At 41.9% G+C, this 65,558-nt stretch overlaps 2 protein-coding genes across 7 annotated transcripts in view; one reads left to right on the forward strand and one right to left on the reverse strand.

Annotated features, from left to right (window-relative positions):
* The window catches only part of HNRNPH1 (heterogeneous nuclear ribonucleoprotein H1 (H)), an 8,967-nt gene extending 8,154 nt beyond the window's left edge, over positions 1 to 813 (forward strand). For 3 of the 5 annotated variants that reach the window (XM_012733308.1, XM_012733306.1, XM_012733307.1), the window contains one exon: positions 48 to 813. In XM_012733308.1, coding sequence (XP_012588762.1) covers positions 48 to 166 — 119 coding nt within the window. In that variant the 3' untranslated portion in view covers positions 167 to 813. The remainder of the gene's footprint in view (positions 1 to 47) is intronic. The other 2 variants (XM_012733309.1, XM_004693884.2) reach the window with 1 other exon arrangement.
* Positions 814 to 3,465: 2,652 nt separating this feature from the next.
* RUFY1 (RUN and FYVE domain containing 1) lies at positions 3,466 to 55,314 on the reverse strand. 2 transcript variants are annotated; one of them, XM_004693677.2, is made up of 18 exons: positions 55,279 to 55,314; positions 54,939 to 55,112; positions 53,484 to 53,601; positions 49,071 to 49,172; positions 47,352 to 47,475; positions 30,598 to 30,659; positions 28,798 to 28,863; positions 25,186 to 25,255; positions 22,544 to 22,645; positions 21,459 to 21,575; positions 20,257 to 20,424; positions 14,496 to 14,593; positions 12,108 to 12,227; positions 11,341 to 11,470; positions 8,827 to 8,921; positions 6,196 to 6,244; positions 4,991 to 5,068; positions 3,466 to 3,917 (listed from the first exon to the last, which is right to left on the reverse strand). In XM_004693677.2, the coding sequence occupies exons 2-18, from the start codon at positions 55,096 to 55,098 to the stop codon at positions 3,774 to 3,776; spliced, it is 1,803 nt and encodes a 600-aa protein (XP_004693734.1). In that variant the 5' UTR covers positions 55,099 to 55,112; positions 55,279 to 55,314; the 3' UTR covers positions 3,466 to 3,773. The 2 variants fall into 2 exon arrangements, with proteins under 2 accessions (XP_004693734.1, XP_012588759.1); XM_012733305.1 differs by lacking the exon at positions 55,279 to 55,314 and adding an exon at positions 55,231 to 55,267.
* Between the last annotated feature and the right edge of the window lie 10,244 nt (positions 55,315 to 65,558).

Here is a 65,558-nt window from a genome sequence, read left to right on the forward strand (position 1 = left end):
TGACAAAGCTGATACTCTCCTAACTTTGCAAATTGATGTCTTTGCAGGCAGCCAAGGAGCAGTGAACAGCAGCTACTACAGTAGCGGAAGCCGAGCATCTATGGGAGTGAACGGAATGGGAGGGATGTCTAGCATGTCCAGTATGAGTGGTGGATGGGGAATGTAATTGATCCTGATCACTGACTCTTGGTCAACATTTTTTAAAGAAAAAAGTTTAACAGTTTTGCAGTACAAACTTGTGACTTGCGCTTATTCTAAGTGGAAATCTGGATTGTTTCGAAGACTTAAAAGTTCAGTATTTTTGAACACAACGGTCACCCAGAATGTAACAACAAATTTGAGTGTGAACAATACTGTTAAACAATTTTCAGCTTTTCTCAAGTTAGTTATACTGTAGGATGTACTTAAGCAGTAAGTGTATTTAGGTTAAAACAGTTGAATTATGTTAAATGTTGCTCTTACACAATATTATATTGAACACTGTTTGGATGCATGTTGAAAGACATGCTTTTTTTGTAAAACTCACGATAGGAGCTGTGTCTACAATTAAAAGTGAAACATTTGGCATGTTTGTTAATTCTAGTTTCATTTAATAACCTCTAAGGCACGTAAGTTTAAGCTTTTCTTTTTCTTTTTTTTTTTTAAGTTAATGGGGAAAATCTGAGACAAAATACCAATCCATAGGGATTTTGGTCTTGGTGTTTGTATGAAATTTTGAGGCCTTGATTTAAATCTTTTCATTGTATTGTGATTTCATTTTTAGGTGTATTGCGCTAAGTGAAACTTGTCAAATAAATCTTCCTTTTAAAAACTGCACTTTGTCTTGTCTGTGCTTCAGTGTCATGTGGACTGTTTCTTGGTGCTCTGTTCCTGCCTGGGGCGTAGGTGACTGTTGGCCCATGGCCCACGTCTCTGGCTGTGGCAGAGAGGCTCGGCAGTTGAGGCTGCTGTGTAGATGTCTTCAGACTTCTCTTCCCTACAGTGCAACTGAAGGTAAAATGTTGTGGGGCCCTTGTGGAAGGCCTGTTGGGCCTGGCTGCGCAGAACCTGTGTCACCTGCCTTTGACTTGCTAAACTTGCACTGGAGGGAGAGGTGCACGAGCCCTCAATGCATGTCTGCATGTCCTGTGGCATGCCAATGTGAGGTCAGGACTGCTTTGGGAACTGCCCTTCCTGGTATGCCTTTCCTAGAATTTTGCTTAATAATGCCTTGGGAGCTTGCTCAGAAGACGGCTTCATTGCTAAGCCTCAGGTGCCACTTAAATAACCCCATTCACTGTACAGTAAAAACAAAGACGGGTAGTCTGGAACTGGAGTGACATGTTAAATCTTAATACAGAAAAAGCCATGGATTTGTCATCCTGCAAGGGCCGTGCTAATCTGTGTTAAATATTTTAGTGTATATGTGCTGAGTTAGATTTCAAAAGATGTAATTCCAGAAACCCTTTCTGTGGGTTCGGAAACTGGTTCTGGTCTCAAGTTAGCTTGGAATTAGAATTGGAGGAGTGGATAATCATTTTTGTGTGTGGTTTGAAGCCAGGTTTGAACAGGAGTTTACTGTTTTTGACAGTAAAAGGGAGTCTTAGGCATAGGTGTTGGACTGATGTAAATTTCTTGGAACCACATAGTCCTAAGGATGATGTAAGATATGCATGAGAGGTCGTATAGGGGTCCTCCCTGCCTTGGCAAGGACTGGGTACAGCTGGCTAGTGCCATTTCATTCTTATCAAGGCCTGCAATGGGATATGAGGGGTTACAGAGGATGTGCTTCATTGTCATGTGCAGGTTGAGAGAATCACCAGAGTTCGGAAGGCACGATTGCATACTGTTATTTGGATTCAAGGGAGTCTTAGGCTGTTTCCCCTGACTGAAGAACATTTTTTTTTTTTTTTGAAAATGTGGCCTGTTTGCGGAAAAGGAGGGGCTGGAACTAGAAATTTGTGAGTTTGTAAGCTAATTCAGAATTGACTGGTCTTGTCAAATGATATGATCCACATTCTGGTTCTTTGGAAGTTATGGCTCTGTGTACTAGCATCTGGGAGTCTTTCAATCTTGATTTAACATGATAGCCCACCTACCCAAACCTTCTCCCTGATAGCCCTGTACATGTAGTTGAGAAAGCTTTGCCTTAGAGCTTCTTTTCCTTATTGCTTATGTCAGGGCAGGTTATCAGATGAGACCGAGGGCTTAGGACCATGTGTGAAGTTCCAAGTAGAAAAGTTATCCCATATTTCGGGTTGATACCTTGCATGAGGATCCCAGTAATAATGCTCACCAAACACCTGCCTGGGGGTGGGGAGGTGAGGTTCAAGGAGGAAAGTGGGTATGTTGGAAAGAGCAGTGAACAAGTGGCACCGTGGTGGGAGCTTTATAGGCACTCTTGCTAAGATGGCGGAAGTGTATTAAATAGGGAGGTATTATCCCACTTCCTTTTTTTGTGTGTACAGATAAGAGCTGAGGCTCTGAAGTAAAGTGACTTGCCCAAGACTCCCCAGCAAGTTGGAGTCCAAATTGGGTGCATTGAAAACAAGGTACAGCTATCTAATACTAAGACCGATTAGTTTTGGGGTAGTGCAGTGGTATGTAAACTGGTGAGAAAGGGGGGCCTTTGATAACACGAAAAGCTGCTCAGGGTAAGGGCAGAGGAGTTCTGTGGAGGAATATGGTGGGGAAGCTGGTCAGTTTAGAAATCTAATTGCATAGGTCTTTGTTACCAAGTCTTGCTGAATCTGTAACTACCTTCAAACTAGTTTAAGTGAGCACCAGGCTGTGGTGGACACTTAATTCTGGGGAAGCTGGGAGTATGACGGCTGAGACTAGGCCGGAGTACTGGTTGGAGATGGAATGACAAGGTGAGAGTCCAGCCAAGGGTGGAGAAGGCTGAGACCTGGCAGATCATGATATTTGGACATAATGCTTTAGGTTCTTAACCCTAAACATTCCAGATACTGACTTGTGTTCCAGGAGGCTGGGGGAGGGGAGGCAGTGCTCTCGGTGGGGCACTGCAAGAGGAAGGTGCTGAACCAGCAGTTCAATTCCTATAGCAACACGAGACAGCTTTGGGTTTTTGAAGCTCCTTATCCATATGGTAATAAGAAAACAGCTTTTGAGCTTTGCTAACAGGCTTAATTAAGGTAGTTTCCTCTGCCCTTTCACTTTGCCAGTGGCATAACTTGTCCCCTGCAACCTAGTAGGCACCCAGGCCTCAACACAAGGCCCTTAATGAGTCCTGGTGGGTTTGCCGAGAGGCCCTGCAGAGGCAGCTTCTGTGAAGTGGACAAAGGCACCTTCGCTTTCTGCCTCCAAATGAAATGATTTTATTGCATGGCACTGATGGACTCACAAGGGTGAAATGGCAGATTTCTTCATGGAGGTACACAGAGCAGAGAGAAAAGAAACCCCATTATTTACTGCACTTCTACAACTGCTACAAAATGTTAATTTGAAAAGTGGAAGCTGAGGACATCAGCAAAATCATGAAGTTTTATCTATTCCAAACCAAAGCCGTTGAAGGAGGAAGGAGTGTATTAAGCTTGAATTCAAAGGAATTGTATAATTCAGAAAGGGCACGCAGTTTCCAGTCCCACATGCCGTTCCAGTGGCTGCAGCCCTGGCCAAGGTTTTATTCTTACTCTTTGCGTCTCTGGGACAAACTTCTTGCAAGCCTTCAGTTCCCAGAGACCCAGAGTTTGGCACTGGTTCAGGGCTGCCGGAGCCCCGCCTCACCCCCAAAGCAGGTTCGCACCAGGTGGCACGGCCGTCAGGGTGCCCTCCTAGGAGCCCGTGGAGGAGCAGCTCTGCAGCAGCAGGGTGTGGCAGCTGTCGCACACGCGCACGGGCTTGGGGTAGGAAGGCAGGGCCAGCTCGTTGCTGGAGCAGTTGTTGCAGAAGATGTGGCCACAGTTGCGGCAGTGGTGCTAGAGGACAGGAGAGAGGTACTTGCACAACCTGTTACATACACTCCAGGTCTCCATACCAGCCCCACTTTTTAGTGATCTCTCCCCAGGAGGCAGTTAGCAGTGTATTTGGAAAGGTTTCTTCTAAAGCTTCATTTTTACATCTGGTCCCTGGAAAAATCTCTGGGAGTGCTGGCAAAGGGGTGTAGAGTTGTATGAGTAAGTTTTTTACCCCCCTCCCTTTAAAAGTTGTTTCCTGGACTTGACGTTCCTTGCGGTCTATAGAGCCTGTGACCCATGATGGTGGTGACCCATGGTTTCTGTAGCTGGCCTCTCCCAAGCAGGGAGTTTAGGGGCACTGGCAGTCACCTGTGTGGGCCCTGCTCTTCACTATTACACTACTGCCCTCATCAGCCTAGATGATGGACCGGGGCCATTCTGGTGGGGGACAATCTGTCTCCAACCTCCAGCAGGCCTTACATTCTGTGGTGGATCTTACCTCAGGACGGCTGTTTAGTCCTTTAGCCCTATTGTTGCAAGGCACTAACTAAATTTCAGGAGTTTTGCTTCCTCTTACACAGAGGAAACAAACATCCACATGGCAAGATAGGAACACTTGGACCTTCTCCTGCCCAGTGGGTTCATTGAGGCCCTGTCACCCTGAAACAAAGGCTGGACCCCTGAGCAGAATTTGTAGTTCTGGAGTCAGACAGCACAGGCAGAGGCAGACTGATTGGGGCAAGTGCCCTGCCCAGACAGCCAGTGAGCTTTTGGGGTTCTTTTTGATGCTTGTTTTGAGATCTGCCACATTAGGTTCCCCATAGATTCAGTTTTTTGCTTCAGTAGCCAGATTTTGGGTCCTGCTGCTTACAAATTTTCAGCAACATACAGTCATCCAATACCCAAAGGAATTTGCCAGTTATTGAACATACTGAGAACAAGGCCTGTGACTGGCTGTTGCCTAAGGTAAGGTAATCTTGAAAGCTGCATAGTCATCAATCCAGTGAAAGGGATCACAGTGTGGTGGACCTTGGTGCCTGTGGCTTTTTCCAGAGCCAAAGGAAGGGGAATCCCAGCAGGTAACTCCAACATACCTTTCTCCGGGAGATGGAGAATTCCTTTTCGCACTGTTTACAGTGTGTTGCTTCATCATCTTTCAGCCAAGTATGTCCCTGAGGAGTAAAAAGTAGCACAGAAACCCATTTTAGAGCTCTGCTCCAGAGCTTGTGTCCTGGCCTAGCACCTACTGTCCCTCCTCTACACTAACTGTGGCTTCACAGAACTAGCCCTTGCCCTGACAGCTGGAGCTCAGGCTAGACAGTTCATGAGTCCAAACTGCTGGTAATTTCCTCAAGTTAGATTCTTTTTACCCCAGAGATCTGCTCTCCTTTGGAGGTACCAGTCAGTACCTAGGTGTTGACACATCAAACCCTGCTATCCAGAGACCAGGTGAACTGGCAGGAGGGGAAAGGGCCCACTGACTGCCACACCAGAACAATGGGGGCCCCTTCACACACGCCAGACCTGTGGTGAGGGCAGCCAAGGCTTTGAAAGATGCCTTTTTGGATGGCTCTGTAAGGAATACCTTACTTATCCACTGAGTACTTAACTGGACTGAATGGTTCAAAGGGATCACCAACCTGATGTTCCTTTCTGGCTTCTTAGCCCCTTCCAGATACACCTTTCTTGATGACATTCATCAGGCTTAGGATGAGGTGCTACCCATGCTTTCTGCTGTCATACAGCTCCCATTGGCTCTAGAGTCCCACTTAGGTTTTTAGCCTCCCTCTGGTACTATCATTTTGTGCCAACTCTGCAGTGCAGGGGATATAAGGCAAACAGACCACAGCAGTCATGTGCAAGGAGCTCAGTCTGTAAAGGAGGAATAAACGGACAGGAACTCCAAGTCCAGGCTGCTATGATAATCTGCCTGTGACTAGGCAGTGTACTTGAAGTCAGGTGCTTAGAGACATTAGGGTTTCTGCTCCAGCCTAAGCCGCAGGACCCCACGTGGAGGAGGGCTACGTGCACATCGCTCCTGCCAGAGCTGGGGCTTGGAACATCTCCCCTGCACCAGGCCAGCCCCTGGCCTGTAATGTGCACAGTGGTCAACATGTGCTCCTTAAGTGAGTCATTCTCCCCCTGAATGGTTGCAAATCTTGGCCCTGCTGAGGGTTTAAGTGCTCCTCAGAACTGGCAGGGGGCACTGCAGCCTCTTGCCCCAGACAGTGTACTTGACATTAGCATGAACTGACAGTCATGAGCAATGATTTTTATGCTAACAAAGATGTTCCAGTACCTTCAGTGCTTTATTTACTTCTTTTATGTCTTCCATCTTCAGCTTCGATCTTAAAAACAAATTCATAGTCATGAGAGAGAGACTAAAAGTCAAACCAAATCTACAGTGACTGTTTAGCTTTGCCAAGGTAATGGGGTATGTGTGACGAGTATACAAATTGTTATAAAGTGCCTCCCACCTTTCTAGAATCCGAGTCACCTCAACACACTGGCTGAGCCTTCCCAAGATGGAAAAAGAATGGTTGCAATCACTTACAAACTTAAGAGTTCTATCACAGAAGGTGAGGACTCTTGCTTCTCTGTATAACCATTCCTGAGGATGACAAGTGCTGGGGAGGCTGCCTCTTTATCAGATTTTGTGTTTCTCCCCAGCCCTTTTCCTTTTGCCTGTTCAGCCTAGAAAGTTGTGGTCAGAACAGTTCCTTGGTTGTCTACATAAGAGATAGGCGGAATGTGGTCTAAATTGGCAGAATCATACCAAACAGACAAACTGTTACTTATAATGTGGGGAGAACTTGTTTGAGCCCTTTCTTAAAAGCTAAGATTAGACTAAACTGTTACTAGATTACCCTAATCTCAGTGTCAGAGTGGAACGGCTAGACTAGACTTCTAAGGGAGAATTAAGGAACTGAACATCAGGGCCTTTAGGAAAAGTCTGTGGTCTTCAGGGATGACTGCAGAGGCTCTTTCCCTCCCTGGACCAGCTGCAGAAATAGGCCAGCAGATGAACAGGCTTGAAGGCTGCCTAGCATGGACAGACCCAGGAAACTAGGCCAGGATGGCAGTGTGAACATACATAGACTTTCCTGGATATAAAGCTCTGGAAAACTAGATGTTCCCAAGGTAAAGAAATGGCAAGCGTATAGCTGGTGGGAGGCCCTAAGAAGAGACTTTTTTTGTCATTTGATATGGGCTTACAAGAGGCAGGGAAGAAGGAGAAAGGCATAAAGGCAACTCCTTACATAGCTGTCTGGGGTCACAAGTCCCTGCCATGCAACACCCTAGCTACTTACCTGTGAGGGACATTCTGAAATCTGGGCCTGGCAGCACTGGGTACCACCGCTTACACAGAGGTGTATTTTCAAAGCTAGCATGTCCACATTTCCAAAGTCCCTGGTCTACAATGAAGGAAGATGTTCGTGGATCGGCCTGCTGTTCATCCAGTGTGAAAGAATGAATGGTGAAGAAATGGTGCTAGCTAGCCGCTTGAGAAGGGGACCCATGTTAGAGCTGCCTGGAGGAGGCCACCTCTTTCAATACTATCACAAACCCAGGAGGCCAGAGTCATGTTTAGCCTTCACACCTGGTGTTCTTTAGTCTCCTGGGACTCCTCAGCTGATTTGTGTTCTGAGCATGGCAGGCACTGGCCTGCTCTCAAGGAGTACCTCTCATAGTGTGGAGAGAGGGGTGAATCTCAGACCAGAAATGAGGGATCAGTATCTTACCTCTGAGTTGGATATGGTGACAGGATTGAATGACCATCACCTTCACCACAAAACTATTTCAAAAGATGGCACTCCCATTAGGGTCACAACATTCTCCTGGCTTGGACCACACCACCACTCTAGATCTCATAACTTTAGATTCAGAAAATTCCTATACTTAAGTGTACCTGCATACTTCATTGTGTTTCTAGTGTATTCTCATTAACCTCCATTGCCAGGCCTTTTCTGGTCATGCTAGTGCTGGGCCTGACCCCCTCTCTGGTGACCCTGCACTGACACTAGACTCCAGTGGGAGCAGGGAGGAAACCCAGAAATGATGGAGAAAGGGGAACTTCTGTTCTCTGACAGATGGCTCTGCTGGCTGTCACAGGTGCTGGTGTTGGTCAACCTTACTGAGAGGTATGAGGCTGGATGGTAGAGGTGGAAGGTGGAGACTGATGCCTTTTTTCTCTTAAAAATGGTTAAGTTCTACAATGTGCAGTGTGATCATTAAGACTGTCCAGGGTTACTTGGCAGGAGTGGACTAGCAGACAGGACAGCAATTGAGTTGGGAGGAGACAAAGTTCCAGGGTCTGTGCTTCCATAGCACAACAAGAAGAGTGACAAGATTCAGAGGTGAGTCTTGTTCCAGGGGAGGTGGGTGGCTCCCGTGCTTGCTTCACGGCACGCCATGGCAGCTGAAATTTTGACTGGTCTGACTGCAGGCCCGAAGAGCAAACAGCTCAAAACCCATCTGGTTCTCTTGGGACCTACATGCCGAGTGAACACGAGCGTTCTGGTCACCAGAAAAGGATAGTCTCAATGAACTGCAGTCATTGGTGGCTTAACAATGGGGATGGTGCTGAGAAATGTGCTGCTAGGTAGTGATGCTGTGGGCATGTTATGGAGTGTAATCACCCGTCTGGATGGCAGGGCTGACCAGAAACCTCCTGGGGCTGCTGTTGTATGTGTGAACTGTCACTGACTAGAACACTGTGAAGTGACACAAGACGTCCATTAAGTCAGTGCTGCGTCCTTGAGACCTGACTTCGTGGGGGTCACCCTGGACCACTGGCTGTGCTTCTAATTGGTCCTTCCTCATTATGCCACAATGCAAGTCTGGGGCTCGAGGAATGTGGCAGGCAGGCTGGTGTGACCCTCCCCAGGAAGGAGAGGGCCCATATGTGCTGCTGTAGTGGGATTCTTACTGGCTGAGGTGCAGTCCCATTTCCTGGAGGGCTTGTTCCTGCTCATCACAAACCTTCTGTAACTCTGCCTTCTCATCCTGCAGCTCCCGCAGCTCCTAAAATGAACAAATCAGTTGCTTGACATAGAATTTAAAGTCCTTTTCCTTTTAAGGCTTATTAGTCACAGCACCAAGCTGGTCAGGATGTGTGTCAGGAGCAAAAAATGTTTTTGTTGTATTAATGTCATTAACAGTGAGGATTATTTCACAGCTTACTTCCCATCAGCTCTTAGGCACCTGGAGGATGCCTCACAGGAGCGGCTCTGCAGCAGGCAATGGACTGGTAAGTTCCATAGGCAAGTTAATAAAAAGTTTTTAACAGGGGCCTCCCTGGTGGGGCTGGGGTTAAAGACAGCACTAACAATCTATCGCCAGCCACTGTAGCATGAGTTCTTTGATCCCCGGCCAGCCAGGGAGCTGCAGACCTTTCCTGTCTCGCTAGCTGCTCCCCTCATCCGTGTATTTCAGTCAGTCCGCCTGTTCTGCTCCCTACTTTGTCTCTGTTGAATCCTCTCACCCCCAACACTTCTGGCCTGCACCTCAGTTCTTGTATGCATAAATAAATGTTTTTAAAAAACACATGTGACCCTTCCACCAATTAGACAAAGTCTGCACCAGTGAAGGCTAGTTTGAAAAAACTGTTTTTTTGGGAAAGGCATGTCCAGCATTTTCTGAGAATGAATGAGCAAGGATGATGTAATGAGTGATCTCATTCGCTGCCTGAGTGGCAAGACCTGATGGCTGAGAGGAAGCCCAGCAGCCATGTGTGTGGACAGCGGAGCTCCTGAGGTGACAATGATAATGGTTTCTGACTGGAACACTTTGGGAAACAAAGGCTGGTGAGGGCCAAAGGAAGACTAGAAAAATCACTTGGGGTTCAGGGTGACCATGGGCAGCAGTGGTACCGAGACCTGAGTTCCACACAGCATCCCCTGGGCTTTCTGCTCGAGAGCCTAGGAATGGCATGCAATGCACCTGGAGACTTAACTGCTGAACTCAGACATGTCATTTTATTTCTTTGGGTGGTTGCGAGGGGTAGGAGGTGGGGGGATTACAAATTTTAGACCAGTGTACTTTGGAGACATGTTCCTTGACACAGCAGAACTTCCTAGAAGTCCTCTTTGCCCTCTTTCCTTTCCTTTCCTCCCCAAGTCTGAGCTGGTTCTTGAACCTCTCCCATCCCCGGTGATTTCTACTCCACTTCTAGTGGGCCCTCCACAAGGGGCTCTAGGTACTTTTCAACAGAAGTCAAAAGGTCTCGTCTTGGCTCAGACTGCATGGTAAATCCCCACTGCTTTGTTCAAGAAGCAAAATCAAAACCTAGAAGCTGCACCAGGATCCTCCAGGGAAGGTGTTGGGCCGGAAGGCTGCCACTGGCCAGCAGACCTGGGAGTCTGGTGCAGAGACTACCAGTCCCAGAGGGAAGGGCCATGGAGGCCAGAGGAAACCCCAGCTCCCTGGGCTGCAGTCAGCTCTAAACAGAACTGCTGGTACCTTCCTACCTCCTGGGAGGACTGCTTGATGATTTTAAAGTAGGAAAAAAATTGTAGACTCAGCTGTTTCGTGGGTAGTCTAGGTCTAGTTCTATAATGAGATGCTGGCATAGCCACATCCTCTGGCTCTTTGAAGCTTCACCATAGCATACAAGCCCTGCTTCAAGTGGGGCCTCAGGTCACCCTTGAGGTGGACTAGGCTTGGGTTTAGACCTAAGGGACGGGAACAGACTAAGGTTCAGTCTCAGGGAGATCTGGGGATCTGGTTCAGTCAGCTTCCAAGGAATGACCCAGGAACTGTGGTTCTGGGAACCAGGATATCTGACCCCACACCTCTGGAGATAAGGCATGGACCAGTATTTGTTTGAAATGTTTACTGGTTATTCCCAGTTCCCTCTCTTATAAACCTACCATTCTCCATAGAGTAGCCAGTGATTGCCTTAAAGTGACAGCTTTAAGACAGCTTCCTAGCAGGCTTGGGAAAAAAATCAAATCCCATAAAGTGTTTCAGGCCCATAGCTGGCACTGTCTACCTGAGGTTGCAGCTCACATGCTACTTGCTTCTGCTAACCATACTTCAAACACAAGAGGCCCTTCTGCTCCTGCAGTGAGGCAGACCCTCATGCTTCCTGATATCTCTGCCTGAGAGGTTTTTTGCTCAAATCTCTGTGTCAAACTGTCATTCTCTTCTGAAGCTACCCTGCCCCATGTGGGGGGTACTTTCCTTTTATTCTCTTTCTAGGGCACATCACTGAGCCCACCTGCTTTGCTCACTGGCTTGTGATATGTCTTTGCAGTTTCCTTCTGCAGCAGGAGCCCAGAGGGAAGGACAACAGAGCCCCAGGCCCCTGTGAACACGCATAGCAGGGCCTGCTTCTCTGGCTGGGATCTCAGTCAGGAGGTGTGTATTAGTCTCAGCTGGAGGGGATTTAGTAGGGGATTCTGGAGACACTGGACAATCTTTCTGGTACAGCCCTCTTTACCTTTTTTAATCCTTCTACTTGTTGCAGCTCTGTTCGGAGCAGAGAGGAGGTATCCTTTTCATGCTGCAATTCTCGCTGTAGAATCTGTCTCTGTTCTTTTTCTGATTTCAACTCCTTCTCTAGACTTAAGCTGCATTCCCAAAATAAACTTGAGTTAGTCTTCGTTGGAGATTTTCATGGAAAACCCAGAATCCAAATCACCAAACAGAGTAAGGACTTCAAGGGAATCTGAATTGTCATGTGAACATCTATCAGACCCTTCGAGAAAGCACAGAAACACTGCTTCCTCTCCCCAGGGCTGTCTGCACCTCCCTAAGAAAGACCCGAACTCAGAGGAGAAAGCAATGCAGGCACACATTGGAAATTTAATGCAAATGGAGAATGGAAAAGGCTCCTGAACACTTCTCCCACAGGCAGAAACTTCTACTAGATAGGAGTCTGAGCCCCAGCACTCATGCTTCCTTTTCCCGACCAGAGCCAGCTGATATGAAAGATACTAGGGGACGGTGGGGGAGAAAGCTGCTGAAGGCCAGGACTGATCTCAGCTGAGTGTGGAGAGCCCTCATCTGCTAAGGAACCCTGGGCACATTGCTGGACCCTCTGTAATGGTTTTCCCCTTTACGAAACAAGGAAGAGAGAGATTTCTCATCACTGGGGTTTTCACTTGATGCCAGTGCTCTCGTCATGGCCCGGCCTCGCAGGGTTGCCAGCCCTCTGAAGTGGGGTGCTCTTGCCCACAGCCCTCCCCGAGCCCCTGCCGCTCCTACCACTGGTCACGCAGCTGGGAGAGCTGCCCCTGCAGCGCGTCAGTTCTCCCGCTCAGCTCCTGCTGCAGCCGGTGGCTCCGCTCCTCTGCCCCCTGTCTTGCCCTCTCAGAGAGCTGTAACCTGGACCAAGAGAACCAAACCTGTGTGAGGAATCAGCCAGTCCCACAAGTTACAGTTAGTTACACTGTATGTTAGCTCTGTAGCATACAGTGCTATTTGTTGATATTCTTGCTGGCTTATGATTTTTCTTGTATCTTTAACCTGAGATACACACAGTGTAACTGAGTGGTGTGTGACCAGGATCCTTGAGTTTCAGCACGTGCAGAGATCATGGAAGCACCATGGCAATCAGAATACAGAATAGTCCCATTATGAAACTCTCTAATGCTGCCCCCCGTAGCCACACCTCTCACCCTTAAAACCTGCCAACCACTTACATGCTCCTATACCACATAAGTTTGTTTTTATGAGACTGCTTTATAACTAATAATATATCATTTGAGACTGGCTTCTTTCTCTCATAATGTTTTTGACATCATCCAAGCTTTCTGGGTATCAGTGATTCCTTCTTTTTTATGGCTAAGTAGTATTTCACCATGCAGATGTACTGGTTTGTTTATCCTTTCCTCTAATGTAAGATAATTGAGTTTATGGCAATTAGGAATAGAGTTTCTACATGTCTGTACAGGTTTCTGTGTGAACTTAAGTTTTCATTCTCTTGCACAAACCTCTTGCACAAACAGCCAGAAGTAGGATTGTTGGGTCATTTGGTAAGAATATGTTCAACTTTTTAAGAAATTGCTTTCCAAAGTGGCTATACCATTTTACTTTCCCACTAGTAATGATGAGAAGTCTAGCTCTTCCAGTATTTGGTAATGACATTAGAAAAATTGTATAGGTCCTCTCTGGTGACGCAACGGGTTAAAGATCAGCACTGCAAGCGAGCCGCAGCCTCTATAGTGCGAGTTCGATCCCCAGCCCCGGAGTGATCCACATGGTGCAGCAGACCTCTCCTGACCTGCCCACTGCTCCCTTTAGCAGCATACTTCTTCAGTCTGCCTGTTCTGCTCCCCACTCTGTCTCTGGTGAATCCTCTCACCATCCCTGCATCTCTGGCCTGCACCCCAGTTCTGTATGCATAAATAAATAAATCTTTAATATAATAGTTTTTTTTTTTTAAACATCATTTTGTACATTTCCATCTCAGCTGCAATCCCCCCCCCCCCATTTTTGATCCCATTTCTCACCCCACCCCCACAAAATGTCTCTGGTATACAGCTGTTCATCATCATCATTTTCTCGCTTGTTCCGTTATAATCCAGCTATGGGTACCTCATGGCTTTGATGCATACTTCTCTCCCATCCAAGAACTAACCAGGCCTGTCCCTGCTTAGCTTCCGAGACCAGATGAGACCGGGCGCGTTCAGGGTGGCATGGCCGTGGACTGTGTGGACTTCTCTCTAATAGCTGATGAAGCCGAACGTCTTTTTGTATGTTTATTTACCATTCATGTGAAATATCTTTTGTCATTTTACGCTTTTATGTCACTGAATATTGCTTTGCCCAAAACAGAGACATACATCCTTCTAGTTTTCTTCTAAAAGTATTATAGTTTTAGGGCCCTCTCTGGTGGTGCAACGGGTTAAAGCACAGCATTATGAAGATGTCTGACGCCACTGCAACACAAGTGTAATCCCCGGCCAGGGAGCTGACCTCTCCTGGGCCGCCTGAGGGGGGCCCCTCAGCAGTGTACTTTGTCAATCTGCCTGCTCTGCTCCCTACTCTGTCTCTGGTGAAGCCTCTCACCCACACCTCTAACCTATAATCCAGTTCTATAGGCATAAATAAGTAAATCTTTAACAACAACAACATCAAAAGTTTTACAGTTTTATATTTAGACTTGCAATCCATTCTGAGTTCATTTTTATGTAAGGTGTAATGTGTAGAATAAGATTCATTTGTGAGGTATAGACTGATACTCATTCTGACTTACAGATGACTGATTGTTCCAACATCACTTATTTAAAAGACTATCCTTTCGCCACTGAATTGCTCTGCACCTTTGTAAAGAATCAGTTGCCCATATTTGTGTAGGTCTGTTTTTAGACTATTCTGACTCATGGCTGACTGATATTTACATGTGACAGTAGCAGGAGCTCACTGTATAATCCTCATCCTCTGAGAGGACAATCTAATGCAGTAGTCAAAAAGTGAATTAAGTGGATTAAGTGAATTATAAGCGTAGGCCAAGCTGGTGAATCTGGCTTTCTGGGGAAGGCTGGGCTGGAAGGACAGCCATCCAAACCCATCTGTACTTTGTAGAGTGACTGAGTTTAAGTTCCCAAGTCTTCTGCCATCTATGGACTATGTGCTGGGGGAGGTGATTACCTTTCTTCCATTTGTTTCATACTGGACATAGCCTGATTGTTTTTCTCTTCAAAAGACGTGATAGCATCATTCTTCTGCTGTAAGCTACTCTCTGCAGTCTATAAAGGCAAGGAAAAGGGTTTTACACTCATCTTCCTCTTTCACCTAAATGGGTTTAGTTCTTCATCTTGAACTTTTATAAAAGGCTCAAGAACATTCATTAATTGCTGCTCTTTCCTGGAGCACTGGAAGAAAAGTGACCACAGTTCCCAGCTTTCTCAACAAAAATAAAGGCAAAGAGGGAGATAATAATGTCTTGCCCCCACCCCCAAGAATAGACCATGCTCCTTTTTGTAAGGAAATACAGGGTTAGATCTGTCTCACTAAGACTGAGCTATTCTCATGGGGCATGCAATGTTTATAGCTCTATTCAACTATTGCACATTCTCATCATAGGTGTTGTTAAGCACCTCTCTGAGCAACATAAAGAATGATGTTCGAAATGAGGTAGCACCTGGGTGAAGTTAAGAGTATAAATTCAAGGTTGAGCTGGTTCATACACTTGACAGTGGTTTTCTAAGTCTAGGTTTTCAAACATAGCCTGTGTGTTTGTAAGAGACACTTTCAAAATAAAATACAGAAAGACTGAAGATAGATGAAGTCCTAATAAATTCCTAAGAGATAATGTAGGGAATATATTCACTGATCTAAGTTGTAAAAATAGGCATTACAAAAAAACAGGAAAAAAAAAAGGCATGTTATGAAAAAAACTACTAACCCAAAAAAACAAAAAGAAATTATGAGATACTTACAACTAAGGAGAATAAAAACACTGTTATTTCTGTGCACTAAAGTTATTATAGGATATACACTAATTTTATATACCATTAAGAAAGAAAAAATTGCTATTTGAAACACATCATGCCACTGATTGGATGATGCACTCAATTTTAGATGTGAAAAATGTGTTTTTTAGATGAAGTCTTTGTAAAAATTTGAGGGACAAAGTTAAAGCAGTGCTTGTGGCTCACTTTTAACTTTACCTTCTTTTTAAAGATGTATTCATTTATTTTTTAAAGATTTATTTATTCATACAGAACTGGGGTATAGGCCAGAGGTGCAGGTGTAGTGAGAGGATTCACCAGAGAAGAGTGGGGAGCAGGACAGGCAGATGACGATGAAGTACACTGCTGAGGGGAGCAGCGGGCAGACAGGTCAGGCAGCAGGCAGGTCAGGAGAGGTCTGCCCGCCATGTGGGTCACCTCTCAGGTGGGCGGGGATGGAACTCATGCTGAAGTGGCTTTAGCTTCTTAGTGCTGTGCTTTAACCAGCTGCACCACAAGGGAGGGCCCAAGATTTATTTTTATTTATTTATGCAAATAAGAACTAGGGAGAGTCTAGGCCAGAGGTACAGGGGGTGAGAGGATTTATCAGAGAAAGTGTGGGGAACAGAACCTGCAGACCTACTGAAACACAATGAGGGGAGCAGCAGCCCAGACAGGAGAGGGCTGCTGCAACACGTGGGTCCCTCCTCCCCTCCCCCACCGAACTCCTGCTGTGGCTGGCAATAGCTCGATAGTGCTGAGACATTAACCCCTGTTCTACCATGGAGGCCCAACTGTGTATTTTTTTTATAAAATTAAAAAAGACGTAAGTGTTTCAAAGCAAACCCAAAGAAATAAGAAAAGATGTAATAAAAGTGAAGATAGAAATCAATGAAATAAGGAATGTCAACAACAAACAATACCGAAATTAGGAAAAAAAAAAAACAACTCTGGTTATTTGAAAAGATTATTAAAACTGACACACCTCTGGCAAGACTGAGTAAAGAAAATACAAAAAATGCAAATGAGAGAATGCTAAGTGAGAGGATAAAAAATTTAGTAAAAGTTATTATGAACAACTATGGGCTAAACACATTTGAAAACCTAAAACAAAGTGAGATACAATTTTAGGAAAAAAGTGCCAAAATTGACATAAGAAATGAGTAGCATTCAATAAAAACTGAAATGGTAAGTCGCCTGTCCACAATGCCCCAGGCTGACATAAATAGGTGAGTTTTCAGAATTTTTTGAGAATAGATACTTGCTACCTACAGGAATTGTTCCAGACAAAAAAAAAAAAAAAAAAAAAAAAAGGAGGAAATCATAAATGATAACTTAGAAGTATAACATTACTATAAATAAATATTAAAAAAAAAAAAAAAAAAAAAAAAAGCAGGAAAACTTATTTTATAATGCCAGCCCAACCTTCCTTCTAAAGTCAAGTAAGGTTAGTATAAAAGCAAAGAAAATTGGGGGCCTCAGTGCTGCAGGGGTTAAATCTCAGCATTAGCATGCTATTGCTACTGTAGCCTAAGTTCCATCTGGCCAGGGAGATCTTGGCCAGGGAGTGGACCCACATGGGGCAGCAGGTGTCTCTTTCGCCTGCTGCTCCCCTCAGCAATGTTTTCCAGTAGATCCACCCATTCTGCTCTCCACTCTGTCTCTGGTGACTGCTCTTACCCACCTCCCACCTCTTGCCTAGACCCTGCTTCTTGCATTTGTAAATAAATAAAAAAATTAAAAAAAAAATCTTAAACGGGCCTTCCTTGGTGGAGCAGGGGGTTAAAGCACAGCACTGAGAAGCTAAAGCCACTTCCGCATGAGTTGCATGAGTTCCATTCCCTCCTGCCCCAGAGGAGACCACATGGCGCAGCAGACCTCTCCTGACCCGCCCACTGCTCCCCTCAGCAGTGTACTTCGTAGATCTGCCTATTCTGCTCCACCACTCTGCTCCTCTGCTCGGTCTCTGGTGAAGCCTGTCGCCACCCCTGAGCCTCTGGCCTGTACCCCAGTTCTGTATGCACAAATAAATAAATCTAAAAAAAAAAAAAATTCTTAAACAAAAGTAATAAAAGGAAGGAAAATAAGAGGCCTATCTCATACATAAACATGTATTATTTGTAATGTGACATTAGTTAACTGAATCTACAGTATTTTTAAATAAATCAAAGTCAAGTTGGATTCCAGGGATGTGAGTCTACTGAACTAAATCATAACATAAATAAAGGAGAAAAAGAACATGATTATCACTATAGATAAAATGAAAACAAAATTGCTGACGTTCAGTACTCATTAATAATAAAACATCTGAACAAACAAGAATTAGAAAGGAACTTTCTTAACTCAGTAAAGATTACATAGTAAACATCTAGGAAGTATTATGCTTAATGGAGAAACATTTAAGAGTAGGATCACAAATTTGCTAACTATTTCTACTACTAATGTAATCACAGAAGCCTTGATGAATGACATAAGAAAAAAAACAAATATGAAAATTGAGATTGAGGAGATTAAATTGTCTTTGACTAGGACATGATCAATTACATTTAAAAACAAGAGGATCAACTGATAAACTATTGGAACTAGAAGGTAAGAAAGGCAGTCAAACACAAGATCAACTTGAAATTATAATAATACTTTTTCTACACCAGCAAGACCTAAGTAGAGGATGTAACTAATTGAAGGCACCACTCACATTAACAATTAGAGCTATACAGAATCCAGGCATTCATCTAGAGAAAATGTAAAGGCTTTGTAGAGTACAGGGAATAAAAGAATACCTGAATAAATGGGAGAGTACCTCCTCCTGCTAGTGGCTGGAAAGACACAAGTCCATTTTTTCACAATTTAATTTATAAATTTAATGTAATTTCTACTTATGAAATGCAAGCGGATTTTAAAAAGGAAACTTAGTCCATGCATTAAAAAAAAATTTTTTTAAGAGTAAACATTTACAATAGGTAAGTCAATCTTAAAATAAAAAAAAGGGCAATGAGGGCAGGCTTAATCCATGGTGCTGGGGTTCAGCTACAGCCTTCCCAAACCCATGTGTTTCACACAAGGTGACCTTACTAGGAAAAAGGGTTATTGCTGACATTATTAGTTAAGATGAGGTCATCCTGGAGTAAGGGCAGGCTTCATTCAATATGACTGGTGTCTTTCTAAAAGAGGGAAGTTTGGACAGATATGCACACAGGGAGAACAAGGGCAAGGATGGGGCTGAAAAGTTCTCCAAGTAAAGGAACCAGAAGCTAGGAGAGAAGGCTGAAACAGATTCTTGCTCACAGCCTCAGGAGAAACTCACTCTATGCTAACTCCTTTATCTCAGACTTCTGGTCTTCATAACTATAAGACTGTTACATTCTGTTAAACCACTTAGTTTGCAAGCACTTTGTTAGAGCAGCCCTAGCAAGTTAAGACAACTGGCCAAACATTGAGACATAGTAATTAAAACACCAAGTGAGGAAAATACAAATGAGTTCACCTAGGAAAGAAGTACTCAAAAAAACTCATAGCAACATGTCAATAGAAAATAGAAGTTAATTCAAGGAAATAGAAGCTAATATCAAGGGTTGCCTTTAGTTAACTCTGGGGCAAATTAAACATCAAAATAAATACTGATTATAACAGATTACAACCCACAATCAACTTTTGTCTCCTAGTCCTTCTGATATAAATAGATGAGGTGAAAGGTGGGGGAGAGGTTTTTACAGCGTTTCAGTAAGTTTCCACAATACACCTACCAGCTTCAAAGAAAACTGGGTAACTTTCAGTGCAAATGCTTGACACACAACCTCTTGACCAAGAAAGTCCTAGTAATGGAATAAACTGAAACCGTTCTCTGGGTAGAGTGCATTAGAACACAAGATCCCTTCTGCGTGCTTCTGCCAAAGATGAATAATCTGAGTGTGGGTACTAAGTATCATTAGGGAAACAAACTGATGACTGCTGTATAAAATCACAATTTAACAATTTTCTAAAGTGTCAAAGTCCAGTAGTTTAAGAAAGGCTGAAAAACTAGTCAAGATTAAAGTTAACTAAAAGATGACAATTAAAAGCAATTTATGATTATTAAATAAAATCTGCTTTAAAAGACATTGCTAAATACCAATGGTGTAATGAAGTCGGTAGACTTGTACTCTCAGCGGTGAATTTAATGTGGTATACACATAGGTTGGTGCCCAACAATGAACACCTGAAATCGATGTTATAATTACTTATTAAGAAAGCTGAATACACATGAACACACACCCCGAAAGACAATGCTATGGAAAATGGTGAAATTTGAGGGAGACTGAGAATTAGATGGTGGTATTAAATGGATTGTTGACACAAGAAAATAGCTTACAGAACTTCAAGAAAAGAAGTTTTGAGAACAGAAACTGGGTCCTTCTGAAAGACAAGGGAGCTTTATAATTTTTAGATGCTATCTCTCAAATACGGCACAACCGACCACTCTTACATGACAGGAGAGGTAAGCAGTGAACAAGTAGCCTGAAGATCCTGGAAGATGTACTTTATTAAAGCAAAGCCTGAAAAGAAAGCTCTAACTTCTACTGTTGCTTTATTTCTTGGTGCAACAATTAGTCGCTAAAGTGGAAGGAAACAGAAGGAAGACTGCTGAAGGTACAACAGGCAAAATTCAGGTCTAGATTCAAAAGACACAGTCTGCTTTTCAGCTAGTTATTAGTTGGACCAGCAGGGGCATATGATTTGGTCACTCTGTTTGGCCTTGTCACTTACATTTCCTTCCATTTTATAAACTTTTCTCAGGGATTGCTGAGAGACTTAAATAGATGCAGTCACATGTCATAGGGCTGTGGACCAAGGCTGACATGTTGGAAGATGTCACAGCTGCGCCTACTCTCTTCCTCTCCTGGAGGCTGCATCTCATCATCTCCCTTAGAGACAAACTGCAGGGAACCAGGCTGGGGTATGAATGCAAAACCAATGCCCACCTGAACTTTGTGAAACATCTGTAGATTAATCGCTTTGACTTCTTCCAGCTGCTGGCGGAGGGCAACTAGTGTGTCCTGCTTCTCATGGGTGTCCTTTTCTAGTAACTTCATTGCAATTTCCATCTCAGTTTTCAACCCAATTTGTAGCTCCAGTTCTTTTTCTAGTTCCTAGGAAAAAAAGCAGACTGTTTTTAGAGTAGACCACAGAAATGTACATAACTGAAGCTGAATCTCAGAAAATGCCTAAAATATAAACGGGGTCAGGTTGGGTTAGGGAGGTTTAAAAAGTCTGTCTGGAACATAATTATTATTTTCTTTTTTTCTCATTTTACAATGAAAATTTGCTCAACTCAGTCAACAGGAAGCTGGTAGGTGGTAAATATGAGCCTACAGTTGTAGCAACCTTGCTCTTCAAATTTTGGGGTTTGTTCTTAAGATCAAAACACATGGGTCAATAGAATGTCTGCGCTACAAGTGATTTCCTATTGCCACATCATACTTTCTGATTTAGCTTGTTAGTTTATGTCAACAAGGATGCAATCATTTTTTTTTTAAATTTATTTATTCATATAGAACTGGGGTACAGGCCAGAGATGCGGAGGGTGAGAGGCTTCACCAGAAACAGAGTGGGGAGCAGAACAGGCAGATCATCGAAGTATATTGCTGAGGGGAGCAGCGGGCAGATCAGGAGAGGTCTGCCGCGCCATGTGGTCACCTCTGGGGCAGGCGGGAATCGAACTCATGCGGAAGTGGCTTAAGCTTCTTAGTGCTGTGCTTTGACCCGCTGCACCACCAGGGAGGGCCAGGATGCAACCATTTTTAAAGAGTGCTGACCTAGATAACTCAGTGCCATATCTGTACCAAGAAGCAAAGAAATGAAGTAGGTGTAAGAACTAATAAAAAACATGGGTCACTGATGCAATTTTGGTAGAAATGAACATACTAGGGGATGTGACCAGAGAGCTGTTTTGTTAGAACAACCAAAAGTTTGTTGTCTCAAAGAGATCCCTAAAAAATATTTATGAAACTGGAAAAAATGCATAACTCAGTGGTAACTATAGCCTTTATTTATTTAATAAGGTCAGTTTCTCACTTTGTGTGTCAACAGGTTTAAGTAAGTATGTGAAAAATGCTATTCATAGAAATAACTTAGAGGACAACTGGGGAATTCTTTCTAAAGATACTCAGGCTCACATACTCACCAAACGAATTTTCTTCTCCTCTTTTAGCTGCTTCCACACATCACTATACATTTCATCTAGGCCCTGACGGGTTTGCTTATAAGTCTCCAGCTCAACTTTTGTGTCCTGTTTTGTTATCTGTATCAAACAAGAAAACCAAGCTTATCACAAAATATAGAATTTTCTTTTAAATGTTGTATGTTCTATTTTTTAAATATTTATTTATTTATGCATACAGAACTGGGGTACAGGCCAGAGGTGCAGGGGCAGTGAGAGGATTCACTAGAGACAGTGAGGAGCAGAACAGGCAGATTGACGAAATACACTGCTGAGGGGAGCTGCGGATGAGACAGGAGAGGTCTGTTGTGCCATGTGGGTCACCTCCCTGGCTGAAGATAGAACTCATGCTGAAGCAGCTGCAGCTGGCTTCATAGTGCTGCACTTTAACCTACTGCACCACCAGGGAGTGCCCTGTCTGTTCTATTTTTAAAAAGCATAATAATAGAGAAAAAGGTTAATATAACTTTGAGCTATTTCAAAATGTCTTTTAATTTGAAGGATGACAGCAAGTCAACAGATTTTTTAAAGGCTAGCTTCACAAAACAACTTACATTTGCTCATTTAATTTTCTTTAAAACACAATGGTCCTTACTGGTAAAGTTCCACATGCAATCCACTACTCTGCATTTATTGAGTATGTTTTTAGCAGTGGGTACATTCTGAGATTAATCAGATATGACCTTTACTTTCAATTCACCAGGTGAGATAAATACAAGTCAGCATTTCTCTAAAACAGTAACTAAGTTCAGTACGGGAGGGAGACGTAAAGAGCTGTGGCATAGACAACCTGGCATGTGAATGGAACTGAAGAATGAATAGGAACTTTTTTGTTCAAAGGCCCAGATGTCAGGGAGCAATGTGCTTGGAAAATTCCAAGTGGTCTAGGGGCCTGAGGGGCATGCGAGGGCACAGGGGCGGAGGCACTTTCTGTCATCAGCCAAGGGATTTCTGCACCTTTGGAGGTTGCTATTTGCTCATGGGTTTGAGACTAGTGATCAACATGTCTGAGAGAGAAACAGGTCACCACTGTGAGGTTAATTTCTTACCTCGACACTCTTTTCACTTCTTTCACGAATTAATTCATTTTGTTCTCTTAATTGTTGCTGTTCTTCTTGAAGTGAACAAATCCGGTCTGTTGCAGCAGAAAGCTGATTAGGAAAGATTTTTATAATTTCTTAACATCAAAATTAGTCTCCCTGTTCAAATTAAAAACTAATATTTGGCATCTTCACAATTTATAATGTATTTTGCATATTAGATATTTTGATTTCTTTGTTTTGATAAGGTAATACATTACCAAGGTTCAAATTCCAAACATATAGACATGTATATTAGAAAATCTATCTCCCATCATTGTCCCTAGCTATCTCTGCCCTCCCCTTTTATAAAAATACAACTTAATGTGGGCAAAGGTCTACATACACAAAAAATTAGGAACTCTAAATGTCCAACATTATATGCATGGTTTGTTAAATTACGATGGAAGCATCAAACAGAAATATGTAGTTATTAAAGTATTTACAGGTTTTTATGATTTGAGCACATACTTATGATACCAGATTATGTAGTGTGTCTTCACTCTAATTAAAAAAATCCATTGCATTAAAATGTTTTAGATAAGGACTGTATATATACCAAAATACTGGCGAGGCAGTCAGGCAAAGGGATTATATACTTTTCTCCCGATTCTTAATTTTTGCCTGGTTTTCTACACAATATCATCATGGGAGGGAGAAAGAAAGAATCTGGGGAGCGGAATCACAACCAAATCATTAAAGACAAGCCCTAGGAAGTCACCACTGCCTCCCTGAATGAATTATTGTCGTTTAGGGAAAGTGTGGAGAGGCAGGGGGCTTTCACAAGCCTGATGAGGAGAGGCAGTCAGGAGAGGAAAGGTAGAAGGTGTGAACAGTCCTGCCAGCCAGTCCCATCTAGGCTCTTCAACAGCTTGCAGAGAGGAGGGGCTAGAGATGAAGATCGAGGCAAGAAATCTGTTCTTGGTTCTGTGTTCCTGGCATCATTCGTAAACAGGGGGCCTTGATGCACTGCATTTCTTAACTTTTCTCTATCAATAGCACCTAAATTCTCCAAGTTACTCTCCACTCGCACTTAGAACTCAGGACTTAAAATCCAAATGAGAAATTTTAGTTTTAAAGGAGATGTTTGTTCCTACAGGGAAGAAGCAGGGGAAAACCATAAGCTAATTCCCATTCTACTCTCCTTAGATATAGAAAGCATACCCTGAAGAGAAGTATACAGCAAGTCTTCACTTAATGTAGTCAGCAGGTTCTTGGAAACTGTTACTTTATGCCAAACAACATATAATGAAAGTAGGTCCTAGAATAACTTTGGTTCAATGTTTGGCAGATTTTTTTCCCTCAATGTTCTAGCAAAATGAGGTTGACCGAAATGGTATTATTCAAGGACTGCTATATGTTTCTCTAAAGCACATTTTCTAGTACAATTGTTTGCCTTTAATGAAAAATATGGTATTGCTTTATTTCAAAGGTTAAATGAGACCTTTACTAAAAGCATGCATGCTACCTTGTCTGAGAGAACAGAGTGAATGTGCTTGTTCTAAATTCCACAATTTCTCTTGAGTACCATCCATGCCAAGTGTTGTCTGAAGTACGTTTATATATTAATCTAATCTAATCTTTACAACAATATTGTAAGATCTCCAATTTGGAGATGAGAAAAACCAAGGCTCAAAGATTTACCTACCTACCTAAAGTTAGGCCCAAAGGCTCACCCACCCAAGGTGAATCTCAAGTCTCATCAGGTTCATGAGCCATCTAAGAGGCCCATCTATGAGTGCTGTTTTTGAATTTCCTTCAACTTGCACAAATCTGAGCCCCCCTCCTGATTGCTTTTCAGAATAGGCCCTGAAGAGGAAGTCACCAATTTTTAGTGAGCCTTAAGCTGGGGCCTTCCATTGCAAGGGCATACTCTTAAGACACTCCTTTCAATTATAACCTGACTTCACACCATGGGGGTCACTCTCAGTCCCCTCTAAACACCCTCTTCCTTCCCAATGAGACTTGATGGGGAAGCCTGAGCAGCCAGGGACCGCTACCTGTGGAAAGCCTCAGAAAGGCTGAGAAACCCCCCTCTTGCTAACAGGAGACAAGATGTGTCCACCAAGGAGACTGCCCGGCAGCTGGCAGCAAGCTTTCGTCCTCGGCCTCAGCCCTCCTTCTTCCTGTCCTTTCATTCTCTCTCTTCCTAGTGAGAAAGCAGAGAAAGACCACACTGTGGGGAGAATGGTATCATACTCCTGAGTTGCCCAAACACAGAAGCGGTGGGCCAGGATATGTTTACCTCATAACAGTCTGTGCTTTCCTGGCCACAGGGAGACAGACTGCATCTTAGGAGAGGTGGGAGAAGAGGAAGAGAATAGCATGGTTGCAACAGGAGATGGGCTCTTCCACTGAGAGCTTGTTATCTTTTGGATTTTTGTGATAAAACCTAAGTTTACTGAGAAATGGCTTGGGATCAGCTGCACTGGGTCATGGAAGCCCTCAGCAGGGCAAAATCCAGACATTCTGAGGATGTGCCCTGTGCAGCTCAACCTAGGTTGGCAATTCCCACTCCTACCACAAACAGCTCTGGTCAGATACACCAACTAATCCAGTTCTCTTAGCCATGGGTCCTGGTGCTTTAGGAATTCTAATGACCAGTTACAAACCTCTTCTTGAAGCTTTGAATTCGTCTTTTCCAAGCCATCTATCTTGGTTTGAAGATCCCCAACTGTGCAGCTAGCGAAAATAAAACATGAAGTACATGTGTATTTAAAAAGTGGATGATTTTCTCTACTTATATACAAAGCAAATAGCTATTCCTTGATTTCCTGTATGAAATAGAGACTCAAAGCATCTCTAATTCAGAGATAAGAATTCTAAATATATACAATGTACATTTATTAGCTGTATATGTGTGTGTGTGTGTGTGTATATATTTATTAGTCCTCTGGAGAGTTTTTTTCCCCCAACACAAAAGAGGGAAACAAAATATGTTGGCAGGCATGTATGTATCTAAAGTAGTATTAATAATGAGATAATGATATTTAGCAGGATCGAGGTGATTTTAAAATCTGCTTATTATCTTAATCCATTTTTCATATGTTGTTTAAGTGATAAGTACTACTTTCATACTAGAAAATGAGTAAACAGCTCACTTTACTAATTTGGTCTGATAAACAATAACATCTAGTAATAGTAGCAACTTCCTTTTTGTCTGATGTGCTAGTCCTGATTTAAGCCTTAAATGCTCCAATTTGTATTTTCGCCCCATAATACTCTGAGCTAAATTTAACTGTTAACCTGTTTACATGCTAGGAAACCATAACTTTACCCTGAGAAACCTGTTTAAACTCAGACCCTGCAGAGGTGCCAGCACCTGAATCTAGGTGGTCTGGCTCAAAGCCTCTAGTTTTACACAAAAGGTCCTAATACCCCAGCTGGTTTTTTTTGTTGGTGAGGGGGCCAGAGAAACAAAGCTGGCAAAGACAAGGGAGGTTGAAGAATTGGTTAGGAGGAAAATAAAAATTCAAAGACAAAAAAGAAAAAGGGGAAAAAAAGATATGTAGGGGATTAAAAGTTTTAAGAGTATATATTCAATTCTCTTAGAAAATATCAATAAAATTTGTATCTTTCTTCTTCTTTAAATGTATATTTTTCTGGGGCCTTCCCTGGCAGCATAACAGGTTAAAGTACAGCACTATAAAGCTATCCACAGCCACTGCAGCATAAGTTGGATTCCCAAGCCATGTTGGAGGTGACCCACATGGTGCGGCAGACCTCTCCTGACCCGCCTGCGGCTCCCCTCAGCAGTGAATTTCAGTTATGCTGCCTGTTCTGCTCCCTCTTCTGTCTCTGGTGAATCTTCTCAGCCCCCCTGCAAATCTAGCCTGTACTCCAGTTCTATATGCATTAATAAATAAATCTTAAAAAAAAAAAATGTATACTTTTCTGAGCCTTCCCTGGTGGCGCAGTGGGTTAAAGGGCAGCACTATGAAGCTATTACAGCCACTGCAGCACAAGAAGTTCAATCCCAGACCAGGGACGTGACCCACATGGTGTGGCAGACCTCTCCTGACCTGCCCAATGCCCCCTTAAGCAGTGAATTTCAGTAAATCTGCCTGTTCTGCTCCCCACTTCTCTGGCCTACACACCGGTTCTTTTTTTTTTTTTTTTTTTAAAGATTTATTTATTTGTGCATACAGAACTGGGGTACAGGCCAGAGGCTCAGGGGCCGTGAGAGGCCTCACCAGAGACAGAGCGGGGAACAGAACAGGCAGATCGACAAAGTACACTGCTGAGGGGAGCAGCGGGCGGGTCAGGAGAGGTCTGCCATGCCATGTGGTCACCTCCGGGGCAGGCGGGAATTGAACTCATGTGGAAGCGGCTTTAGATTCTCAGTGCTGTGCTTTAACCCGCTGCACCAACAGGGAGGGCCCACACCAGTTCTTATATACATACATAAATAAATCTTTTTTTAAAAATTATGCTTTTCTTAGAAAAATATAAAACCCATAAAACCATAAGGTGCTTACCCCCCATGTTTATTGCTGCATTATTTAAAATTGGAAAGACATGGAAACAGCCCAAATGCCCAAAAGTGGATGACTGGATTAAAAAGATGTGGTACATATACACAATGGAATATTACACATCAACCAAAAAAAAAAAAAAAAAGAAACACATGCAGCAACATGGATGGAGCTGGAAAAGATCATGTTTAGTGAAATAAGCCAGAAAGAAAAGGAAAAATACCAAATGGTTTCTTTCTCTCATAGCAGGAATATAACAGGCCAGGTGAGAAAATAAAAATAAAGATAAAAATAAAAACAATAATAATAATAAATAATGATGTACAGCTATATACCAGAGACAATTTATGGTGTAGAGTGGGGAATGGGATCAAAAATAGTGGGGGAGGGAAATGCACCGGACTATGGTGATGCCACATGGGTGATCTGGTGATGGGCGGCCTACAGGGATTACAACTGAGATGGAAAAATGCACAAAATGATGTAAAAATAAACTATTAGAATATTTAAAAAAAAATATTTGCTAGGCTACAATTTACATCTCCAGAACTTATTCATTTTATGTAAGAAGACATTTTTATCTTTGACTACTACCACCCATTATTTTAAAAAATATTCAACTGTACAGATACTAAAGTGTATTCAAATAAATTATTTGTACTAGTATAAAAAAATTATAAGGCACTTAGAAGTAACAACTAAAGAAAAACGGAAAGGCTGGCAAAGGATTGCCTCAAGAGATTTGAACTTCAAATTTTCAAGGAGAAATAATCCTCATGAGATGCCCAGACACAAGGCAAAGCTTCCTAATTCATTTTGTGAGGCTGTGAAACCGTGATACTAAGCCAGCAGCAAAAACAAAACAGAAAAAGGGAACAATTAAGGTCAGGTTACATGCTAAGAGAAAAATCAGATTTAAGCTATATTGAGCATAGTTTCTCCTGTGATTTAGAAATAAATAGTTCAGTGTGAAGAAATGAAACACATCATATCAACAGATTAAGGGAGAAACATTAGGATCACCTTAATGGCTGCTAAAAGGCATCCGATAAAATTCAACATCTATTTCTTATAAAAACTTTCCATACATAAGGAATTGATCAAGAATCTCTCTTTCAAAATAACAGCCAACACTGCAGCTGATGAACGCTCATAGTAGCATTCTCTCGAGCACATTCTAAGAATGTGTTTGATTATCTTTGGTGCCTGAGACTGCTCCTGAGGGTTCAGGGAGAGACATTAACTAGCCTCCCAGACATTCGGCTGGGACTTTGCCTCCTTCCTACTAGTATCTCCAAAGATTAATAATGTTTCATAAAACACGCATTAGCTTTCCAATTAATATGAAAATTCAAGATAAAGATGCCTTTATCAGCACTGAATTGTTCTGGAAGGTCTAGTCCACCCTTCTCTTCTGCCCCGACATATCAGAGGGGTCTGTGCTGACTGCCAGCAGCAACAGTACTTACCATGGAGTGATTGCTGACTATGTGCCTGTGGCTGAAAAGCAGTTAAGGTTTAATTTACTTACTCTCCCTAAATTGCATGACTGTCAAAACCCCAAATAATTTCCAAAAACTCTAAATAAAGGAAACATACTTCTCTCTCTGTATACACAAGCAGTAGAGCAGTTTTTTCTTGGCTTAGAAGAAAAGTCAGAAATATATGGCAACTTAAAGAAGTTCCAGTAAAAAAATTACAGGATCCTTAGTAGGTCATTGATATGCTAGAAAATGGAGAGTGTCCTACCTTAAGTGGCGATTAAGTTCTTCCACATAATTTTTTTGATCAAGAACATCAGTGATTCTTTCGTGCCTTTAAAAAAGAGTGTGAGAAATTCTTTTTACTTGGTTCACGCTTTGCAACTGTTCCCAACATTCCAATCGCCTTACAGAATTACCAGTGTCTTTAGGAAACCCAGAGCAGCCAGAGTTTAATGAAGTCTGCACTGCCTTGGAGTGAAAAGCGCAAGGGCACTGGGAAGAGGAAAGCCGTGGGCATGCGAGATGGAAATGCCAACAGCCGCATGCAAATAGACCTTGAGGTGACAGAAGAAGCAACCCCTCATTATAGTAAAGAGGACCACAAGGCTTTCCAATACAAAACACATCCTGGTTTAAAAACAGATTGTAATATTTCAATGTTAGGCTTCTCCCCTTATGTCCCATTTCTTTACATACACATATACATATGTGTAAGAGTGGGATCGTTCTGCACAGGTTCTTGCCACAGGTATTGGCTTTACTTTTTTTGTTTTACCTATTCTGCCTTTTATGTACATCTCCCAGGAAACCCAGATTACTAGCCTGTTAAGCATCCTTTGTGCATAATCATAATCTCTGTTTTCTATATATGTACATATACATATAACACATAATTAAAATAGACAATAAATATTAGAGACAATGACATACATACATAATATTCCTGTATAACATTTTCACTTAATAACCTTAATAACCTTGTGGAAATCTCTTTAAGCCTACTATACCAAAAGGTCAAATCTGTTCTTTTATTTATGTCTTCATAATATACCACCATAGTATGGATTGCTGTGGGTGTTCCAAAATTCATTCAATTATCCACTCAGTAGTGGATAATTAGCTTCCGGTTAACCTTTTATTTCATTTTTTTCTTCCTTAAAACATTATACCTGTTTTTATTTATTTCTACTTATTCTTTTTTGACATTAAATTTCTGTTCAAGTCCTTGACATTAAAATTCTGTTTAAGTTTCAAGAGGACAAATCCTTGTGCTCAGGATGCATGAAGCATTAATGGCATTCATGCTCATCCCTTCCTCGGTAAGGAGCACCAAGACCAGGGACCCTCTCTGGGAAGAGGCCTGAAAGCAAGTAACAGATGCAGGAGGTAAAATACTGAAATATAAGCCTGGGCTTATGGTAACACTCCCTCCCACCCATGCTGGTCTCCCATCTTATCCCTATGGGAATCCCACTATCAGGTCTGAACGCAGCTCTAGAAATGGTCCGCGAATATAGAAATACAATATATACACATGAATGTGTACTCTTTTAAAATATATTCTTTTAATAGAGCGGCAGCATGCTATACACATTTGTTTCTCTTTTTTCCCCCCTAGGTAAAATTTCATTTTCAAAGAATGCTCATATTAATGACACCGAGGAAGAATTATACGTGGCTTCAAAGGCACTGGAGAGGTACCAGCTGGGGCCAAAGGCAGCTTGTGCTGTACCATCCTTCCCATTTACGCTCATACTGATTGTGAACAAAATGTACTACAAACACATACCTGCAAAGCACTGGAAAAAGGCTGGCTAGGCAGGAGGAGGAGCAGCTTCGAGGGGGGAACGGGAGTGGGAGGGGGACTGAGAAGGAAGGGGGCAGTGCGAATATAGAAATTTCACTTATACTCTCCATTTTGCTGCATTTAAATGAGGAATATATTAATGTATCACACCTCTGTAATTAAACACAATGAAACTAAACATTCAGAAAGCAAAACCCAAAAGTATTACTATTTGTTGGAATTTATTAAAAATATAATAGCATAAAATGCAGTACTTACTCTTTGCCACCATCAAGATCCTGAACATCTTTAAGGTAGAGAGAAAAATCGATCACTCCAACCTGATGGAAATGAAGTATACAAGTTTAAATAAAAAGTAACTATTGTTTTATAAACCTTACAATTTAAAAATTCAGGGTATTCATATTCCTATCTCTCCTACAAACATTTAGTTGGACTAAACAGCTCTAAGAGCATTAAATAGAAAACACACCAAGGGGAAACTAACCCTACCACTTTCTAAACAAATACTAAAAATCAGAATTTACAGGGATATTTTGAAATTTTATCATTTACTTATGATTAATTTTGTAATCTATTCAATAGCTAAATTGTTGATAAAGCTGTACCCAAATTTGGGTACAAAGTAACAATCCCTGGTGGCACAGGGATTAAAGTCTCAGCACTATCAAGCTGTCTGCAGCCACTGCAGCATGTATTTGATCCCCAGCCAGGGAGCTGACCCACAGGGCACAGCAGACCTGTCCTGTCTCGCCCGCTGCTCCCCTGGGCAGTGTATTTCAGTACAGCTGCCTGTTCTGCTCCCCACTCTGTCCCTGGTGAATCCTCTCACTCCCACCCCCACCTCTGGCCTACACCCCAGTTCTTGTATGCATAAATAAATTAAAAGCAACAACAGAGAAAGTAAGAAGATGACATCATCAAGATGAGAAGAGGCTCCTTGTTTTGAAACTGCAGGCTGGGAAGGCAAAATGTCACAACTGATGTGTTCTTTCACATAAACTTACAACTACAATTGCAGGTTATAACAGGCATAAACAAAAACAGGGTTTGCTTACAAAGCAGGGCGGAGGGTGGGGGGGAAGAAAGAGAGTGAGAGAAGCTAGGAGAGAGGAAAGAGAGGCAGGCCAGAGGAAACAGCAATGGTTAGGTGGTTTGAAGCAGAGATTCAATGTGAAGGTCTTGAAGGTCTCTGTGAAGGTCCTCCAGAGATGGCATCACAGCAATTAGCAATGGCAATCAGAAGGCAGGGCTGGCAGCACTGGATAGCCTGACTCTACAGCAAGGCAGGCAACATCATCAGGGTTGGTGTCAGATGGGTCAGCGGCAGGGACCACTGCTCTACAGAGATGTTGGGCATAAGCCTAACAGCAAACAGCTCTTTTAGAGACTCCTAGCACAGGGCTACTGGTACTACTCAGCAGGTGACTGATGATGGAGGCAGAGTCAGAGAGCCCATGAAGGAGCAATGCCAGAGCGCAACAAAGGTCTTTCCAGCAAAAAAGACGAATCTGCCTGTACAACCTGAAGGTGAAGGGAGCCTGACTTACATAGTCTTCAAGGTGCCCACCTTTCAAACCTGAGGGGCCCATTTTACTTGAATGGCACCCTTGGGAGTTCCAATTAGACTGGTCTGTTTATAATCCCAGCTGTTTGATGCTGGTTGAACTGTACCAGTGTGTCCAACTGACCTATACTGAGGTTGGGCTTCAAAAGTGAACATCAGGCCCTCCCTGGTGGTGCAGCAGGTTAAAGCGCAGCACTAAGAAGCTTAAGTCACTTCCGCAAGAGTTCCATCCCCGCCCTGCGCCAGGGGAGATCCACATGGTGCGGCAGACCTCTCCTGACCCGCCTTCTGCTCCTCTCAGCAGTGTACTTCGTAGATCTGCCTGTTCTGCTCCCCACTCTGTCCCTGGTGAATCCTCTCACCCTCTGCATCTCTGGCCTGTACCCCAGTTCTGTATGAATAAATAAATAAATCTTAAAAAAAAAAAAAGTGAACATCAAGAGCCGCTTCTCCACAGGGCAAATTCAAACCTGATTGGTGCCCACATGAACTCCAATCGGAGTTGGATCTATTATCAACCCCATGTTGGTCTCCTGGTGTCTGTTGACAATCTCCCCACTTGCCATTCTTGTCACCATTTCTACTGTGACAAGCCCTCATTTTCACTTTTATATGCAACATCTAGTATCAGTCCATGCGTGGAGATTGCCCAACCTCCCTAGAAGGGCACTGGCCTTTGGGAAGGGATTCTCCACTGGTGGGTTCATTAAGTGGCAGTCCTCCTCTTCCTGAGCCTCCCTATTGCCATGATCAGCTTCATGTCCAAGAGGAGCATTAACAGCTAACAGGGCACTACTGTGCCCTGGGGCGAGAATGAAGCACTCCTCCACATTAGAGACCAACACAGACTGCACCAGAGAGGAGCGAGGAGAGCATGTTTCACTGGACAGGAGATGAGTGGAGAGAAATGCTTGGAGGCTATGCTTCAGGCTGGGGGGCACAAGACAGACGGTGGTGCTGCCAGCACCTCCATGAGGTCTCGGGAGGGGAGAGCAGAGATGGTGTGATGGCATGTACCCTTAATTCAGGTGGGTTCATATGGAACGGCTTGATGACCCACACAGACTAGATGATCCATAAGAAAAAAATAAAGAAGGTGCTCTAGACTATACTCCTCTGCTCCCACCCTCGGGATGAGGACTGACTTTGGGAAGTGCACTGACAGTGGACAGACTGTAGAGTCTCAGATCTGGGACTCCAGAGAGCAAGGACATCAGAGGTGACACAAACATGAGCCAGAGCTCCTCACTCCCAGCATGTTCGCCAGAGTGGCTGGATCCCTGCAAACCCCTCTTCTACCTGCTGACACGGCAACCACGAACACAGACCTCTAGCTACGGAAGCAAGCATAGACCAAAAAAATCAAATGAAATTCAAGAAAGCCATAGTAGCACATATCAGACGAGTAAAGGCAGTTTAATAGCTTTCTTACTGATCCAGATAATAAACACACACACACAGGAAATTTAAAGCTGGAAAACAGGAGGACACGAAGTGGCACCCGAAGGAGCAGTCAGACTTCTCTGGAACCTGCAATGATGAACCTTGTCTTCTGGTACCATGCCATCGCAGGCCTGACTTCTGACACCACCTCTGACATCTCTGCTGAATGATCCCATTAGCCCTGTGACAGGTGTCCCTGATGGAGCTGGTTGTTGTTGGCTGTATGCCCAGCATCTAAGAGCACTGGTCCCTGCCTCTGACATGTCTATACCACCCTCTGGGGCTGTTGCTTTTGGTGCTAACTGGCCTAGTGCAGCCTTCATATGGCTGCTGTTGACTTGGATTGCTCTGCTGAGGCCTATAAGACCTTTGTGACCTGAGATTGTGACCTTCAAACCACTGCTACAGCTTCTAGCCCCACCTCTAATATGTTCCTCTCTCCCAACTTCTCTGTCTCTACTTTGTAAACTAACCCTGTTGTTAAGCATCTAAGCTACTGCAATAGCAGGCAGATAGGTGAGAACCCACCAACTGTGTCATTCTGGCTCCCCTAGGCCTTGGACGGTAACAAATGGAATGAACTCAACAAAAGACACAAATTGGCCAGGTGGGTTAAAAAGTAAAACCCAATTAAATGGTGTTGACATGATGCACTTTCGTTGTAAATGTCAGAGGAGCCCCACCCTTCTCGCACCCCCCACAGCTCTTGGTATTCAGTTTTGAAGCTGTCTCTGTACTGGTCAGGTGGATGTGTGGTACAGTTTCTATTTGAAACCATGGAAATGAATATGGACCGATATGACTGGTGCGCCATGGGCACCAATAAAGTTCGAGCTTGCACCAGTGTCAACCAAGTAAGACAGACCAACGAGGCTGGAATGATGGTTACCCTGAAGGGGCTATAAGGCAGGTTTTAGCCAGCTTCAAGACAAAGACTTGTCTGGATTCTCTCCTGGAAAGACTTGCAGACCTGACCTACCTTGACTCTGCCTCTGATACTAACTGCTAAATGACACCATCTGCCTGTACCCAAAAGAGTTATTTGATATTGGCTTATGCCCAGCATCTCTAAGAACTGTAATTCTGTCCCTGCTCTCTGGCATTACTACTGGCTGACCAGAGCTGACTGGCACTGCTACCCTATGACTAGCATTGCTCCTTTCTGCCAGCACAGCCATGGGGTCTGCAGGGGGGCAGGGAGAACAGAAATGATGTGAAGGCACACACCCTTAATTCATAAGACACTCTAAGAGCTTTGCCATTGTTACTTATCATAACCTTCAAGACTTTTGCTAATTTTCAAGGTCTTTACATGTGATTTGTGCTTCGAACTGCTGCCTAAGCACTGATACTCCCTCTGGCCCTGCCTCTAACTCTTTCCTTTCTCCCAACTTCTTCACCTCTCTTAACCTTTTGTAAATAAACCCTATTGTTGCTGTACCCTGGGCTTGTGTTGTGTTCTGTAGTTGCAGTTACGTACGCACTCGTGAGGACCTACCAATTGTGACATTTGACCTTTTCCCACCCAGTTCTGCACAGTTTCATAAAGACACAGATTTGAAATGAAGGCAGTGGTACTCTAAACCAACGGAAAAATTTAAAACGCAGGAGTAACTATTCTTTATTAGATAAAACAGATTTTCAGTCAAATAAGATAACAAGACACAAAGACAAACATTACATAATGATAAAGGGATTAATAAAACAGGATGATACAATTATGAACACATATACACCTAATAGAGTAGTATCGGAATATACAGAGCAAATAATAACAGATCTAAAGAGACAGTGTAGCAACACATTAATAGTAGGGGACTTAACAATAATGGACAGATCATCCAGGCAGAAAATCACCAAGGAAACAATGGTCTCAAATGACAGACTGAATAGACTTAATTTAAAGATCATTCCATCCCCAAACAAGATACACATTTCTTCTCAAGTATTCATGGAACATTCTAAGGACAGACTATACGGTGGAACACAAAAGTCAATAAACTTATGATGGCTAAAATCATATCAAACATCTTTTAAAATCATACTGTTTTACAGTGGGGGGAGGGAAATGCACTGGACTATCGTGATGGCACATGGGTGATTGGTGATGGGAAGCCCACGGGGATTACAACTGAGATGGAAAAATGCACAAAATGATGTAAAAATAAACTATCATATTATTTTTAAAAATTACACTGTTTTAAAACTAGAAATCAATAAAAGAAGAAGGGAAAACCACACATTTGTAGAGACTAAACAATATGCTACCAAAGAACTATTGGGTCAATGAAGAAACCAAAGATAAAATAAACTACTGGGAGATGAATGAAATTGAAGACACTACTTAGGAGATCTGTGGGATGTAGCAAAGTCAGTACTAAGGGGGAAGTTTATAACTTAGGTGTACCCTAGTGAACAAGAAGAATCACAAAATCTTAGTTCTATGTAAAGGAACTAGAGAAAACAAAACCAAAACTCAACAGATGGAAAAATTAAGAGCAGAAATGAACAAAATAGAGATAAAAAAGCCAGAGTCACAGAGAGAACAAAATCAAGAGAGAAAAGAGAAGTTAGAGCAAATACTTCATAAGTAAATGCAAAGGACCATAAGAAAGTATGATGGACAATTATATGTAAACAAATTGGGCAACCCAGAAGAGATGGAAAAATTCTGAAACATACAACATTCCAACATGACTAAGAAAGAGTGAAAAAACCAGAACAGACCCATCAAGAGAAAGGAAAGTAACATAATAATCAAAAGCTTTCGCTCCAAACCAAAGCCTTAAGACCAGATAATGTTACTATTGTACTCTAGCAAACTCAGAGAAAAATTCATACCAATCCTTCTCAAATGCTTCTATAAATTGAAAAGGGAAAATTTCCAAATACATCCTATGGAGCCAATATTACTCTTTTTCTAAAACCAGACAAGGACATCATACACACAAAACTACGAACCAGTATCTTCAACACAATGCTAGTAAACCAAATTCGATAATATGTTAAAAGAATCATACAGTGGAATATATCCCAGGGTTGCAAGAATGGTTCAACAAATGCAAATTATCAAAGGTCAACAAAAGCATAAAAATCATGTGATCATATTAATAGAAGCAGTTGACAAAATTCAAATTTGACAAGATAAAAACCCGCAACAAGTTGGGAATAGAAGGAACGTTTCTTTCTTTTTTTTTTTAAGATTTATTTATTTGTGCATACAGAACTTGGGTACAGGCCAGAGGTGCAGGGGTGATAAGAGGCTTCACCAGAGACAGAGCGGGGAGCAGAACAAGCCGACTGAGGAAGTACACTGCTGAGGGGAGCAGCGGGCGGGTCAGGAGAGGTCTGCCACGCCATGTGGTCACCTCCAGGGCAGGTGGAGATTGACCTTATGTGGAAGTGGCTTAGCTTCTAAGTACTGTGCTTTAACCCGCTGCGTCACTAGGGAGGGCCCAGAAGGAACGTTTCTTAACATAATACAGGCTCTATATGACAAACCTACAGTTAACATCATACTCACTGGTGAAAAACTGAAAGTTCTTCCTCTAAGATAGGAACAATACAAGCAAATCCACTGTCACAACAACTATTCAACATGGTTAGACAAGAAAAGGATAGAAAAGATATCCAAGTTGGAAATAAGGAAGTAAAACTATCCACTATGACATGGTAACATATATAGAAAAATCCCAAAGACTTCATTAAAAAGCTCTCAGAAATAATAAAAGATAAAGTGGCAGGCTACAAAATTACACAAACCTGTTGCATTTCTATTCTTAAACGATGAGCTAGCAGAAAAGAGAAATCAGGAAAATAATCCCATTCAAAAGCATCAAAAAGAATGAAAACCTTCAACAATCATAACCTAAGAAAAGAAAACTGTATGCTGAAAACTGTAAGACATTGTTAAAAGAAATAGAAAACCCAAAGAGATGGAAAAATATTCTATATCGTGGGTAGGGGAAATGAACATTGCCAAAATGGCTGTATTACCTATAGCAGTATACTGATCAATGCAGTCCTTACTAAGATCCCAGTGGCATTCTTCACATAGAGAAAATAACGAAACTTACTTGGAACTACAAGGAAGCCTAAAAAGCAAAACACTCCTGAGGAAAATGAACAAAAACAAAGGTATCACCCTTCCTAAATTCAAGCTACAGTACAAAGTGACAGTAACTTAAAAGGTTGGTATGAGAATACAAACAGAAACATAGATAAAGGGTACAGACTTGGGAGTCCAGAAATAAAATCATACATACAAGGATAACTAATTTATGACAAAAGAATCAAGAGCTCACAATGGAGTAAGGAACGTCTTGCTAATAAATGGTGTTGGGAAAACTGCAGTCACAAGAATGAAAATCAAAAACTAGATCACTATCTCACACCTTACACAACATATATTAAAGACTTGGATTTAAAACCTGAAACCATAAAATACATGGAAGAAAACATAAATGATGCAATCCTTTACATCAATCTTAGAGATGTTTTAGGACTGCACTCCAATGGCCAAGGAAACAGAAGAAAAATAAACAAATGGGAATACATCAACCTAAAAAGCTTTTTGCGTCAAGACAAAAAGACACCCTACTGAATGGGAGAAGGTACATCATATATTCAATGGGGGTTAATATCCAAAATATACAAAGAAGTCATAAATCTTTTTTTTTCAGATTTATTTATTTATGCATACAGAACTGGGGTATAGGCCAGAGGTGTCGGGGGTGGGAAGATTCACCAAAGACAAAGTGGGGAGCAGAAGAAGAAGATCGGCTGAAATACATTGCTGAGGACAGCAGTGGGTGGGTTGGGAGAGGTCTGCCACGCCATGTGGGTCACTCCCTGGCCAGGGATTGAATTAGTGCTGTGCTGTAGTGGCTATGGTAGAGCTTCATGGTGCTGTGCTTTAACCCAATGCACCACCACGGAGGGCCCAGAAGTCATAAATGTTAACAACAAAAGACTCATTTTAAAAATGGGCAAAGGATCTGGACACTTATCCTAATAAGACAGGGAGCCACATAAAAAGATGTTCATTAACTCTTCTCAGTGAAAATTACTAGGGAAATGCAACTCAAAAACAATGAGTACCTGTAAGAATGGCTATTATTTCTTAAAAGTTAAGAAATAAGGGCTGGACAGGATGTTAAGAGAAGAGAATTTTTATATAAATTGGTAGGTATGTAATAATTATAGCCATCTTGGAAAGTAGTAGAAAGAGTCCTCAAAAAAATTAGAAATCCCAAATGAGACAACGGGTTAAAGTGCAGCACTATTAAGCCAGTCATAGCCTCTTCAGCATGAGTTTGATCCCTGCCCCGGAGGTGACCCACATGGTGCAACAGACCTCTTCTGTCTTGCCCACTGCTCCCCTTAGCAGTGAACTTTGTCACTCTGCCTGTTCTGCTCCCTAATTTGTCTCCACTGAATAGTCTCATGACCCCTGCACCTCTGGTCTGTACCCCAGTTCTGTAGGCATAAATAAATAAATCTTAAAAAAAAAAAATCCAAATGATCCTGTTACCACACTTCTATTTACTTCGCAAATACGAAATATCAATTTGAAGAGATAGACACATCCCATTTTTATTGCACCATCATTTACAATAGTCAGGAGCTTGAAATTACCTAACAGCCTGTGGACAGATGAATGGATAAAGGGGCTGTGGCATACATGCACAATGGACTACTCATCAACTATAAAAAAAACATGGAATCCTTCCATTTGCAACAACATGAGTGGGTGTTACGCTTAGTGAAATAAATCAGAGAAAGACAAATACCACATGATTTCACTCATTTGTGTTAATATGGTGGAAACAAGCAGGATGAAATAAAACAAAATCAATGTTTGGATTTTAAGAACAATTAGTGGCAACTAAAAGGGAAGAGGAAAGGGGGAAAGTGGGTAAATTGGGAGAAAGGGAACAATGGTATAGTGAAGGACAGATTGGATACTTATCCTGATAAGTTCTTAATGTATGATTATAGACATGCTGATTCTCAATTATGCACACCTGAAAACCATATAACTCTATAATGTATACCTATTTATTAGAAAGTAAAAAAAAGAACCACAGTAATTATAAAACTATAGGGAAAAAAGAAAACAACAACAACAACAAAAAAAAACAAAACAGACCTGGATCCATAAGACTAAAGTGGAGCCTTAACTGATTCTCTTCACTCCATCTTTTTCCCAACTGTGGTGAAAAAGTCCAATCAATATCCCAGGGGAAATTATCTGCCACTGTGGAGAACTAAAGAGATCCCTCATACATCTCAAGGATGAAGGGCTTAGTCTTGACATAAAGCACTTGAGAGTCAATGAGTAAGGGGCCTACTCTGTCAGCACCCAATTGGGCCCATCAATAGATAAATGTGTTATAGCCACGACCCTATGCCACCAGATCAAAGAATGCAGTGGTGGATGTGTAATGATGATATAAAGAAAGCTTTAGTGTAAAATGTTCAAGTCAAAGAGTAAGTATAACATTCAGCCTTTCTTTATGTATCCTTTATATGCTAAAGTGAAAAGCTAAAGGTTTTTGCATATTCTCTGTCAAGGTCTCCCACCAATCTATATTCCTGATCCTTAAACATGGTAGCCTTTGTGTCTATCTTGATGATAGGCAGCAGAAACGATACTCTGACTCCTGCAGCTAGATTAATAAAGGCAAAGCTTCTTTCTGGCTTTCTCTTGGGCTTGTGGCTCTGCGTTTCCATAGAAGCAGTCTGGCTACCTTGAAGCCACCGTGGTGGAGACTAGGCAGATAGACATACCAGAGAATCCCCTATGGTTCCAGCCTCCAGCTCTATGCCATCATGGCCAAGTTAGGCAAGTCAGAAAGCAAGCCTCCAGGATTTCAGCTTCCAGTACCTGCCTCCAACTGGCAGAAGTCAGAGAAGCTCTTAATCAAGAAGGATCTACCTGAACCCAGTTAACCCCCAAGTATGAGAGACACAGTGATTGATTGCTATTGTTCCCTTGGCTGCAGATTTGTTACTCAGTAGTAGAAAAACAGAAAAAACTTGATTAGAAACAACCTATGGATACATAAATACATAAAAATGGTTGCAGAGAAAAAAATCCCTAATTTTTACCACCATCTGTGGAGGAAGAGTGGGGGAGGCTGAATTTTAGTTTTTCCTTTATGGATGTTCTGTACTAAAAATTTTCAACAGGCTTGCATTTCCTTTTTAATAACAAATTAAATAATAAGAAAGAATGTACGTTAACGGTGTGTGTGTGTGTGTGTGTGTGTGTGTGTGTGTGTGTGTGTGTGTGGTGTGGTGGTGTGGGGTGGGGGGGAGGCAGGAAGAATGAGAAAGAATTAATATTCAAAGTAGAAATTCATGGATTAGAAACCAAATAGAGTCCTTTCTTCCAAAGCAAAATTAAAGAGCTAGCTCCTCAAGGTCGAAACAGTAGATACTTCTCTACCAAGAATGATCAATAGCAAGTGCACAATATTACAAATAGGAAAAGGGAGATTTTAAGATGTGGTAAGATAATACTCCCATGCCACTTAAAGATATGAATCAAACAGGCGACTTTTAGAAAAATACAAATGACTGAAAAATTGTCCAACAACGTAGGAAACCAACAAACTGACCAAATTCTACAAAAAAAATTAAAGTGCCCAATGAGCCAAGACCAAAAAAACTATAAAGCTGAAGTGGTCATACAAGCAAGTTCTAATAAGCATTCAGAGAAAAAATAAGTCCAGTTCCAATTAGCTGTTATGTAAAATAAGAACTTATCCAGTTTATTTTATGAAGTTAATATACTCTTGATGCTGAAAAGTGACAATGATGGCATAGAAAAAGAAAAATCAGAACAGTGTCACTAGTAATGGGAAACAAAAATTCCAAATAAACCACTTATAGCCACAGACATATTAAATCTAGGATACACGAAAAGGATGATGACACAGGATGGCCAAGCAAGGTTTGTTTTAGGAATGCAGGAATAATATCACAATTGGAAACCTATGAATTAAATCAATTATATTTATGGGGTCAAAAAGGACATGACAGAGTCAGGCAGAATGGCTACCGCAAAGAAGGGTGGTAAGAAGGGCCAGTCTGTCATCAGTGATATATTGCCACAGACATACCATCAACAATCACCAGAGCAGCTAGGGTGTGGGCTGCAAGAAGCATGCCCCTTGAGAAGTGAGACATGTGGAAATGTACAAGGAAATGGGCACTCCAGGTGAATGTACACCAGGCTCAACAAAACTGTCTGGGCCGAAGGAATAAGGGACATTCCATACAGTAGCCACATGCAGTTGTCCAGGAAACATAATGAGGATGAAGATTCACCAAACAAAAGCTATACTGGTTACCTAGGTACTTGTCATAGACTTTCAAAATCTATAGTCAATGTGGTGAGAACTAAACCACTGATTAGGAAAGAAAGTCATTAAAAAAAAAAAGAAAGGGCCCTCGCTGGTGGCACAGCACTGCAAGGTAGCTGCAGCTGCTTCAGTGTGAGTTAGACCCACGCCCCGGAGGTGACCCAGAAGGCGCGGCAGACCTCTCCTGACCCGCCTGCTGTTCCCCTTGGCAGTGTACTTTGTCCATCTGCCTGTTCTGCTCCCCACTCTGTCTCTGGTTTAAGTCCTCTCACCTCCCCTGCACCTCTCGCCTGTACCCCAGTTCTGTGTTCATAAATAAACTTAAAAAAAAAAGTACATGACATTTCAGAAGATGCCATTCAATGTTTAATATTAATAACAATGTAAATTAGAACAGAACAGGGGATCTCTAAGACTTCTATAGCAAACATTCATTCCTTATGGTGGATGACTGCATTTTGTTAAGAATAAATAAGGGTCAATCACATTTATCATTTAACAAAAAATCTATTTTGGATCTTAACAAAATGACACTCAAGTTTATCTGGTAGACAGCCTGACCTGTATCTGAAAGAGAAGTATAATAAAGTAGACAGGAGTGCGCTACCAGAGCATAAAACATACATTGGGTCCTCATTTAGTCTTTGATAGGTTTTTTGAATCTGCAACTTTTAAGTGAAATGACAGGAAATCAAATCAATTTTACCACAAGTTAACTGATACGAACAAGTGTTTATTACCCTATGGCACATATGTGACCATAAAACATCACCAAACTTTACTTTAAATAAAGATCCAAACCCTTCTAATATTCAAAAATCATTTGTATCTACTGATTCATTTTCCAATCCACTTAGTCCAATTCAGGGTCTTGGATGGCTAGAGCCTATCCCTAGCAATGCAGGGAACCCACTGTAGAGGATGTCCTTTTATCCCAAGACATGTCACACACCCACACTCACTGCAACTAGGACCTGAAAAACAGGTACACATCTTTGGGATATGGAAGGAAACCAGAATACCAGAGAAAATCCATGCAGACATGGGGAGATGTACAAACTCGTCTTGTCCAGAAGTGGAGGGCTTTTTTTCCCCTCCATCATTATAATGAAGACTACACTATGGCACAGGAATTAAGACATCTGGGCCTAAACACAAGGTTCCAGGAAGAAACTTTAGTGTATTATGACTATTTTACACATGATAAAGAGGAAGAATTTCAAACCAATAGAAAATCTACATAATCTGATTCATGATATTGAGAAAACTGGTTTCCAGCTTGTGAAAGAAGAAATCTAACCAGGGCCCTCCCTTGTTGTACAACAGGTTAAAGTGCAGCATTATCAAGCCACAGCAGCACTGAGTTTGATTCCTGGCCAGGGAGCTGACCCACATGACGTGGCAGACCTCTCCTGTGTCACCTGCTGCTCTCCTCAGCAGTGGTTGCAGTCAAGTCTATCTGTTCTGCTCCCCACTCTGTCTCTGGCGAATCCTCTCACCCCTTGCACTTCTGGAATGTGCCCCAGTTCTTGTGTACATAAATAAATATATCTTTAAAAAAAAAAAAAAAAGAACTCTAACCTCCCACCCCCATCCCGCTTTACATTATGTCAAAACAAATGGCAAGCACAATATTTAAATGTAAAAACCACACAGATGGAGAGAACCAGCTATGCCCGTACTCCTCCCATGGTGGGGTGGTTGAAGGTGTACCACTGTAAACCAGATAAAAAAAGAAACTCAGTTCTGGGAGCACAGCTGGCATGCAGACTGGTAGCCTTTTTGTGTGAGGTCTTTAGGATCAGACACTCCAAGAAGCAAGATGTCGAAGTTGCCACCCAAACCAGTCATGCCAGGAGAAATTATGGTGTTCAGAATACTGTTTATTATGATCCAAGAACTCCAGGTTAATTTTACTTTGAGGAAGGTGGTATTATCTACATTACTGACATTGCCTTTGGAGAAAAGGCACCTCCAAAGGCACGAATCCCAAGCAGGTATACGGTTGAGCAGATAGAATTCACTGACAATCCTTTGCATGAAACTGCAAAAAGGGGCAACCCAAGTTAGTTGAGAGTGTTCAGAAAGCCGGAGTTAATGGCTAAGGCACAGGTAGAAGCCCTATCTTTGTTGTCACAAAGACACAGTGGAATGCTATGTACTCAACCAACCACTGAACTAAACCAACAGAAAAAGTTTGGAGACACACCCTTACAGGGTGCTGCCCAGAAGGGTTATGCAAATATTGTTTAATTGCTTCTAGCAAAAGGTGTTAGAACAGATTTAAGAAACAATAAGAAAGCAGGCCTGGACATGGCCACTAAGGGTGCCTGTGCATCTCTCTTGCAAAAGAAACAGGCTGTTTGAAAATTAGGCAATGCTGAGAACTACCTCGATGATGATGTCCTAGACTTTCCTTCCAGAGCTTCCAGATCTAAAACTTCTATTGCTTTTGCCATTGCTTGTCTTTGCTAGAAGAGTGTTGGTAACCAAAGAACAAGCAAAACAAAACAACTAGATGACTGTGAAAGTACATTTTGGCTTACCAGTAGAACGAGAAGAGATTATTTCTATTTATCAAGCTAAAGGAATTTTTTTTTTAAAGATTTATTTATGCATACAAGAACCGGGGTATAGGCCAGAGGTGCAGGAGATGAGAGTGTTCACCAGAGACAGAGTGGGGAGCAGTGCGGGGGGGTGGGGGGGGAGGGAAAGGTGGTGGGGGAGGTGGTGATCAGGAGAGGTCTGATGCACCATGTGGGTCACTTTCCTGGCTGGGGATCAAACTTGTGCTACAGCGGCTGCAGACAGCTTCATAGTTAGGCACTTTAACCTGGTATGCCATTAGGAAGGGCCCCAATTAAAAGGATTTTAAGAATGCTTTTCTTTAAAAAAAAAAAATCAGGATGATGGGGCCTCCCTGGTGGCACAGGGGTTAAAGTCTCAACGCTATCAAGCTATCTCCAGCCACTCCACCATGAGTTTGATCTCTCACTAGGAGCTGACCTACACGGCACTACAGACCTCTCCTGGTTTGCCCACTGGTTCCCTCAGCAGTGTATTTCAGGAAATCTGCCTGTTCTACTTTTTACTTTGTCTCTGGTGAATCCTCTTACCTCCCTCTGCACTCAACCTCTGGCCTACAGCACCCAGCTCTTATATGTGTAAATACACAGAAATCAATCATTTTCAAAAAAAAAAAAAATCAAGGTTTCTGAATGGAAAATGTTTATTACTGGGTTGTCAGAAAAGTCATGACACATTTTGCTAAAAAAAAAAACAGAAAAAATGTCATGACTTTCCCAACAACCCAGTACAATAGTAAACCAAAGGACTTAACAAAACTGTTAGCTTTTCTGGCAAAAATTAACATTTTAAGAGACTTCCAAAAAAATACACAGTTAGGTTTAAAAAGTTATTTCAGTTAGGGTAGAAACCTGATATGTACAATATTTTAAAAGGTAGAAAGGGAAAATATGATTTACAAAAAAATTTATTGTAATTTTTTTTCAACAGACAGACCCAGCCACAAAAAGCCAGAAAAAATTTTCAAAACCAGTGACTACCTCTAAACGTATAGTGATGTATTATTACATAAGGGTATTTCTGTCAACAACAGGCCACAAAGGAGACAGTGGTCCACAAATTCCAATTACCTGCTGAGGTAGTACACACTGCAATGTACTACAGTGCAAGAAAAAGTCAAGGGTGAAGTGGAAGTTTTCTTCCAAGCTCCCCCCCTTGAATTGCTCTGACAGCAGTGTGCTCTGCCAGAAATGGTGAAGTAATGTTTGGCGAATAACATATGCTGTCTGATATTTGCCCAACAACGGATCGATATAAAACCTGTCTTATCTCTATCGTGAACACATGGCTGTCTAATAAAGGAGTAGAACAAGGTAGAAAATCAGAAAAATGGCAAAGGACATGAACAAAGAATAATAAAAGCTGAACTACCCCAATGGTAAATAAATTATGTAAAAAAAAAGTGACCTTTCTAGTTCTCAAGCTTCAGGTAAGACTAAAAAAGACCAAGAAAGCCTATGCTATCACAATACTCATGTATGTATATTCTGACAGCAATCCGAAAAGTTATCCTAAGGAAATAAATGAACAAGTGTGTAGAGAGGTATAAGGATGTTTATAAAGTATTATTATAATATGGAAACACTTAAGTCAAACAGCTATTTGTAACACAAGTTATGTATGGCACATTCATAAAATGGAACACTATGCATTCACTTAAAATGTTCTACATCTTTGTTGACATTAAAAAAACTGTGTGGAACAAGATTATTAAATAAGAAAAATAAAAAACAGTGTGCTTGGAATTATTACCTTTTGGTTTTAATAAAAAAGAAAATGTCAAACATCTCTTTTTAAAATATAAGAACAAACACACACTCTCTCTAACTCATACACCCTCACTCATGTACTGGAAGGGCATATACCAAAATTTAACACTGGATTAACTGTTTCTGAGTAATGGAACTATATTTGATCTCTACGGTCTTTTTAAAAATACTTCTCTGTATTTTTTGTAAATTCTCAACAATCAAAAATAAAACTAGTAATAATAAAAAAAGGGACAGGTTACCAAAAACAAAAAATAAAAGAAAAAAAATAAGCTGGCCTGGGATTTTTGTTTCTTCAGGTCCGAACATTTGCTAGGAAGGCAGCTAGATAACCGTCCAGCCAATTACAGATAACCTAAAGAAGGGTGGGTGGATGGATCAGGGTGTCTGCCTCCAAGATACTTAAGACTCCTCACCTCTAGTTTAGGCCTCAGCCTTAGACACCTGCTCCCATGTAGGAAGAAACAACCACTCAGGAGGGCTGTCCCACTCCACATAGCTTGTAGTTCATTCTACCTGCTGTCACTTGAGCCCCTTTTTAATCAATGTGACTTCTAAAATCTCTCCTTATTATGTTCTCATGGTCCATCTAACCTTGGGATTTCCAGACTAGTCTGCTCAAGGTTTTTGTAGTCTCTATTCTCAGACACTTTTTTTTTTTTTTTAAAGAATTAATTTATTTGTACATACAGAACTGGGGTACAGGCCAGAGGCTCAGGGGCGGTGAGAGGCTTCACCAGAGACAGAGTGGGGAGCAGAACAGGTAGATCGACGAAGTACACTGCTGAGGGGAGCAGCGGGCGAGACAGGAGAGGTCTGCCGCGCCATGTGGTCACCTCCGGGGCAGGCCGGGATCGAACTCATGCTGAAGTGGCTTCAGCTTCTCAGTGCAGTGCTTTAACCCGCTGCGCCACCAGGGAGGGCCTCTCAGACACTTTTAATTAGTGACTTTCTCAAATCCAGGCCTGGGCACTTTAGTGTATACTGCTTAAAGACCTCCAGCAGCTTCCCACAGCTCACAGGACAAGGCTAACCCTTTACTATGACTGCTGGCTAACCACTAGGTCTAGTCTCCAGCTTTTTGTGTGTCTCTATCCATGCTACCTCTTTATGCTTCTTTGAGCTTGTCCCTGGTTCATATTCCCTCCAGCCAGCCCCCAAAAGATACTTGCAGTCACCTGTCCCTTTCTCAGGTTCAGCACAAGCCTGTAGATCCTATGTAAAATCCATAACTGAAAGAAGGTATTCCATCTAGAGTCAAAGTTCCCAATTTACCTGAGAATCCAAGTCTTCTCCTTTTAAGCAGAGATTGGCATCAAGAACATTGAGTCCCACCAGTAGACCAACAATCACCATCCCTTCTTCCTCCATCATTAATGCCTCAGGCTCATAGAACTCACTGAAAGAGAGGCACACAACAGACAAGCTGTTCATGAATACTCTACCACCCCTTTGTCCCAACCTCACTTGCTTTTTTTACCTCTAAGGTGATGGCCTGGCTATCCAACAGTGAGAAGCTCACTGTCAGAGTTCCTTTTGCCTTTCACTTTTCCTCTCCTGCTTTCAGCACTACTGCTTTTTCTCTGGCTTCACCTCTCTTCTTGTGGCTTAGATGGGTTGCCCCTTCCTGCTATCTAAGATTAGCTCCTATACCACAGTCATCGTCATCTTTTCTTGGTTCCTGCATTCCTAATTATCACACTGAACTTCCTGTTCCTGCTGTCTCTTCTTCCACAATGCTATGAAACACTGCACTTAAAAGTCATGTCAACATCAATGGGGAATCAAAAGCCTCTCCATATCCAAGAACCAAACTCTTCCTTCTTCCCCGTGTTCCACTGAGTAATACTGGCAGCTTTTACTGCCTTAACCCCCAGTTACCTGGTCATCTGTAGTGGGATCCACCCCCTGCCTTTATTATACTGTGTCTGGATGGGAAAGTCTAGGAACTTGCTGTCTGAGAAATTATTTCATTAGAGCAAAATCTATACCTCAAAAGTTATTTGGTGTAACTGAAAGTACAAAGCATATAAGGTATTTGAAATCAATATTGATCATGTATAAATATATTCAATAAATTATGACTTGAAAATAATGAAATTTTTCTGCAGGCCATTCTATAAGACATTTTTATTTGAATGAGAGAAGAAAATCAACTCTTAGGTTCCTCACTTGTAAATTCTCATATTCTAGGGATTAATTACTTTTATATGATTATTCTTGTGTATATAGCTATAAATTCAGAAACAGAAATATTCATAAACCTCAGAGATGACCAGTTAAGTCTTTATTGATACTAAGAGATGTGAAATTTTAGAAACTAGATAAGGAATCCTGAAACAGGCAACAAAGGTATGGGACATTCAAAATGTGGGGTTTTAGGATTTAAAATTACTCATTGCATCAAGCTATAAATTAGTTGTTTCCTTTATCATCCAATCTAATATCATTTTGTTGAAACAGTTACCTAATCTTAGGTATTTTTGGAGAATTATCTTCAAAATAGCCTCTCTCTCTAATAAGATTATTTATGCACACAGCACTGAGATACAGGCCAGCAGTGCAGGGGTGGTGAGAGGATTCACTAGAGACAGAGTGAGGAGCACAACAGGCAGATTGACAAAGGACACTGCTGAGGGGAGCAGAGGGCAGGTCAGGAGAGCTTTGATGCGCCATGTGGGTCACCTGAGGCGGGGATCGAATACGCACTAAATCTGATGCAAATAGCATGCAGTGCTGCGTCCTAACGCATTCTGCCACCAGGGAGGGCAGAAAACAATTTTTCAAAATTAAAAGTAATATGAATTTTATGTTTACACATCAGTGCTCCAAAGATGAAAGACTGCTGTTTTAAATCTAAGTCACAGAATATTTACTATTAGTCTTCTGAATATAAATTGTATGCATTATACACTCTTAATTCAAAATGAATTATGGAACTATGTTCTAATATTTTATAAAGCAAAAGGGAAGTAAAGGTAGGTGATGAAATACCTTAAGAGATGTTTATTGTCTATAAGCGCTTTCAGATAATCTGCCAGTTTCTTTTGCATGAGAGCAAGATAAAGCCAAGCTCTGCCTCTTCCCACAGCTGTCCTAGAATTCAGAGAATCAAACTGTTACGGTGTAACAATAACATCAAAAACAAAGAGAAAGCCTATTCCCGCAGTTTCACACATGAGCTGCACACACATACACAGATGCAGAGAACATTTTAAGAAAAGCTACATTTGTATAGAGATAGGGGGAGTTGAGGTAGGGGCTGGCTCACAGGGAGGTCAAAAAAACATCTAATTGCAATCTTTGGAAACTGGCTGAATTCTGTATACACACACACAAGAAAAAAATTTTAAGCCACAAAAATCTGATTTCTGGAATACAGTAAAATACAACTTTGTGTATATCATAAAATTTCACAGGAAGCCAGGAAATACCAGAATAGATGTGTGTAATAGCTAAATACTCTTAAAAGATCAATACATAGAATATAGTGCTTGTTAAAGTGTTGTGGGCTCAGGCCTCCCTGGCGGCCTAGGGGTTAAGTCAGCCCTATCACAGGGATGGTGGGAGTACCTGGCCAGGGGTGGGGGGTGACCCACAGGGCGCAGCAGACCTCTGCTGTCTCACCAGCTGCTCCCCTCAGCAATGTATTTCAGTTAGTCCATCTGTTTTCCTCCCCACGTTGTCTCTGGTAAATCCTCTTACCTCACCACACACACCTCTGGCCTACAACCCAGATCTTGTATGCAAAATAAATAAATATATATATATTTTAAAAAAGTGTTGCAATCTCACAAAATTTCTAAGACATTAGTTCAAAGGTGCAATTTTACTTTTCATTGTGATAAAAAACACAAAGCATAAAATTTATCTTTTGAAGTATACAGTTCAGTATTGTTAAATATATTCAAGTGTAATGCAATCCCTTTCAAAGATGCAACTTTGAAAAGATCTCCTTTAAATATTAGAATAAAAAAAGCCTCCCAACTTTAGACCTAACACTTTTATTTCTTTTTTTTTTTAAAGATTTATTTATTTATGCATACAAGAACTAGCATGTAGGCCCAGGGGCGTGGAGGGAGAGAGGATTCACCAGAAACAGAGTGGGGACCAGGCAGGCAGATTGACTGAAATACACTGTGGAGGGGAGCAGCCGGCGAGACAGGAGGAGAGGTCTGTTGCGACCTAACACTTTTAAACTGTTTCGTGACATCCAGGAAAGTACAAGAAGTACCACTGCACTCAATATCTGCCTCAAAGGAGCTCTCAGGGCTGATGGCAAAGCTGGTAATTTCAGGAGCCAGGCCAGGAAGGGACGACCTAACTTCTCCAATGCAAAAGGCTTTGAGCTTCCTTTCCCATTGCTGATAAACGTTGTTGAGCTAGAGTAAAAAAGGAAAGATGGTAGAAAAAGATTTAATGTTGGCATGAAGTGGAACATGGCCACGGATGCATGCTGTTTTGGTGTGAGAGTAGTAGACTACAATGGCTCTAACAATCCTTCCAGCAGGCAATTTGATGGCGGGAGGTTATTGAAATTCTACATCTAGTCATGTATCGCAAGGAAGTAATTTATTTAGGATGTCAACAAAATGTTGGGGGGTGATCCCCACTGCACTGTTTGGATAATGGGAGGCCAAAGAAGCTACACAGCAGAATGCTATGGATTCCCCTGGATGGATGGATATCTATGGAAAGAGGTTTAACATCTATTATGCAAAAAGGGCTACAAAATAGCATACTTTAATGCTGAAATTTTCCTAGTTACCTTCCCCATACATTAATATATTATTCTTAGTTTACGCTCCTTTGAAAACTGTTCTAATCATGTAAAATCAAATTTTCTACCCTTTTGACAAAAAATTGTTCCACATGCTATTCTGCAACTTGCTTACTTCACTGAGTATCTGTTATTTTGAAATTCTTTCCAGATAGACAAGAATTTCTCACTTTTTAAAAAGTGTTTCAGTGCTGCACTGTTCCATAATTTATTTAATAGTTTTTGGTTTTTTTTTTTTTTAATCTAAGCTATTGCTACTCTGTTATTATAAGCAATACTGCAATGGATAGTTCTGTACATGCATCACTTTCATGTTGTTAGATCTGTGGGGTTATCACCAAAGTGGGGTTGCTGGGTCCAAGATGCACTGGTAATTTTGAAGGATCATGGGGAAACACCTTCATAAGTGGACTATGATGCCATGGTGGGGGTATAAAAACAGAATCTTATTTGTCCGAGTATACACTGGATGAGTCTGGAAGGAAACAGAATAAGATATAAAATGCAGGAATGTTTTTTCTGAGTAGTAGGTTACTGGAAGAAATTTTTTCTTTGTTTTTATTTCCTAGTTAAAAAACAAGTAAAAAAATGGTAATTTCTAATTTTCAAGAAAGAAACACAACGTTCCTGACTTCCTGGTGTTGGTAGTGATGGTGGGAAGTTTGTGAAGATTAGATTTGGTTGGTTAAAAGATGCACCAAACCTTATAGGGAAGAATTCCAGAAAATTGCCATGCCAACAGCTATAGGATTTGCTATAATGAGATTTATTGGTTTTTCTTCTGTGTGAAACTGACCCATAACCCTGTAAATAACTTCACTGTTGGTGGCTGAATACTTTTTCAGAAGAGTTTTTCATCTTGGGGAGTAGGGAATAAGTGAGGATTTGAGAAATCATGGAGTAAAAATGTGCCTATACATTTTGTTTGTCTAAGAGGTTTTCTATTTGTAAGTTAAAATAATTAGAAAAAAATGCCCCCTAAAACAGCAAGAAAGACTAAAGCCTTGTCTGAGTTTAAGTGTCAATATGTGCTATTTATCATGTAAGGTATGATCAATAATAAACCATGACATAAAGATAATGAAGAATTCTGGATGATAGACAATATCGCGAGACATTTTTATCTTGGTTAAAGGAACTATGCTCTAGAGAGACCTCCCAGGATGTAAAATTTATCCTGCAAGTTTCAAACCACCTTAGAGTAACCAGCCCCCACTCTCCCTAATCACTAGGCCTAACTTCCAAATACTGTAGAAGTTTTAGAGCTTTTGCTACTATGTAATAGTAAAAACACTGCAGTTACATAGAGCAAAACAGCAGCTCCTTCTCTCCCACAAGACTGCTCCTCTGCGGAAGTTAGGCCATATAAGCATGTATTTCAGTTCTGGCAAATGGAAGAGGATCTGCATGCTTAAGCTTGCCCATTGCTTAGCATCCACAAGGTTAATGTGGAAACAGGTGGGGGTTCAGCCCACAGTGACTTCTGACTAGTATAAAAAACTTCAAAAATGAAAACAGAGGCTCCAGTGCAGGAAGAAAATTGCCCTGCTCCACTACAATCAGAACACACCTTGCTTTCCAGGGAGTAAGCTGGTTGGACGGGGATGGACAATCTTATCACATAAAGAACTGAAGAAACAAAGTTCATAAGAGGTCAGCAAATAAACATCTGAAAGGGTATCACATGTAAAAATTTCCACTTTGTGTGCAATAGACCCAGAGAACTGAACTCGGGACAGGAGCAGAGGGATAACGCCATATTGAGAAAAATGCATGGGGCTGGCAGCAATGGCCTTTAGTGGCACTGTGAGGGTTTCAGAGTTAACAGGCCTATGTTCTCTTCCTGGCTACTACTCAGTTACTTACCTCCTCAGTCTCGGATTCCACACAGCATATACTTTTTATGTTTTTGTTGGTTAATGAGATAATTAAATCTCATTAGCACAATGCTTGGCACGTGGCAGGCAGCATGGTAAATGCTGGTGGCTATTATTTGATATGTGAAGAGGATGCCTCTGTGGGACACTGGTCAAACAGCGGTGGAAAGGGAGTTCTTTCCATGACCTAAGGCTCTCTAGTGTCCCTCCTAAATTCCATGCAGATTCCATGATAATGCTTTGTTGGTGTTCTGTTCAGTGTTTTTATTCTGTGCCTATGTATGAAGACTCCAAGGGCAAATCCAGACATGGCCAAAGGTTCAGGAGCCCATATTTTTCCAAGTGTCTCATCTTAGAATCTCCAATCTGGCTCAAACTGTACTGTGCAGAAAACTGTCCAGACAGATAATACCTGAAGCAATGATTCCAGGAGTGTAACACTGACTCCCTTCCCTCTTGGAACTACTCCTGAGGAGGGAGTAGGGCAAGGTAGTAACTTTCAAACTGTTATATCTTCTGTGACAAATATGAATCACTGTTTCCATTTCACAGAAAAGGGAACTGAGGCTTAGAGAGGAGCAAATCTTACTTAAAGTTATGTAGCAAGTAAATAACAGAGCTGGGATTAAAGTCGAAGCAGAGACTGATTCGTGCTAATTTGTTCCCAAGTTTTCTCAGCAAGGAATTATGAAGAGGGTAAACATGAGGGTGTTAAAAAAAATCAAATCAGTGTGATGACTTCTCACTCACTTTAGTTCTGGCAGATTTCTGACACTAGTGGCTATATCTGATGATTCTGGGCAAAGTTTCTCCACCAGCTCCAAAGGACCAAAGAAAGATTTATTTTGGCCAATAAAACTCTTCTTAACTAAAAGGGAAAACAAAAGTATTATTCATAAGGACAGGTAGCAAAATTTCTTCAGGGACCTACAGCTACTCACCCAAATGAATGCTACAGAATTCTACCACTGCACCTTTCAGATTTAGTCTTGGGATTGACCAAGTAACTTCCCAAATTACAAATGAGGGTTACAGGGTTTCTCTGATATAGCTATTATGCTTTTTCTCCAAATATTTAATGGAGACAATGAATAACAAGTTATCAATAATAAATTCTGACAAGACAAAATACATGAAATAAAGCAAACAAAGTACCTCCTATAATCACCTGCAAACTCCTTCCCCTTTCTTCTTCATACCTAATGCCAAAAGCAATACTTAATTTAAAAGCACCATCCCATATGTGACTATTGCAATAACGCTGGAATGGGTTTCTCCACTCCTACTAGTCACCTTCCCTCCCTTACAATCTGTTCTCCACACAGTGGGACATTCTTTTCAAAAATGTGAGGTCATGTCATTCTCTTGCTTAAACTCCTCCAAATCTACTCAGAATAAAATCCAGCTCCACATCTGACCTATAAAGGCCTGTATGATCCAGCCCCTCCTCCCCGATCTCATCTCTTCTGCTTCAGCATGCCTGCCTTAGTTACTCATTGTCCTTCTCAAACGAAGGTTGGTTTCTCTAAGGGCCTTTGCATTCAGGACCCACTTTTCCTTTTTAAAATTTTTAGCTAGGAATGCTGTCAGTTTCTGTAAGGTTGATGCCTCCTTTAGGCATTGCTCACACTTCATCTTTCTGGAAAAACATTCACTCTAGCTGAACGATTTTTTTCCTTGATTGCTTATCATTTAATTCATTTTGCTTCCTTGAATTTGTATCATTTGTAATTGGTTTTGTTTTCCATTTGTCTGTCTCATCCTCTAGAGATGTGCTGTCCAAGGAAGCCGTTAACAGCATGGGGTATTGAGCACTTAAAACATACTGGTGCAACTGACACGTGCTGTAAGTGTAACACACAATGAACTTCCAAGCCATCATGTGAAAATGATGAATATCACATTAAAAGGTTTTTAAATAGAGTGCCAAATGATAGTATTTTGGAAATACTGGGCTCAATGAAATACAAAATTTAACCTACTTCCACCCTTTAAATACGGTTACTGGAACATTAAATCTTCATTTGTAGTTTACATGGCATTCCATTCCTATTGGAATGGCCGCTCTAGTATGTCACGCTTGTGGCAGGGACTTTGTCAGTTTTGTCTACTGCTGTTTCTCTAGCACGCAGAACAATGCTGGGCACCGATGAACGAATGCATACTTAACAGCCCTACTTTCCCCAGCCGCCCCCTCAGGCTCACCTTTAAGCCCATGTTTGAGGCAGTGCTCCATCACTACAAAAAACTGCTGCAAGGGAGCATGGTCCGCATCCAGGCTGCGGCCCAGGCTCAGGGCAGACTGGAGCAAGACCTTGATGCTGAGTTTCATCATGTGCATCAGGTTGGCACGCTCCTCCATCATCTGGCCCTTGGACGCTGTTGGGGCAGAGGCAAGGACAATTTCGTTAGTGGCCTGAGTGTGGTCCGGGGTGAGGTTGCATGCGAAGTGATGGAGGGAAGACAAGCCAGGTAAGGGACCCAGAAGTGTGCTCACAGCGCGGATTCCCGACTGGCGGAAAACTGGGGTTAGCAGTCAACTGACCCCGAATCCCTGGAAGACACAGCCGCACCAGGGGCGCCAGGGCATTGGATCAGCCTCCCAAGGCCTCTCCCAGGCGGCTCCGCGCGTTGCCAGGGCGACGGCTCTACCAAGGCTCGCTGCGATTGGCCTCTCCCACATCCGGCATTCCACCTTTGACCAATGAAAAGGCGGAAATTCCAGACGCCAGGCCCGAAGAGGGCGGCCAGGAGGGAGCCCCGCCCTAACTCTCCTATTGGACTAGTCTGCTCGAGGGTACGACCCGGGAGCTCTTCAGGCCATTTTGCGCCCCCTTTGCGGGGCGGGGAAGGCAGACGCTGCAGCTTCCGGGATCGGAGTTTTTTTGTTCAGTGGTGCCAGATGGTGCCTTCGCGGACGCATCTGCTTCTTAGTTTCAGGATTAAATTTTCGTTGTTGCCCATCTTTCGAACAATTAGTGGACATTTAGGAACTTGACACTTTTTGTACGTAAACTCGTTAGCCAAATAAATTCATCAGATTCCAACTGCGTTTATCTTGTCGCTTCGTCTTCAGTTAAAAGGTTGGTCTGCCTTCAATATCAGAGATCCATGACAAATGCCTCCTAAATGTTCACTTGGACCCAGAAAAGCTGTCACTCTAGTTATTTTATTTAAAAGACACAGACCTCAAACTACAGGGGTCTCACAGGAGAAATAACCTTTGGAGCTAGGCGAGACTACCGGTCTCCGCATACCAGTGCCCACGTGCCTAGGTGCAGTTGCCAGTAGTTTGCGGGTCACACTTTGGAAAGAGGGGTGTGGGGTGGCCTGCAGTTTGAGTTTGCAGGTGTGTGCTTACTAGTAAGGTCAAGCAGGTTATCATGTTTATTGTTTCTTAGTAGTCTTTGAATTGCTTGGTAAACCTCTTTATGGTCGAATTGTTTGCCTTTTTTCTTATTGATCTATATTCTGGATAGTAATTATTTACTTGCTTTATTTCGTGGGCATTAATCAATAGGGACATATAGTTAAGAGCACGTACACGTATACATAGCGAAGTCTGCAAGTAGTGTAATAGTCTTGGCTTCAGCCACTGGGGTGCCCCTCTCTCTCGCATCAGAGGGGCATTATGACTGAGCTTATATAGTAAAGGCATTAAAGTAAATACTATCGTGGGTTTAAAAAAAAAAAAAATCCTGCACGAAAAATTCTACATTCTCTCAGCAAAACCCATAGAAAAACATGCTGGTTAAGAAAAATGTTCTACACAACTCACCTCAGTTGTGGAGAGAGAAAAATGGGCTAAGTAAAAGCACTTGGGTGGGGAAAACTGCACTTCTTTTTAAATTGAGAGGCTCCTATGTATTACTTTGTAAATTTGAAATGATAAAGTGGATTATTGGCAAAAGAAATAAAAATTGTAGAAACTCAACAAAAGGAGGGAAACCCTCCTCTTGTCTAATAAAACCATAGAAGTAATTTTTAGAGATTTACCCTTAAAGACACTGAACCTGAGCCCTCCCTGGTGGCTGCAATAGGTTAAAGTGCAGCACTGTGGCCACTGCTGCACCAGTTTGATCCCAAACCAGGGAAGTGACCCACATGGCTTTGCAGACCTCTCCTGACCTGCCAGCTACTCCCCTCAGCAGTGGTATTTTGTAGATCTGCCAGTTCTGCTCCCCACTCTGTCTCTGGTGAATCCTCTCACCACCTCTGCATCTCGGCCTGTACTCCAGTTCTGTATGCATAAATAAATCTTTTTATTTTTTTTAAAAGATATCTTTCTGTACAGTCTTTATAAACCTTTTTCTAAGAAAAGATTATTTATTTGTGCATACTCAACTGGGGTACAGGCCAGAGATGCAGGGGTGGTGAGAGGATTCACCAAAGACAGAGTGGGGAGCAGAACAGGCAGATTGATGAAGTACACTGCTGAGGGGAGCAGTGGGCAAGACAGAGAGGTCTGCCACGGCATGTGGGTCAAATCCCCGTCTGGGACTGAACTTGTCTTGAAGCAGCTGCGGCTAGCTTCATTAATGCTGTGTTTTAACCCCTTGCACAACCTGGAAGGCCACATAAATCAATAAATCTTAAAAAACAAAACAAAACAAAACCAAAAACACAGCCCAGCTCTATAAACTAATGGTCTTTGAATGCGAATACATCTGTAGCTAAGTTTTGGCAAGGATGAGGCATCCCCAAATGTTTTCAAGAAATCTATATCCTGATCCTCAGGTTTCACAGGCTCTTTGCTCATGCTAGACAAGAAAGGCAATTCATCCCTATCCATTACATTCCTCTTAATGCCCTGCTCTAGAGTACAACTCCCAAATCCCAAATGAAGTCTCCTTTCTTGAAAGTTCAAATGTTCCTGTCACCCTGCACAAATACAAGCATTTTATTATTTTCTGTCAGTTCAATCCTCATCACTAGCATGTATGGTTAACTTGATGGTATTTCCTATCAATTAAATTAGCCAAAATCATAGCTCCAAGTTTTTGATGATTGGAACTACTTGAAAGCTCAGCCTTTTGATCAGAAAGTATTGTGTTAGCAAGGTGTAATGGAATAAACAATACCGAAATGTTTCTCAAACATTTAAGAGTTCTGGGTTAAAACAAGATAACTAACTCAGTGAAAGAATTACAAGTGTAGTTATGGTTATGAAAGTACAGAACTCACAGAGGTTGAGAATAATATGACCAGGTTGTATCCTTTTGCCCATTACGTGATTTTCATTTGCTCTGAACAAAAATAAAGGAACAATGAATTTTTTTATATTAAATCATTGTGATTTGGGACACAAAAATTGGAAGTTTAGACTTGAGCAACCTAACAATTAAAAACAAACAAACAAACAAAAAAAAACAACAAAGCTTTTATATTGTGCAGCACAGAAAAAAATACTACTGCTGGGTCCTCCCTGGTGGTGCAACAGATTAAAGTGTTAAGGTGAAGGATGTCCTAAAGGAACTTTGCAGTTTTGTGGACTCCACCCACTACTGCAGTGATGGAAAACTACAACTCCCAGCCATACCAGGAGAGAACTGTGAAGATCCAAGGGCGGAGCTAAGGAGGCATTCTGGGACTTTGGGGATAAACAGGGAGTCATTTTCAACAGTTCACTCACTTGCTTGGGCAACCACTCTCGAGACTGTGTCACCAGGTGCTATCAGTTAGTTTGTTCCCAGAACTCCAAGTCAGCCTAGCTGACTTAACCTTCTAGTTAACCTTGTATCTCTCTATCTTTGCCTGGGTGGTTCCTTTTCCTTTCCTCTTTTGTAAATAAACCCATTATTGACCCTTTGTGTGCCCCTCCAGTACAACTAAATTTTAAGCGCGTGGGTGAGGACCCAGACAGGCAGCCCGGTTCACACAGCACTATGAAGCTAGCTGCAGCTGCAGTGCAAGTTCGATCCCCAGCTGTGGGGGTGACCCACATGGCGCCGCAGACCTCTTCTGTTTCGTCAGCTGCTCCCCTCAGCAGTGTACTTGGTCAGTTGGCGTGTCTGCTCCCCACTCTGTCTCTGGTGAATCCTCTCACTGTCCCTCTATCTTGGTTCTGTATGCATAAATAAATAAATCTTAAAAAAAGAAAGAAGTGGCCCTCCCTGGTGGCTTAGCGGGTTAAAGCACAGCACTAAGAAGCTAAAGCCACTTCCACATGAGTTCGATTTCCGCCTGCCCCAGAGGTGACCACATGGCGTGGCAGAACTCTCCTGACCCGCCCGCTGCTCCCCTCAGCAGTGTACTTCGTCGATCTGCCTTCTGCTCCCCACTCTGTCTCTGGTGAAGCCTCTCGCCGCCCCTGAGCCTCTGGCCTGTACCCCAGTTCTGTATGCACAAATAAATAAATCTTTAAAAAAAAAAAAAAGAAAGAAAGAAATTCTACTACTAGCCACAAACAGCTTAAAGGGCAGGCAGCTTGCTGTAACCTCTGGATGTGCTATCTACACTCTACAAGATTTTCTGTTGGGTTCTGAATTATAGAGAAGTTGACTAGATTATTTACATATTTGATTTTCATTTTAAGTCTTTGAATGTCTTAAAATATTTTATAATCTAGAGTGGTATTATGCTATCTACTACAGGAAAGACAGGAAATGTCTCTATATTTCCTAATTTTTCACTTATCTCAGTAGCTAACTTAAGGATTTTAGCAGTATGAAGTGGAAATGTTGTTGCCCAGGAAAGGGTAGGTTCCAGGTTCCCTGCCCCACCCAAGGGAGGGTTGGGATGAACAGAGAGAAGAAGAAGCTGAAGAGGAGACTGAAGAAAGAAGGAAGCAGGGTGGAGAGCCAGGAGGAGGCCCGAGGGAGGCCTGAGGGAGGCACATGTGCAGATAGAGACATGGAAAGAAACTGCACTTGCTTCTTGGCCCTGGACTGGGCGACACAGATGTGAGTGAGAGACCCATGGGGAGGTCAAGTATGGCAGCTTTTTTTTTTTTTTAGATTTATTTATTTGTGCATACAGAACTGGGGTACAGGCCAGAGGCCTCTGAGAGGCTTCACCAGTGACAGAGTGGGGAACAGAACAGGCAGATCATCGAAGTACACTGCTGAGGGGAGCAGCGGGCGGGTCAGGAGAGGTCTGCCACACCATGTGGTCACTTCCGGGGGAGGTGGGAATCGAACTCATGCGGAAGCAGCTTTAGATTCTCAGTGCTGTGCTTTAACCCGCTGCGCCACCAGGGAGGGCCAACTATGGCAGCTTTTATCTTGATTTTGGTTTTGCTCTTTTTCTTTTAGACGTCTCTGGCTGCTTGTGACTCTTTTCTATGAGTCCCTGCTGGAAACTACCTTAGACTTGTGACAGGCTTTTGGGCCTTGCTTTAGGCCAAACTTGTTTGGCTGAAAATATATCCATGAGGGGATGGGTAAATTTGGGTGGTTGATTTAAAAACTGTGGTACACTAATTATATTAAAAGTCTTATATGGGGCCTCCCTTGTGCCGGAAGGTGTTGAAGCACAGCACTATGGGGCTGTCTGCGGCCCTGCAGCATGAGTTCAATTCTCAGGCAGAGAAGTGACCCACATGGTAAAGCAGGCCTCCTCTGTCTTGCCCACTGCTCCCCTCAGCAGTGTATTTCAGCCAGTCTGCCTGCCCCACTCTGTTTCTGGTGAATCCTCTCATCCCCTGCTCTTCTAGCCTGTAACCCAGTTCTTGTATGCATAAATAAAATAAATATATATTTTAAAAAGTCTTCTATGTTTTGTCTTGATGCAGTGAATGGCAGAATCTAGAGTTTTGGGTGTCTGGGGGAGTATCCCTTTCCCTGCCTTGTAACAGAAATAGTTATTGTGAGCTTCGTTTTGGAAGGAGGTGCACCAGTTGTGCAGGGGCATTTTGACACATGGAAAACAAAGTTTGCCATGGAAAAGAACAGAGAAAGGCATAATACATACCACCTACTAAATGGCAAATAAGGCAAGTTCTCACTTAAGTGCTTGTAGTTTCTTAGAAAGTGCTATTTGAACTGAAACAATGAAAGCAGCTTCACAAATAACATCATTTCATTTAACATCAGTAAAGACTTTTTTCTCATCAATGGCATTACTTAAGGACCTACTGCATACATCTATATAATGCCTTCTGTGGTGAGTATCTATGTGAAAGTGACTGTGCTGGCATGTTCATTTGAAGGAACTTGTTATTTATTCTTGAAGAGGAATAATCACTCTAAAAAGCAAGATGCATAGCTATGTGCTTGTTCTGTGGTTTCTGTGAAATCTGTGTGTGGAGAAATGAAAGCATGTACTAGATGCACAGGTACTGAGACAACAGGATTGGTGACAGTTTCTAGAAAGGAAGACTTTCTGTACATTTAGTGTTCTTTAGTATGATTTGATTTCTTTTTATGATGTACATTTTTTACATAAAACATAAACAAAAAATAAAATCATGTAACATCCACAGATGTAAAGAAAACATTCGATAAGTAAGATTCAGCACCTGAACCCTCCTTGGTGGCACAACAGATTAGGACACAGCACTGCAAGCTAGCTGCAGCCACTTCAGTGCGAGTTTGCTCCCAGCACCAGAGGTGATCCACATGGTGCAGCAGACCTCTTTTGTCTTGCAGGCTACTCTCTTCAGCAGTGTATTTTATTGATCTACCTACTCTGCTCCCCACTCTTGTCTGTGGGGAATTCTCTCACTGCCCCTGTACCTCTGGCTTGTACCCCAGTTTCTGTATGCATAAATAAAATCTTAAAAAAAAAAGACTCGGCACTCATTTATGATAGACTGTAAAAAAAGGTGGAAATTGAAGGAACCTACCTCAATATAATAAAGGCTATATATCAAAACCCAACAGTATATCTAATACTTAGTGGTGAAAAATAGAAGCTGTCCTTTTAAGATTGGGAACAGACAAGAACACCCATTGTCACCACTTTCTTCTTTTTTTTTTAAGATTAATTTATTTATGCATACAGAAGTGGGGTACAGGTCAGAGGTGCAGGGGACAGTGAGAGGATTCACCACAGACAGAGTGGGGAGCAGAAGAGGCCGACTAATGAAGTACACTGCTGAGGGGAGCAGCGGGCCGGCCAGGAGAGGTCTACCACGCCATATGGATCATCTCTGGGATGGGGATCGAAATCATGGTGAAGTGGCTTTAGCTTCTTAGTGCTGTGCTTTGACCTGCTGTGCCACCAGCAAGGCCCTGTCACTACTTTTCTTTAACCTGGTATTGGAGGTTGGCCAGAGCTATCTGACAGGAAATAAAGAAAATCTAAGTAGGAAAAGAAGAGAAACTGTCACAATTGGCAGATGATATCGTGTATATACAATCCTAAATACTTCCTCAAAAAGGTAGTAGAAACATTAAATGGATACAACAAAGTGGCAGGTCACAAAGTTAACATACAAAAATTCATACCTTTTATATACAAACAATGAACAGGAAGCAACAGAAACTGAGCAAATTACTCCATTTATAATTGCCTCAAAAGAATTACATACTCAGGCCCTCCCTGGTGGCTCAGCGGGTTAAAGCACAGCACTGAGAAGCTAAAGCCACTACCGCATGACTTCGATTCCCGCATGAATTCAATTCCCGCCTGCCCCGGAGGAGACCACATGGCGTGGAGTGGCAGACCTCTCCTGACCCGCCCACTGCTCCCCTCAGCAGTGTACTTCGTCCATCTGCCTGTTCTGCTCCCCACTCTGCCCCGGAGGAGACCACATGGCGTGGAGTGGCAGACCTCTCCTGACCCGCCCACTGCTCCCCTCAGCAGTGTACTTCGTCCATCTGTCTGTTCTGCTCCCTGCTCTGTCTCTGGTGAATCCTCTCACCCTCCGCATCTCTGGCTAGTACCCCAGTTCTGTATGAATAAATAAATAAATCTTAAAAAAAAAGAATTACATACTCAAAATCAACCTAAGGGGTAATGACTTATACAATGAGAACTATCAGAGGTGACTAATGGGCTTAAGTGACATAAGTGCCTGGAAGGAAAGCCCATGACCATGCTGATGAATGGGGAGAATCAACATAATCAAAATGACTATCCTATTTAAAATGATACATATATGCATCAACATACCACCAATATTTTTCAAAGAAAATATTGAAATTTGTATGTAACTGCACAAAGCCTAAAATTACAAAGCAACCTTGAGGATAAAAAGGAGGAAAGGAGCTATCCTGTTGCTTGACTTTAAACTTTACTATAAAGCACAGTACTGAACACAATATGATATTGACATAAAAACTGATACATGAATCACTGGAATAGAATTGAAAGCCTAGAAATAAATCCATGTATATACAAGCATCTAGTTTATGATAAAAGCAGCTATGACCATAAAATAGGGAATGGGTACTCTCTTTGATAAATGATGCTAGAATCTTGGAAGTCCACATATAAAAGAATGAGGTTGGATCACACACTGACTTCATACAAAAAATGAACTCCAAACAGATTAAAGGTTTAGATCTAAGACCTGTGTCAATAAAATATATAAACAAAAACATTGGCAATATATTCCATGGCATCAATGATAAGGATATTTTTGGTGACTCAACGCTTATGGAAAGGTACATAGAAACAAAAACATATAATTGGGCTCCTTTAAGTTAAAAAGCGTTTACATAGCAAAACAAAACAAGATGAATAAGAGGGCACCCTATTGATTTTTTTTTTTAAGACTTATTTAGTTATGCATACAGAACTGGGGTACAAGCCAGAGATGCAGGGGCAGTGAGAGGATCACCAGAGACAGAGTGGGGAGCAGAACAGGCAGATGGACAAAGTACACTGCTGAGGGGAGCAGCGGACTGACTGATCAGGAGAGGTCGCCACGCCATGTGGATCACCTCCTGTGCTGGGTATCGAACTTGCACTGAAGAAGCAGCAGCTAGCTTGCAGTGCTGTACCCTTATCCATTGCACCACCAAGGTGGGCCCAATTGAATGGGAGAAAATATTTACACAATATGTAACTGATAAGAGATTAACAGTCGATATAAAAAATTTCATAAATTCAATAATAATAAAAAACAACAACCCTATTAAAAAATGGGTGGCAGATATGAATAGATAATTCACCAAAGAGGATATCCAGAAGGACAAAAGACAGGAAAAAATGTTCATGATCACTTCTAATAAGAGATGCAGGTTAAAGCCACAAGATATAATCTCATATCTGTGAGAATGGTGCATATTGAGAAGACCTCCACAGCAAGTGTTAGAATGCAGAAATAAAAGAATCCAATTACATTGCTGGTGGGAATGCTAACTGGTGCAACCATTATGGAAAGCAATCCGGATTTACCTTACAAAAATTAAAAAAGGAAATACCATATAACCCTGAAATCTCACTGTTGGGAACAGGAAACCAACACAAAATGTTCTCACAGGATTGCTCTGGCTACTCAGCGTCTTTGTGACTCCATATAAGGTGTAGGATTTTGATAGGTATTGCACTGAGCCTATAAACTGCCTTAGTTAATAATCATTTTAACAATGATTATTCTTCAGACTATGATGAATGCAGGATAGTTTTCCATTTCTTTATGTCTTCTTTACTTCCTTTGCCTATGTCTTATAGTTTTCAATGTTTATTTCAGGTATTCATTTTTGGGTGCAGTTATAAATAGGATTGTTTTATCAGCTTCTCTTATAACTGTTCGTGTGTAGATATACAACAGATTATTGTATATTGATTTTCTATCCAGCCACTTTCCTGTTTTCATTCATTACTTCTAGTAGAAAATGTGGTGGTACCTAGATGGCGATTTGGGGCCAAGGAAGTCTTTTTTCTTTTAAATGGCAGATACTATACTAGAGAATGTGTGCTGACATGAGTGCGAGATGATCCAATGGTGAGGAAAAGCTAAGATGCAGAAGGAGGCAGAACATTTTCAGGGGGGAGGCCCTTGCAAAAGCAAAAGATGGGGGAGTGGGTAAATATGACTTGTTTGGAGGCTAAATTTCATCTACCATAGCATGAGCACACAGATGGGAAATGGGCCAGTCTGATAGTTGTCAGGACAACTGGGAGAGGAGCTCCTGCTCCTCTTGTTTTCTCTATAAAGAGTGTGTCGAGGGCAACCTAAGAGTCTCCAGGAAAAAAAAACAAGCGGGAAATGAGTGATTCAGAAATTTATCAAGGAAATAAAAATATCTGGGAAAGTTGCCATGGACTGTTCAGTGCCCATTTGAGATTTATGGTGAGAATTTCAGGGGAGGCGTGGGCACTGCTGTGTGTTCATCTCTAGCTGTGTTTAGGCAAATCCTGGAGTGGAACAGAGTAGAGGGTTGGGGTCTTGCCAAGCAATAACAACAGAGAAGGGGACAAAGGAGCAATATAGTAACTAATATGGAATCTGAGATGAGTAAAAACGAATTAAGGCTACAAAAGATGTTTAGTAAAAGCGAAGGCAATATGTAAAAAAAGAAAAACACCAAACATGACTTCTGTGGACAGCACCATTGCTATGGTATTCATGTTAGGTAACATTTTAAAGTAAGTCAGTTGTCAAACTTTTCTCTAATCATTCCTCATACAAATGAAATTCTCACAATTCACCATTTGGAATTAGCCTTGATGTCTATAGCACATCTACCGCGAAACCTCAACTGCACACAGCACTTGCTAGAAAGACGAAAATGTTCTCTACATGGGACCCAACGCAGTGACCACTATCCACATGTAGGCTACAAACACTGAAAATGTGGCTGCTGTGGGCCCTCCCTGGTGGCGCAGCGGGTTAAAGCACTGCACTAAGAAGCTTAAGCTACTTCAGCATGAGTTTGATTCCCGCCTGCCCCGGAGGAGATCCACATGGCGCGGCAGACCTCTCCTGACCCG

The sequence above is a fragment of the Condylura cristata genome, unplaced genomic scaffold (assembly GCF_000260355.1).
Source record: "Condylura cristata isolate star-nosed mole 26May11 unplaced genomic scaffold, ConCri1.0 scaffold00040, whole genome shotgun sequence".
In the NCBI taxonomy this organism is placed as follows: domain Eukaryota; kingdom Metazoa; phylum Chordata; class Mammalia; order Eulipotyphla; family Talpidae; genus Condylura; species Condylura cristata.

Bases quoted from the DNA above. Each gene is read 5' to 3' on its own strand.
- RUFY1 (XM_004693677.2), bottom strand. From the start codon at position 55,098: ATGATGGAGGAGCGTGCCAACCTGATGCACATGATGAAACTCAGCATC. The intron at 49,173-53,483 runs GTGAGTGAGAAG...TCTGAATTCTAG, and splicing joins AGAAATCTGCCAGAACTAAA to GACAGCTGTGGGAAGAGGCA. The intron at 11,471-12,107 runs GTAGGAGCGGCA...TTGGGAATGCAG, and splicing joins TCCCAGCTGCGTGACCAGTG to CTTAAGTCTAGAGAAGGAGT.